The sequence below is a fragment of the Tyto alba genome, unplaced genomic scaffold (assembly GCF_018691265.1).
Source record: "Tyto alba isolate M040663 unplaced genomic scaffold, T.alba_DEE_v4.0 Super-Scaffold_23, whole genome shotgun sequence".
Taxonomy (NCBI): Eukaryota; Metazoa; Chordata; class Aves; order Strigiformes; family Tytonidae; genus Tyto; species Tyto alba.
In genome coordinates, this window is record NW_024881297.1 from 15362788 (window position 1) to 15434876 (window position 72089).

Here is a 72089-nt window from a genome sequence, read left to right on the forward strand (position 1 = left end):
CAGTTGGTAGATCAAGGAAAGATTTTTAGCAAGCACTCTGTGGAACTAAAAGTCACTGAAAGGTAAAATAATAAACTTGTTTGACACACTGAGGAGCTGGTGTAACTTTGGTAGTCATAGGGTGAAGACACCATGCTTGATAACTCTGGAGCTAGCAGGGCCCTGAAGTAACAGTATTTGACATGGCTGGGACATCTCATCCAAGGGAAAGAAAGAACCCTGACAAGAGAAATACTCAAGAGGACTCCTGGTGGGAAAGCTGCTGCCATGCAGAAAACTGTATTAGATAAAGATATCAGAGAAACTCGTACCCCCTGGGATGCAGCAGCAGTTCTAATAACTGATGGAATATTATTAAGATATGATGCTGAAGATGCTTTTGGAGCAGTGTGACTAGAACAAAGGTACATTAGCAAAGTAATATTTCATTAGTTTACCTTTGTTGTTTCTTAAGAAATTAGTCTTGAGCCGTTTGTGGTCTATAGGCAGTCATTGGTGTATGGGTAATTAGTGTACATCACAGATAGGGTCACACTACTGAAGTTCTAGCCCCCTTTAACAGTGTTTCAGTAAATTTCTTTCACTGGGTTTTTGCTTCAGCAGTGAACTTATGAGGCTTGGAACCTAGGAAAACAGCATGTTATCCACATTAATTGGAAACTCTAGCTACTTTGTAGTAGTCATTTCAGTGGTTGATTCCTAAGGTGTTTGCTACTTACCTTTTGACAATTTTTAAGAAATAGTATATTTATCAGAAGAATACCGCTTTTTAAGAAGCTGAACACAGAACCAGATGATTACACATTAATTCAGGTCTTTTAAATATAATACCATCATAACACACTTATTTGCATCGACCTAATATTCCAAACCAGCTAAATATTACACTGCTTCCCTAAAGTTCATTGCTAAAAGGGAACAGATTTGCTTGTCTGATGCATAAAGCTAACTTTAAACACAGCTTTGACTTTCCTGTTAGCAAGGAAAACCAAACTTTTCTGGCTGGTGAAAAGGCCGAGTGTAGTGCACAGTGTGCCTATGTTTAGAAGAGGTTGGCAGGTCATCCAGCAGCAAATACAGGATGAGCTACACCACAAAGGGGTCTCTGTCTCTGGTACAGAATTACTTCTGCAAGGCCACCTGGTCCAGAACTGCGTTATAAAACCCCAGAAGGTATCACCTATCAGCTAAAGGGCAGGCTGCAAAGTAGTAGCTGATATGTAGGGGAACAGGTGTAGAATAAGTAGAGAAATAAAATGTAATAAAAAGAACCCATACGTGCAAGAAAAATTGTCCTGCTGAAAGTTAGTGACCCAAAACCTGTTTTTTCCATCTGGCTGGTCTTAGTTTGAACTTTAGGTGTGATCAGATAATCTGAATACCTCGTCATCTTTTGTTCCAGGTCTTTAAAGACCACTGACCATAGGAAAACCCAAAAAGTTACTTTTCTGCTTACTAAGACAGCTATGTTATGATGCTTAAAACCTTTGCTGTTTTTTCCCGTACGAAGCTAGAACTCTGCATGCAAAGTTCATTTGAAAGAGAATTATACTGATGATAACTTGTGGTATCTCAAGTGCCTACAATCCAAAGGCAAAATATTGAAAAAGAAAGTATATTATTAAGTATATTTTGTTCTACCAACTGTGTGTTTTGCAAACATGAATCTTGAGGAGGAATTAGTCAGCTCTTCAAGACACAGGACATTCTAAACTTCCAGTTGGAGGTTGTAAACCCAGAAAGGGATCATAACAGTCATCTACACTTACCACCTATATAGCAATGGCCTTAACCTTCTTGAATTAATTCTCATTTAAACAAGTTTATATATAATTTGAGATCTAAAATTAAGCTTTGAAGAATTCACCTTTTGTTGGTTAATTGATTTGTAGCTCTGTGGTGCAGTAAATTTGCTAGCAAGAAGCTATGGATGTTGCATTTAGTCCTGTAAAGCCCCAGAGCTGAGCCCTGCCAGGCTTGTTTTGGATGCCTATCTTTGGGCTTGCCTGGAGATGTGTTTTAGCTTATTTGTCTAACAAGCAGTTGAATATTACCTAACTTGTTTAGCTTTAGGTTAGCTCTGTGCAATTGTGTGTTGCAGTGTTATAATAATTCCGTTGCATCTCTGTAAGTAATAGATAGAAATAATAATCTGTTATTCTGGGTGGAGTGAACTATCTCTGACCCCAAAATAATAATATGGAGTGGAGGAGAACAGGCAAAGGATGGTAGCAAAGGCCTTGGACACACAGCCTGGGGACGATAGCAGAGGCTATAAACAGTGCTATAAACAAATTGCCAATGTTGCCAAGGAACGTAGCCTTGGAAATCAGATAAAACCAGTTTCAGGGCAAAACAAAAGGAACAGAAGATATCTCGAATGTGCAATACATGTTGTGTATACCATAGCATAGGAGAATGTAATGTGGAGTTAGTTGTAGATTAGTGAAGATCAAGGTATAGCATGGTCAGAAACAATGTCATGAAGACCTTAGAGTAGGGAGAAGGATGAAACCCACCACCAGCGTCATACTCCTCGTGGTGAAGAAGGAAGGATGTGGACCTCTGATCTTAGCTCCCCACCTTTTCCTCTTGCGAGCAGTTGTCACTGCTGACTTTAGGATTTGGAGGAGCAGGAGAAAGGGGAGCACAATGCCAGTGAAACAGGGTAGATACTTAAGGTGTGTAGATAACAATTTTAAACATGCTATTAATGAGTTTTTTTCTGTAATAATATAATTTGAACAATAAGAATTAATATTGTAGCTGGGATAAGTCTTCAAATAGACATGTAAGAGTTTAGACTATCGGTGAATACTTGGCTGCAAATATAAAATTTTTTTTCTCTAGCTTACATAAATTGCACAAGGTGCAGATTCTTTTATTAATTAACCTCACTTAGAAATCTGCATTTTACAACCTGACTATATTTTTTCTGGATTAACTTTTGCCGAACAAATTGCTGCCACCTCTGAATCTGTCATGACTAATTTCTGATGTGTGAATCTTTGTCTGAGAGACTGTACCCTCTGTTATAAAATTTATATTCCATAGGCAAGTTATTTAGAGATCAAGTCAGTTTTTAACTTCCTCTTTGAACAGGTAGAATAAATAGACTCTGATTTGCCAGAGGTTTTTGATAACAAAATGTGACTTCTAATCTTATTTTCATGTTTCTTTACTTTTTCAATTTCAAAGAATCTTTTGAAATCAAATGTAGCAGACCTAGACAGATTATGTCAGTATTGGTTATTCCAATGGCATGCAAAACATTTTTGTTATTCCTACCTGGTGTCCCTTGTATATGCAGCATTTTATTTGCTTTTTGTGACACAATCTGAAACTAGAAATTCATGTCTGGCTGATGATTTCATTAGCTGTCCTAAAGGCAACCCTACCTACCAGGGACCAAGTAAAATATGAAAATATTTTTTAACTATAACATACACTTTAAAATCTGTTTTGAATTTTCTTTTGCTCTGCTGACAATAAGATCTCTCCTTCTTTTTGTTTCCCTTAGTATTTTTCTAAATTCCATGTTTCTAATATATTTTTATTGTTCTCTGCTTTCCTCTTTCCATTTTAAGGCCTGCTTTTATTTAAAAATACTGGCATTTCATTCTACTTGTATTAGCCTGGTCTCTCTTGTTCAGCAGAATTTTAAGACCAGGACCAAAAGTTCACATGAATATTGCAGCTATGTTTTCTTTCTTACCTTATTTCTCTCAAGATTTATTTGATAATGTTTACTGCCTTGTGATAATGTCTTCAGCCATGATATTTTTTTACAGCTTAAACCTATAGTTTTTGCTATAGATACAATTGAGCTACACTGATGGCATTTGAGCAAGCAGGCTTTAAGGTTGTGATATTAATTCCTTTCTGTTGTCAGGATGAGATCTGACATAGAGTCCAGCATGCTGGATCACTTACTTTAGGAAGTTGTCACCTACAGTTGCTAACAATTGTTTTAGAAACTCTCAGGTATCTTTTTCATTATTATTTATTATTATTATTATTATTATTATTATTATTATTATTATTATTATTATTATTATTATTATTATTATTATTATTATTATTATTATTATTATTATTATTATTATTATTATTATTGGAAGAACGATGCCTCTGTCATGAGTAGGTCATACTGAAATAATTCCTGATAATAAAACTCTTCTTTTCTGTGAGACATAAAGCGTAACAAATAAATTGTTATGACATTCTCTCATGCAGATTGTGGCTTGGTACAGAGTATGTTCTACTTACTTAAATATCCAGATTTCTAATATTTTTTTACCTTTTCCATTTCCCTTGTTGCTTCAGTAATCTTATTCTTGGCATAAATGATGTATAGTACACAAGTCAGCACTTGCTCTTCCCTTCATTCTTCCTGTATTCATCAATTAATATCATTCAGTTGACTCATCCCTGTCAGATCTGAGGTTCATTGAAGATAGCAGAAAGACTCCTGATGACTTCACTGTGATTTGAATGAAACAATTACTTTGGTATCAGGAATTTTATGTGATGTCAACCAAGTTGCATGAAGAATTGGTTCAAATACATAGCATGACTGAGAAAGTGCCTTGTGTTTCATGCAGAGTTCATGAAAACATATTTTAGATGTTAATGTGAAAATGTAAAAAAATAATTGACAGCTTGTCTTTTTTGGCAGGCAGACACTGGGATTCATACAGCAAAATGCCTTAGTAAATTTTGGAAAAAAAAAACACTTTTATAATTAGAAATCATTGAACTCTCAAAAAATATGTATTTGTAGACATACCATTTTTTAAAACTCCAAAATATCTTGGTTTCTAAATGTGCTGATTTTAAGTGTAGTAGAGGCCTCTTCCTATTGGAAACCCTCATGATTCATAGATCATATTCTTTTGATTAAATAACTGAGCAAATATTGAACAGTCATTTTGCCTGTGAAATGACAGGAGAGCATCTCAAAGAGATATTCCCTTGTCATATATCCCAACAAATTGTCTGGATTTTTCACTTTATCCACAAATATTATCACCCTTTTCTTGTCCATTGGTAATGGATTGACCTAAAGGGTCAAGCAGTTAACATAATTGACCTTCACAGTTTTTTATTTGGTGGCCTTGGCATGTTTTTGTTAGTGTGGATCAAATAGTTATGTGGTGGCAATATTGCTAATAGAAGCATGTTAATACTTTTACAGCACTGAAATGCTGCTCGGTAAAGTGAATTCTTTCTTATTTGGCAGAGACCTCTCATCTTTCCCTTCTTTCAGTAGTTGAGACCCCCTTAGCATGTTATTCAGTGGATGACTCTTGGGTTTGCCCAGTCAGAAGCATCAGTCACCAGGAGCTATGAGCAGGAAAGGAGAGGGGCTGTCCTCTAGGCACTTCAGAGAAAAAAGGCGATTCAGAGAGATCCATGAAGTAAAGGAGGCTTAAGAGGACTGTGCATAATGCCTGATGCACAAAGGGCATACGCTTGTCAGATGCCTTTATTACATGTTTGAATGCTACGCAGGAGGAGTCAGGAAAGTTGAGCCTGATAAATAACCTGTGCTTTTGTTAACACAAGATCAGAAGCAGATCACAGCAGAGGGTTCATGATCACCTGCTCACTTGCAAGCCGTTAGATTGTATTGAAAAATATTCTACCTCTCTGTATTCTGGTTTGTTAAAGCTATCTTTTAAAAATTTTCACTAATGGGAGATCTATTATGTTAAATAAAATTCAACTAACTAAATGGAGCTCACATGCATTATAAACAAGAACTGTGCATTTCCAGCTCATACTGTGCCATTGCTGTGACTCATCTTTGTAGGAGCTATTCCTTAATTTATTTGTGTGTTTTTATATGGGGTTTTTCTTTAGCACTTACTATAAGAGTGGGGAAAAAATTATGAAAAGCTACTTTGATGTCTCAGCAGTAATATAAGCATGAAGCACTACACTGTTATTCAATATCTGGAAAAAGCTCATATGAATGTTAGAGGCATATTTACTTAAGAGAAATTCTGCTAACCACCACATTTGTCTTTGTCACAAAACAAAACAAAAAAAAAGTTTTACATAGGAAACAAAATGTAAACTATTTATAGACCAAAAAAAAAAAAAAAAAATTGCAGCTATGCATTAAGCCATAAAATTAATAATTCCTTCAGGAAAATGATTCCTGTAAAATGTAGGATTTTTACAAACAGCTAATTCTCTCATGCTTAGGCAGAAGAAAGTTTAAGAACCTTAAAATATTAGTGTTGCAATTTGCATATTATTAAAAAAAAAAAAAAGTATGGGAAAATCACATCTGTACATCTCCATGATGTTTGCTATAGGACCTCCCCCCCACCAGCCACCTGTGATTCTTACTGTAAATTTGGAACACACAATATTCTTTAATACCTTGTATCTTTTACTTTACCATAGCTATGAAATTATACGTACACAGTATTTATAAATAAAATAACTAATTCCACTTCAGCTTCAAGCATGTAACCCAGTGACCCACACCACAGAAGCAAACAGGAAAAGATTACACACTTGTTTTTTCAGAGATTATCAACATAATTTCTTGGTAATGGGTAATATTCTTGTCTGCACGCTCAAAGTCTGTTAATAAGGATTAATGTGAGGCTTAGTCATAGAATTTTAAATATTTACAATACACCTATTTACAAAGTATCACTTTGAGGTTAAATACCCAGCTAAATACTTATGCCTACTCTTAGTGTCTTTTTACCAGACTATTTTAACAATTAGCAAATAAATGAAAGGAATAATGAATGTAATTTTGCATAAATATCTGCTCATAATAAAGACATTTTTTGTGTCCTTTATTTTCTGTGTTATAAGAAATGTTTATAATAAGAATCAGTCCTGTTTGACTGTAAAGTATGGGCTGGTGTCATGTAATCCTTTGAAAAGAAATTTTTCAGAAATTAATTATGTACATTTTGATACAGACAAACCTTAGTCAATATGTGCCTATATACTGTTATAAACACATCTAGCTGAGACAGATCTCCTGAAGACAACCACATTTCTTTCTCAAAGTGAAATCAACTATATTAGTGCCATTTTTTGACAGAAGTTTGACCAATCTGCTTGATCACTCTCCCAACCTTTTAAAAAGTGACTGCAGATGAGCAAACAAGGTGACCCATTAATTCTTTCCATATCTGGCAGAGGCATGGAGAAGAGACTACTCCCTTTCTTTTCACTAAAGCACCTCACACACCTGACGTGTAAGATCGCATCATTTCCCCCAGTACTCCTTTCTTCCCACCTTTCTCTAGAGGAAGAAACCCTGGTTGTTTCCAGGAGTGCGCTGCAGGTCTCCCTCTTGACACCCCTGACACTCCCGTGTGCTCTCCCTTGGCGTCTGTCCCGGTGGTCTGTCCTGTTACAGAAGCAGATTGCTGAAGGCCAGGCACAACATCCTCCCGAGGTTTTGCCAGCACTTAGTGGAGCAGGAGGATTGCTTCATAAATTTTTCAGGGTGGACTTCTATTTATAAATCCCACGGTGACATCTGCCTGTCTCATGAAAGCATGACATTGCCGATTCTGCTTGAGCACGTAATACGGCACCACCTCCAGGCCCTTTCCTGGAGGAGTGCTGTCTGCTCGGTTGTTCCCTGCTCAGTACATCTGCAGCTGATTGCTCCTAAGTATAGCAACCTGTACGTCTCCCTCCTGAATCGCTCCTGGACCATTGCTCTACTTCATTGAGATCTCCTTGATTGCTAGTCCCAACTTTCAACATAGTCTTTCCTCTCTTTGTGTTTTCCCTAATTTTACACAGAAGCCTACTCTCTCTTCTTTCATTAATTAAACATTGAATGGAGCTGTATGAAGACAAGGCCCTGTGGGGAGTCATTTGATATTTGCTTCCATTTTGACAGATAACCATTGGCGAAGTCTTCTGGGAGGTACTATGCAACTACTATTGCACCCAGTTTATAGCAATTTAATCTAGACCATGTTTCTCTAGCTTAAAAGATTGTAATGTGAAATAATGTCATGTTTTAAAGACAAGATACATGATGCCTATTGCTTCTCCCTAACCACATAGCTGGATATCCTGTTGCTGAAGGAAATGAGCCAATTTTAATGTGATTTGTTCTTTACAAATCTCTGTTGGCTCGTCTTTCTTTTGCCTCCCAACTTTCAAATAATTTATAACCTCTTCATTTCACTAAACAGGCCTCCTCGTTCCTTTTAAGATTGAAATTAATTATATATTTGTAAGGGACTTGGTAGTCCGGCTTTTTTTATTATATCTGACAATGATTTTCCTTAATACAAATATAGCACATAGTTTAAGCCTCACGGCTCCTACAGGAGGTAGACACATCTTTTACATTTAAGTTCAGATGATTGTTTAAGTTCAGTTTATAGTTTCATTAATATCCAGGCCTAAAATTATTTTTTTATAGTATAACTAATCTGAAACATGTCAAGCCTGAGGAGTTAGTCATTTGCCATAGGTGAAGAAAACAGTGCAGGAAAAATGTCAGTGTTGTGTCTGTGAAATGCTGTATTGTGAATAAGCATTGTATGAATAGGTATGCTAGGAATGATTCTGGGTCAAGAATAATTACAAGTTGAGATAAACTGCTGTTGTGTTATATAAGGGACTCATAATTTCCTTCTCTCTTTTGGACTGAGGTTTCAGATGTGAGTCCAGTTTCTCATTTGCACATGATATTACATTTCTCTCTTGGCCTAATAGAGGAATACATTTAATTTATATATCATCTCCAAAACTAGTAAATGTTTTAGGAAAACAGGGCAGAAAATGAAATCTTGTATGTCAGTGGAGAGCTGCTGAAGTAGGAGAGAAGAAAGATTAATTTCTCCTATGCAAAGCTGTTTTCCATTGCTGCAGCAGAGACCTAAAAATACTTATTTAAGTACTCATGTTTTCATAGAATAAGTTCCTAGCTTCTTATACTTTGCCTTGGCATTTCTCTGCCATGCAAAATGGAAAACTGGGGTCAGTCAGTGCTATAAAGTTCAGATCTGGCTTAACATGACACATCAGCTGTGCAGATTGGGAGAGTACAGGAAGCTGAATGATCTCATCCGTGACTTCGTTTTGAAATGCCCAGCGGCAATAAGCCAGATCCACGCAGCATATGGAAAGAAGATCCATTCACAAATACCACTTACTGCTGTATCTGGAAAACAGGCACCTGATGTGAAGACTGAACAGTCAGCAAGGCACAGGTTACATGTCAGACCAGCAACACCTTGTGAACACCATTTCTGGAAAAGCTATATTACTTCCTGCTATGATGTGTTAGTAATTGAAACATCTGAGCCTTGAAATTCAAAGACAAAATTCTGAAAACTGTGGAAGAGATCAACATTCAGATATAGGTATGGAGGAAGGGCAGGTAGTTGTAGGAAGGGTTTCCATGGCAAAAATGTTGAAAGAGAAAACAGCACTTCTCCCTGTTGTGACACGACATCACTCTGTAAAGTGACTATCCACTCAAAGGAAGATACTTTAAGTCCTACAAATCATCTTGTGGGTATAAACCCTAAAGTGACAAGTTTAGTAACCAGCAGAAGTATTCATTAAGGACAAGGAAGACACTGTAATATTTACTATCAGGAACTAAAAGTTGACTGCTCCAGTTTTGTTTTATGAGATTTTAAATTCCAGCTTGAATCTATATGTTTATGTAATACTTAAATGATGTAATTTCAATCTGCAGTGATGATTCATATCTGGGATGATTTTAAGATATTCAAAAGAAATGAATCAAACTTCAATTGCACTAAGCTAATTCAAGCTAAATTCTTCCTCTGTGTATTTCTTATTGACTTCAAACATTCAAATAACTGACCATTAAGAAAGACTAGATTCAGGGACTGGTATTAATGGATATCTTAATATCTTGAAGTGGTAAATGGAATCAAACTAGATGAATTGTGTAAGGAGAACTAGAACAACCAAGCTTCTTAGATCAACAAAAAATGCTGTCTGTTCAAGTCCAGTTGTTGAATACCATATTTTTGAATGAGCAGTCTGTTTTCTGAGGAGGATAGGTAGTTTCCCAGACATGATTAGCTGACACTTTGGAGAAGCCAGAGAAACACTGGTATTTAGAGAGGGGCATCCTAGCTAAAGATTCCCTTGCCCTTAAACTATGCCCTTAAAATAAGCTAGTGTGTAAAATATGCAGCTGTGTCATTTGTCTGAATGACAGCCTTACAGATGAAGTCTTTTGCTGTGATCTTTATAACTGGTATCATCTAAGAAGCTTAAGGCTTCTTTTGCCTATGTAAGTCACCATATTGTAGAGAGGATTAAAACTCTTCATGTCGCTATTGCTGTACAGCAAGGCTTTTGTACGGAATCAGTGGAAAATAAAACCTATTATAAAACTATATTAAGTTATTAACTCAATAAACAGATATGTATTGGAAACTACATAAAAAGCCATTTGTTATGACAAAAGTAGTTACATCAATTACAACAGAACCCAGCTTATTTAATTAGCAGTAAGTTTCAGGTTATACATTTTGTCCTGAGATCTTCTATTTAAAACATAAACTACTTATTGCTGAAAGCCCCATTTTCAAACAGTCTGAGACAACTGCTTGCACTTTAAAATGTAGTTGCATCATCATGTTCTCCTACCAAAACAATTGCAAAGAAGCAAGGGCATGTTTCTCCTGTGCAGGCACAAGTAAGTGCCCACCCCTGATCATTGATCTGTTCTCCGATAAGGTGTCCTGTGTAAGAAACAGATGTCTAGAGGGCTGTTTTTTTTTATTTGCATTGTATGGGAAGAGCTAAGATTCCCTAGATGGAAGATCTCCTTTGTGGTAAGGCAGGCAAGAACTAGATTTCCTCTGAAATGTGGGATAGGAGAAGGGAGCCTGCTTTTGACTGAAGGAGAGGACTTAGGTGGAATAGGTGTCGGGATCCCTGCTTTCTCTGGGGAAGTCTGTCTTGCTTGAAAGCCATCACTTGCACTGTGGGTTACTGTCACCCACCACTCCTGAATTTCTGTTGTGGAAAACTGAACCTGTTGTGCCTTCCCCCCTGCTAGAAGGGTCTCTCTTTCCCTCAGAAACCCAACAAAGAGAGAGCAGATGGGTCATTCCCCGTGGAGGTCTGCTTCTGTGGAATTGTGCTATGCCGCTGAAATGCCTCAGTTACCTTGTGACAGTGTCCTTAATCTGCTGTGAGCCTTTCATTCAGTTTATTTGCCAGGCTCTTCACAGCTTCAGTCCTCTGTTTTCTTCTAGTCTTCATGTTCCCTTGAATTCTTTCAATAAGCCCCAGTCAGCCATCCATCCAGAGTGCCCGTGTTCAGGCCTACCTCTCTGCTCTCCTTCATGCCTGCTACTCCTTCCCGAGCTCCATTCATTCTTGGTATTTATAGCCTGACTTCCAAGAGATTATAAATCTTACTTCTGGAAACTTATAAATCATACAGTCCTATTGCAAGGAAAAATGAAATAGCGTTTTTTACAGCTTTCTAGACTTATGATTTCCTCACTCAGCCACAGGATCTCTATGGGCTAGTTATTCCTCATATTTGTAATCTGACTTGAAAAATAGGTTTTGCCCCAAATAGTTTATCAGTCAACTGAACCGTCCACATGAAAAGACCTGTTGCTCCACTGTAAGCTATTTTTAGAGCTCCAAACATGAAAAAAAAGCTGTTCTTCCCATCATTTCCGCTTCAAAAATGACTTTTTTCTTTCTTTGTGATTTGCTTGCTATTAATATGCTTGATGTCAGCAGCAGTGCAAAGAAAAAAATGCCATTAATACTGTCTCTAACTCAAAGCCTTCATCTTTTATGAATTATAGTACAGGAAGTAAGATGATAGTGCAGTGTAAAACAGTACTCTGGAAATGCTGCTTGTATGGCTTATGGAAAAAGTGGAAAGAACCTCTCTTTTACCATGGAATCTGAATAGATCGGTTGTCAAGTGTACAATAAGATGCACAGCAAGTATAGTTTGTGGGTTGTTTTTCTTTTTTGTTTGTTTGTTTGTTTTTTAATATACAGACCTGAAGTGAAACACACAATGAAACAGTTCCAGTAGGTCTTTGTTTGCTTCTAGGAATTAATATATTTTGTGAAGTGATATATAAGTAACAAGCTTACACTGAATTTGGTGTGAAGATTTAGTAAACATTCAAAGATCTTTCTTCATGTAAGAAAAACCCCCAAAATATATTGAGCTAATTAGTTTTACATACAAAAGGAACTCAGAATAATTTATTGTGAACCAGCAAGTGGAAATATTACAACTGAAGTTCAACTTTAGAGGGAAAACAGTCTGTCCGGGTTTGGATGAGTGATGTTGCTTATCACTAAACCAAAAATCAGACTTAGGCATGTATGTGTGTGATGATAAAAGATTGTGCATATGTGTGTGAGAGAGAGAGAGAAATGGGGAGAGAGGAACTGAGACTGAGAAATCCTACTTTCCTTGGTTTTACTTGTTAACAAGGTTTGTACCATGTTTCATGAATGGAGGCCCTGCTTTTTGGGGAAACATTTTATATTTTTCTGTTCTTCCAGTAAGAAACTATTAATTTTACTAGCTTTTCCAGCATTTAGCAATTTGAGGAGTCACAAAACAGTAGCTTTTCTCCCACAGCAGAGAACACTGTGAGCAAGTAATGCTTCAAGTGATCTTCAGTGGCAAGTGATGTTGGACTGCTGTTTGAGTCACTTGCTCCGTGCAAAAGGTACAAACAAAACACCTCTATTTTGTTTGTCTGGCACCCCGAACTCAAGCTAGGTTGAAGTCCAGCATGCTTATCTGCTTAAGAATTATTATCTCTGAGGACTGCTGCATATTATTGGAAAAAAACCTGAGCATTTGTGAAAGTTTGCAGTCAGCCTAAATAATGCTGATTCATCTGGGATCAAGCCCCAGAATGCCCTCTGTGGTCAGAGAAGGGTTATTTGGCAAAGGCTTAAAGGAGCAGTGGGGTGATACTCAGTGGATGTGGCGTGATGCCTTTCCTCTAGCCCAGTGGGTGCTTACAATATATATGACATCAAGAAATACTGACAGCTTTTTTTTTTTTCTTTTTGTTACTTTTAAGAGTACCAACAGCTACATTTTCTTTTATATTTTTGTTAATTCATCATTATTATTTTTCTGCTTTTAAAAAGTAAAGGGGAATCCTAATTCATATGAAAAAATATTTCTGAAAGGAGGAGAGATGGTAATATTATTCCCTATCAAACTGATGGTGAAACAAATCATGCTGTTCTGGGAGGCAGTGCTGTCAAGAGAGCCATTTTACTTTCTGATACTTTAAAAACGCTTTTTAAAGCTATTCCTACTGATGTACAAAGCAAAATAAATACGAGAAAAACACTTTCAAACAACCAGCAGAGACAGACCTGCAAATAAACTAGGTCCAAACCCAGTCTTCAGTACTTCAGTTTACAGTTAAGTCAATGTCCCTCCAATATGTAGGTTTGTGTGTGTGTGTATGTTTTTATGTAAGCATGTACATGTGTGTAGGCAGGGCTTTTATATCATGTAGTGAGACAGATGTAACACAGGTTCTGTGGTCAAAATATTTAGAATATTTCAATTAATAATTAATTGCAATTAATAACCAGAGTGTCCAAAAATTCTGTTTGATGTTGACTTTCACCTTGTGTTACTATTTGCACATCTGCAAAACTGGGAGAAAAAAAGTGCTTGTATAGTAACAAAATTATTTGTCAGACAAGGTTATGCTTGTGTAAAATGTAATTGTCACTTTTCCAACTTATGCTAATTATAGTTATTTTCTATTTATTAATTCTAAAATTATTTTCATTATTATAAAAAATTCTCCAGTACATATGGGCATAAGTTTTTGTGAGGATACATTTTCATTTTTATTTGAGTTTGCATATGTCAGCAAGTATAAAGATCTGATATTCTTAAAACTGATACTATATGTTTTTCATATTATAATAGCAGTTCCATATCATAGACAGTAGTTTATTCCATTTTCTACATTTCTTCAGGTTGTCACTGCTTTAGCAATCCTTCCTAAGTTTGTGGAAATTAAAGGCAAACAACCATTTAAAAACACTGTCAGAAGAAATTAGTAGAAGAAAAAGCAGGAGCTGAATGAGACAGCCCTTCCGAGTCACTGTTCTGATTTTCCATTTCCACATGCAGCAGACCTGAGTAGTTGTTTTGTGCTCTAAACCCACACTATGCCTCCTTTTATTTTCTGTTGTATTTTAAACTCCTCAGTAAACATCTTGACAAATACCAGCACTGCCATTCTAATTTGGCTCCCTCTATGCTCAGATAAGTGTCTTTAGACCAGTTGAATTCTTTAAGCTACTGTTTTTAAACATTTTATGGTGAATAGCCTCCTCTCTCCATCCAACAGCAGAGTAAATCATATGATGTGTTGTTAGGGCTGCATTACAAAAGTGGATATTTTCTTTTATGAAACAATGTTTTTCTTTTTTTACACTTTCTAAAAATGTAGCCTATGGTATTTAAGTGAGCAGATGGACTAAAAGTGTTGCACGGGAAGGCTGTACTCGATTTGGGAGAATGGCTTATATAGTAGTGACAACTATTACACCACTGCTTGCTCTCTTTAAAAAAAAAATAATTCAAAAACACCACCCAAACAAACACCCCTGCCCCTCAAACCCCACATATAGCAAGGCTGTTAGACCCGATAGAGCCTTCTTGTACACTGCTGTTTACAGTGGTAGTAGCCGGCTACAGTGGTCTCATGCTCTGCTTCGCCAGCTAACAGGCATCTCTGGTTTTCAGAGTTTGAGCTTTAACATTACTTTGTGATTATTATCTGTTTCTTGTTTTATTTATTATTTTTTCCATGGGAATTTATCACCTCATGTAAGATTATGTCTTTTGGGGGTGGTGTTATGAATCCTGCCTTTGCCAAGTTGTGGTGGAGAAACCGCAGCATGCTGTGTATAGCAGCCGACTCCTGGAGCACAGCACCTGCATTTCCTGCTACAGTCTCCTTCAACAGTAACACAAACTCTATCAGTGATCTGTCTTTTGGGACAGGTGTGTTTCATTTCAAGAGTATTTACACTTCTTTTCTGGCTGACTAGTGTTTTCTCTTTTTTTTGGTCATTGTGTGGAGAACTGAACTTCACAAAGAAAGGAACATGCAATATTTTCAGGGAGTGTTTTGTTTCATGTGTTTTAAATGATAGGAGACTGACTTTGGGGAGATGAATTTCCTGTAGTGGTGCACATAAAAGAAGACTAGCAGTACTAACTTTCTTAGGTGCCTTAAAGGAAAGAGGTGGACTTCAGTTCATGGTCATCTTATTAGACTGGAGAAAAATCTATGTGTGTGTTCTCCTCCGCCTTTTTTTCTCTCCCTTTTTTTTTTTTTTTTTTCCCCTTCCCTAATTGATAATTCTGTAGGGTTTTTTCCCTAAGATGGGTTGGTTTACTTTCAAATTTTTATGATTCATCAAGGCCTAATTCAGACCTTCGAGCATCATTTGAAGTTAAACCAGAAAGAAATGTTCAGCAGCACTAAAACTTAGAAAACATCCTGTTTCCTATAAGTACTAGTCATCATTTGCAAACTCGTCTGGAAGATGAAAGTCTTTTTTAGAGTGCAAATGGAATCAAAGGTGAAATAGCACTTGTTCACATTAGTCATCTCAGTAGCAAGTAACTATTTGCAGTGCAGTGCAATAGAAATTTAGCTTTTGAAAAATAGAAAATCTAAAATTATGATGACTGAAAGGATGTGTTAAAATTATCTATGTTTCATATTGCGTAGCATTCTTGGATAAAATATATGATATATAACATTATTATGAATGAAAATCATCAGTTTTACTTTTAGAATATATGCATTGGAAAGCACAGAAGAAGTACATTATAGCAGAAGTATGGTTATTAGGCTTAATTCTTTTTTAAAATAAAACAAAACGACTTCTGATTCTGACAATGATCTGGATACTGTGCTAATAGATTACGATTTTTGCTAAATCTGCTGGAACTATAAAGGCTTAATGGCTACCTAAATGTTCACTAAGATTTTGAGGTATGAATCATGGTATAGTAATCATGTGTCAGCCACCTATCATTGCTAGAGTCTAATTATTTCAAAAATATATATATTAAAGAATTAATCATTTTTCATCTTGACTAACTTAATTCCTTTTTCTGTGATCTATCCAGACATTTTCTCTCTGAGCTTTAGTGGTTTGTAATGCTTCTACGAGACGTACCAGGTAGCCAGTCGTCTACCTCGTGTCTGGTCATTTTGATAATCTAAAACTTGTTACCCACTTTTTAAATCCAATTTACTGCTGCCCTCCTTGTTTTCAAAGACATCTGTGACATTACTTCATAACTGTTTCTGATGAGAGCTCGATCTTGTGCTTCTTTCTCCTTGACTTTTTGTGAATCCTTTCCCTGTGGAGTTCTCGTACGTCTGTGAAAACTTTCACATTAAAGCATTATCTCACTTTCATGATCATGCACTTTCAAAACATCTTTCCTTCTTTTGCTTGTTATGGTTTCTCTTTTTAGAGTATATTGTGAACCTGTATTGAAGGAATAGTATAAAAATATGCACAATTTTCATAGCTGCTGCTAGATATTCTTCAGGAAGTCTTCATTGTCTTTAAAGTAGTCTGAGAAATATTTTAGGCTGTTGTCACCTTTCCACTATTATAAAGAAATAAAATGCACAGAAAAAGTAATAAGATTTAACTTTTCTGCTGGTGTATGTAACTGCCCACAAATGCTTTAGGTTCAGAAGGAAAAGGAAATAAGAGGGAAATTCAGGGAAGCTCTATTTAATTATTGTCCAAAGGTCATGTTTTGCAGTGGTGACAATATGAGTGGAAAAATGAGAATACAATGCAAACATATGTCTTTATGAGATTTTCCTACAGGTAGGTCTGATGTGAAAGGGCTGATGGTGTTACCAGCCCTAAGAGACCTGCTATATTATGACTTACTCTTCTAATTCCTACTGAGCTCTTAACTGGGCATTAAGTTCCTTTAGCCATATCAGAATTTGCCTAGCTCGTTGGCTTGATAAGACATAAGAGGCCAAGTCTGTCCCTTATGTAGCTTCATTGACTTTCATGAGATTGCAGCAGGGAACAATTACTTTTATTAAAATTATCTTACTGCCACATACTGAGGGATGTATGTGTGTTGACATAGCATTAAAGTTTAAAAAGATCAGTTTTATATATAGAAAATGAAGATGTATTTTAAGATTATTCCTTCATGAAAATGAAAATTTTTTACTCAAGGTTTAAGTTTTGTTGAGACCAGAAGCCTTTTTTAGCAGAGTGCATTTGTACTGCAAACAGAAGCAGTTAGGCTGAACAGACTCTCGGTAAACAGCCTCACCAATGGAAGATCACTCCTTAATCTAAGCAAGCCAAAATAACTGATAATGTAAATAGTTTAAATAGTTAATGAAATTTATTTTAAAAAATGCAAGCTAGTGGATTTTCATGTGGACTTCATATGGACAGAGGACTGTTTTTCCACCCCCTGGCTTTTAAATCAGCCAGTTAAGGTGCTGAATTTTGCCATGCATCACAAACCTACTTGGTATCTAAATATCAGGACAGACTGCAACACCTTGGCTTTACTGGTATTGGTATCTGTGTTAAAGCAAGACTTTACCCACAGTGCCACAAGTGTGCTCTGGCTTCCAGTGTAGGCTCACCTTAAACCTATCCATCTAAACAGCAACAAGAACCAGTCAAATAGACTTAGCTAAAATAAGGAGTTGCAGAACAAGGGAAAAGGAGGTAATTACATTACTTTGTAGCAGAGACATTAATAGAGTCTGAATAGCTTGATCAGGCATGTAGGTAATCATTCTTAAGCTACTCAACTATTTTTATTCCTTGACAACAAGAATAATTTAAGTAAGATTTTCTTTACATGTTCTATTACAGAGGCAAATAGGAAAGAAAAAAAAACAGAACAATTCAGATAATGGAGAAAATAAACTAAAAGGTCAAAGTGTGTTTAAATTTGTCTTCTATAAATTTCTTTCTGCTCTATATAAAGTTTTCTTTGTTTGACTGAATAGTTGATCTTTCATTTGGTCACTTCCTGTGTCCTGAAAGTCTCTTCAGTCTTGGTTCAGGATGAAGGGCCCATGGATTTTGGAATAGTTCCAATAATAGTATTAAATGTTCTTGGTGATACCTAACAGCCCTTAAGATCCCCTTTCATCAGTGAAGTCCTGCTGCGTTTTTTCTTTAGACTATAAACCCATAAACTCCCTGCAAGCGGGAAGATTAAAACCAACTGATGTTGGGTTGGTTGGATACAGCTACTCTTCAGTTTCTGGAAGTCTACGTATATAAAGTGTGATCCAAAGAGCTTAATAGCTTCATTTGCAACAATGATGGAACTTAGCAGAAAGCAAAGGTCAGAATGTAAATGCTTATGTCCAAAACAGTGACCGTGAAGATCTTGATTCAGCCCCTAGTAACTCTGTAGGTGTCATAGCTCTGTAAACATCTTAAGGGATTGTCCCCCAAGTTCCCTTTGTTTCTGTTTATGTGTATGACAAAGTACCTGCTTCTTAACATGGATAAGTATCTTGGTACACAGCTAGTGGCTAAGCCTGGTAAGATTTGTTAAAATAGACCAGCCTTGCCAAAAGTCTTGATTCAGTCTTTAGCCATTTCCAGAGCTGGTTATTGCACAAAATTTGAAAAGAAGAGAAATACAGCTTCTATTTTGGGAAAGGGAGGAGAGGATCCCTTTTCCTCTACTTGTTCAGTCGTTAAAATACAGCCTCAGGATTGTCTGGCTCACAGAAAGATAGAATCTCTGTATTACATGATCACAATATTCAACTATGAAAGGGCAACCTAGATTCTAGCCTTCTTCCAGTGAAGAATGACAAAGGAAAAATTTTGGAAATGTGGGCACAAGGTTTGCACTTCATTAGTCATGCTCAGTTGTGAATTATTTTTCTTGTGGGTGCCTAACATCCAGTGTGATGTGCAAGATACCATCCCAGAAAATGGTCCACAGGCTGGAGCCCCCTTGGGCATGCGGGGAGGTGGGCCCTGTTCTGACATGGGAGCTACCTCCTGTTTTGGAAGGCTGCAGAAGCCATCCCTGCCCAGGTATGACCTGGGGTTGCTTATGGAGCGGCATGTTTTTTTGGGAAGGATGGGAAGCAGATTGCAGCCACTATAGGAGAAGCACTGAGCTGCTGGCTTAGGCCTGCTAAGGATGACATGTCTCTGCCTACGTCCAATGGCAGGAGTCAGGGATCCAGGAGACCCCAGCCATGGCTACAGAGGGAGGCAGATGTCAGCAGAGGGTTTCTGCTTGCAACTTGGAAAACTTAGATACCCACCTCTGGAGCTAGACTTGGTTCTTTTTCCATTATACCTGATTTTGGGGAGAAGTTTCAGTAAAATATCATGTTGTGTTTCAGGTCTAAGGATCACTCTAATAGCTGCTCTTCTCTTCGATCTGACAGAAAAGTGCATTATTAAAAGTGAAAGAAATGAGTCTCTCTAAAAACAGAAAATAGGGAAAAGTAGATTTAAGTGCCTGCTTTGATATCATTGACATTTTCCCAATTTCAGCAAACCTTCTTCTCCCTGTCCCAATGTATGTTCCTTTTAACAAGAAAGGAGAGAGAACTCTTTCAGAAAGAGAGGTGAAAGTAAAAACAACTTTCAGAGCAAAAGTTTTGATAAGCATTTGCTTACATAGGAATATATACTTTTTTTTTCCAAAAAATTTGCAAAAATAATTGGAAAAAAGTTGCTTGGAATTTTTTCAGGATGATTCACATTTTTACTTTTTTTTTTTTTTTTAACCAAAAAGGTAGATTAGTAGTTTGTATAAAGCTAAACAAAATTATTTCTAGTTAAAGAATTTAATCAATAAAGGGTTTGATAACACCTGCTTATGTACAAAATCTTGATAAATTGGTTATGTGCATAATTTGTTTTCCCCACAGCTGCCTGCTAGTGCAGTTTTAGTGACAACCTATTTACATTCTTTCTAATTATATGAGGGAGATCTCAGATAAACATCACTTATATAGCAACTGAATAATTATTTGACCATATTTTGCATCTTTGATGAAACATGAAGAAAAAATCAACTAATGATGCCACTGCTGCCAGGACAAATTATCACTCTTAAAACCAAAACCACAATGCTCTGAAGCTTTGTCTATAAGAACTATCATTTTTCATATAGGTACCTATTCTTACTATTACACTTGATAATTCAGTTCATAGATTATACAGAAATCAGTACGTGATTTTAACAAGCAGTCTTAAATGGGCAGATTAACAGGTAGAAAGAAAGATATTGGGCTTCTATATAACATTAACATTGCATGAGAGAGTATCCACTCTTCTGAGAATAACTAGTTTGTTTAAACCTATTTAGATTTAAAAGTGTAATTTATATTAATTGTTTAGAATTCTGTTCTTAACTTTTCACTACTTTACAAAACAATAGATATTAAAGATTGATTAAAATAATGTTCCTCTTTTTTTATTTTAATTTTTCTTACTTCTGATGTAGTAAGGAAAGTATTTGTCTTAAGAAACCAAGTCAATCAGTTCTATAATAAATATATTTGTACATACAGTTCAAATGTGCTTCATCCAGCAAGCATTTTCAATCTAAAGTGGTATTTGTCCCTTTTAATCACCTCTGGGCCCTAACTTATGACAATACCTGCACACGACCCCATGTCTACCATGGGGAATTTCTATTCTACTGTTAGTTATATAAGTATATTATAAATTTATTCCTCCAATTTATATTTCAGTTATTATTTCCCTCATGAGTTTCACTAATGCATATTTAATTTTTTTTGGGGTTCAAAAAGTGGCTTTTTGCTCAGTCCCCCTCTCCATAGATTTGATCGCTAGCCACATGTTCTTCAAGTTACCAAAGGGGTAAAGCTACCCCTTCAGAGGGGTATTAGAATCACAGCTAACTAGGTGGTGTTGGATTTAACATCACATAGTCATACATAATCATAGCAATTCCTTCTGTTTTCTGTTTTCTATTTTTTTTTTTTTTTTTTTTTTTTTTTTGTGTTCTGTATCCTCTAGGTTAAGATTAGCCTTTAAGTGAGTAGCTTCAAAGAGCAGCGATGTAGCAAAAAAATAATCTTATTTTATTCAGGTCCTTCCCATGTTTTCAGATTGATTATTGAAACCAGAACAGCTGTTCATTTGTGTTCCCCTTGTTTGAGCACTGTTTTTGGAATGAATGCACAGAAGAAAAAACTCCGCCTCTTTCCACCTGCATTTTCAGAAAGAAGTTAAAACATTAAAATATGCAGATTACTTTGAGAGAATTCACTGGTTTAGGAATAACTTTAGAAGCCTGTTAAGTGAATGAAGACTTCAGTGTTCCATTAGTCATCTGTCTGAGGATCTGAAGTTTATTTGTGAATTATTAAAGGTTCGATCTATCTTAAAAAAGAAAAACATAAACTTTCAAGCCTGAAATAAAAATCAGATTGGCATTGTTTAAAAATGTGGAGCTAATGGTTTCCTGTAGAGGAAACACCTGTTACTAGTAGAGAATTAAAGCAATGTTCCAGATCCCATGAAAGTGAATAAAGAGCTCAAGGCACCACTCAGACAAAAAGCCTTCAACAAAATTCAGCAAAGACTATCAATCACACCAGAAAGACTTGATTAAATGTTTTCATTATTTCTAAACAACAAAAGGTGTCTTTCTGGGAAAAAAATAAAATCCTTGGGGATATTTCAGCTGATTAATTATACAAATAAATTGTCTCTTTAGTAACAAAGTAGTTACAAACAACATTGCAAATATAAACTTTAATGTGCCTCTCAAACTTCAGGATGTAGGCATTTTGATACTGGTAGAAAATTTAAATTTCAAAGCATGTTCTTTTTCATTTTTTAGTAAATTCCTGCATGCTTAAGAAGAATAAAGCCATTGAAGGGAAATCTGGGAAAACTATCATAGAGGGTTTTATTTTTCCACTCTAGCTCCTGCTGATTGACATCTTACCTTGAAATTCATCCCATTGATCAGCTGTGAGGATTTACATAGTTAGCACTCAGGATGAACAATGTAGCATATTTCAGCCCATAATTCCCTCAAAATTAACAGAAATCTGTATGTGCAGTCAATGACTTTTGTAAAGAATGACTCCTAAAGCAAACATAAGGAAATGTAAAACTTTTACACTGAAAGCCGGCATAACGGAAATGGCCAGGGACTAATGAAAATGAGTTCCTCATTTTTTGTAAAAGTTTCAGCAGTATTGTATCTATGATTTTTTCCTTAAAATTTTAAGACCAAAAGAAACCAAAATGATAATTTTCATGGCTCATGGCATAACTGATAGCATAATTTTATTATCTGATTTCAAATTAAGTCCACAACTTCTGGTTGAGCTAGAGAATATTGTTTCATAAGATATCTAATATTTTTTAAAGGCTTCATGTAACAGAAAATTGACTGCTTCAATAGATAAGTTGCTCCAATATCATTATTATTAAATATTTGCACCTGATTTCTTGTCTGAATATATCTTCTGTCAGTTGCAAGACACTGCAGTGTCATGTTGCACCAGTGTCTGCATCAAAGCTCATTATTAAAAATCTGTTTTATAGTATATATTTAGAATTACTTTTTAAATACATGTAGTAGATTAGTTTTTCTTAAATTTCTCACTGTAATGCAAATTTCCTAGACAAAACTGTTAGTTTTTCAATCCTTTGAAGTGTATACCTTAATTTGAAACATGAATACTGGATATTATACTGATGACATCATTAACAAGAGCTTTATCAATGTATGTCCTTACCCAATATCGTCCAACTGTTAATCAAAGCATTGTTTTCTAAAGGTGCATAGCTAATATATTTTGATATTCTAGCGCAATTGTTTAAGGTACAGGATTACTTCATATGACTGATATCTAATATGATGCCTTGCAAATAATATAGGAAAACAGAGAGGGAAATTTACATAGGCCGGCAAAATAAATTTCAGTTACATATTTATTCTGATGGTTTTTGATATTATTTATCAAAAGCTGAAGTTCAGAAACATTAGTTGTATATTTCTTACTGTGATTTTTAATGTACCACTATCTCTGGATTTTGTGGGCTTGGGGACGTTTGATTTGGAGATGTTCACAAGATTCCCGGACGCTTATTATCATTAAGCTCCAGATGGATGCTTTCAACCTTGATTCCTCTTAAAATACCTTTTGTGTGTGCTCATGTCTAGTTATAGAGTAGTTTCTCTATATCCATGAAGTGCAGTCTTACCTATTTTTCCAGGGGTTATTTCTCTGTTAAAGCAGAAGATCTCTAGTTCAATCAACTCTTCTAACCGCACAGTTTTTATTTTACCACCACTGTGGAGTGAGATGTGATCTCCCCAATGGACCTGCCCCAGCTCACACACATTTGAGGAATCAGCCACATCTGTGCACCACACATGTTGTTATAGCAGTGACAGGAATATAGCAGTAGCAAAGAATTCTTACATGTTCTGGTTTGTGCATGTGAAATGAAGAAACAAAAATATTACATGCTTTGAACTATATTTTACTACAGATCACATATATACAATATCTTAGTAAGTGTGAAGATAGCCTTTTCTGTTAATCTTTCAGCTATCATAAATTCCTGAAAAGGATAGTAAAGAACATTAAAATCTGTGAGGTTCTAAAGCTGCAGTGGAACAGAGCTTAGCCAGCCTTTAAAAATTATGATATTATAAAATGGAGAACAGCACAGGTGCTTTTCTTCTTCCCAATTAACAATCTAATATACCTGCCTATCTTATCTGATTCTGGTTTTCTTTTTTTCTGAATGATAGAGTCATTCAGATAGAATGTGTAGGTTGCCATTCAGCTAGATAGATCATGATAAAGATAACCAAAAAGGATTAAGTCTACACTTCACAGGAGATATCCTCTTGAAAAATTATGGAAAGTTATTCTGACATCAATAATACCAGACTGAACAGTACAGTTTAAGAATATTGAAAATTAATGTAGGTAGTTAATAGATCTCTAATGAATATCAGTGAATGATACAAATAATATGCATTAATAATAGAAAGGATAAATGTGTGTCGATAAATGTGTGTCTAAGTCTCCCCTGGGAAATAGTTTTTTTACACGTCACTGAGTTATCATAGATGCTGTCAGGGCCACAGTCTACTGTGTAAGTAATTTTATAAGTGAGTATTGCACTGCTTAACTTTAGACAGAAAATTGACTAAAATTATTTCAGAAATGTGTAAGAAGACCTACATAAGATGCAAATGTCACTAGGGTTCTAAATTAATTGTTGTGGTTTGAGCCTACTCAGCAGCTAAACACCAAGCAGCCGCTCACCCACCCTCCCCCCACTTGGGAATGGGGAGGGAATCGGAGGGGCAAAGGGAGACTAGTGGGTTGAGATAAAAACAATTTAATAATAGTAACAGAATAATACACTGACAGCAGTATCAATGGGTAATGTACAATACAGCTGCTCACCACCCACCGACCAACACCCACCTGCTCCCAGCCAGCAATCCAAGACACAAAGGCCCCACAGCCACACTCCCAGAAGTGGCAGCCTCTCCCTGGCCTCTCCTGCCTTTATATAGTGAGCACAATGTCACATGACATGGACTATCGGCCAATCCGGGCCCAGCCCTCCAGCTGTGCTCCCCCCGCCCCCGCACACAGGTGAGGGCACTGGGACCTGGGGAGCCCCTGGGGTCTCAGGGTGCTGCAGCTCCTCCTGCTGCCAGACCAACGGGAGCTCTAGTCCAGCCCCAACCAGGACATTAATTAATTACTATTTTAAAAATACACCCTTCTACTATATTCATGAAGGTTATTTATCTGTTATTTGCTTGATCAAAACTGCTTTTCTCCAGACAAGAGGATGACTATTTTCCTAAGGCAGCAAATACAATACAGACTCATGAAAATATAGCCATGATAGGCTTTCACATCTCTTTATACCTGTATCGATGCATATATGTATACTTTTTTTTTAATTATTTATTTTAAAACTTTATAAATGTTCTTTTATATTTTATAATAATTTTATACTATTCTATTATAATTACAGCTTGTGAATTATAGATGTAATTATGTTGCAATTACTGTAATGTAGAGAGCAACGGCAGCTCAGAACTGGTTTAGGACAACTCGGTAAATGCAACTGAAAACAAACAAATCAGGAAAAGAGGATCTTTTTATGCCACTGGTGAAGCTGTAGTAATATACTGTCTTTTCGAGTTAACAAAATAATTTTTCAGTATCATACAGTCTATAGAAATAAAAAAAAAGCTCCAAAAAGGTGACAGGAGATGGTCCTGAAAGCTAATAGATAGTTAAACAGATGCTCTTTAAAATAACAGACTGCTGTGCAAGGCACAAGACTAGGATTCAGACAATCAATGAGTGTTCATTTCTTCCAGCAATTCTTATGTGGGTTTCTACTATTTTTTATTTTTTTGATCCCCTATTCTCTCTAAGAGTTTATCACATGTTCTGATATGTTAATAAAAATGTTTGCTGTTGCCATGTCCAAATTAACTGTGAACTCTTCAGTGTTGTTATACAATCGATGACAAAAGGCTAATTTTTAATATTGTAGAGCTGTATTCTGGACAGCTATGTCCTGGTTGCCAAGGCAGGGTTTATTGAGACCTATTCATCAAAATTCCATGCACAAAGGCTGCAGAGTCATGCTCAAGATAAAAATAATGTACAGGGAACCATAAAGCTTACCACTGAACTTCCTACTTGGGGAACACTGAGGGAGTGCTGTGGATGGGACTAACTTGCTCAGCTGTCAGGCAGACTGTGTCCACTATGTAATTTGTTGAATTTGTCCATTGTGCATTTGAACCCTTCTGCATGAGTTCATATTTTATGAGTTCAAACTATTGGCCACATTGGTGGTTAACATGCTGGAGATAACTTTGGTTTTGAAGTGGCTTATGTACAGCAGTTTAGAAGTCACTGTCCTAATTTGCAGTACAGTAACTCTTTTACAGTAAACGAACACATAACTGCCAGTCCTGAACTCTTCAGTATAGTTGTTTCAGCTGAGGAAACTGATTTAATCCCTCCAGTTTTAAGGAAGATTTCTCATACCATATGCCTTTATTTGTCCACCAGGGATTTAAATCCCTCAGATAATATGAGGCTGCCGTATGGTTGAAACCAGGCTGGGAGGGGCTCTCTCCTGGTATAAAACATGATTACATGAGATATATTAACTTTCATGGTTTCCTGATCCACTTTGTAGCTGTGTTGTGTCGAGCTGTGAAATTCAGTTTATCTGTGGGATGATGTGCCTGGGAATCATGATTCCCACACCTTGTCATACTGCAACACCTGGACTTTTCTGGGAGCGGAAAATCTGTCCCTGGGTTTCTCCCCCGCAGATTCAGTTCAAGATCACTAATTGCACTTAATGAGAAATACTAGAGAAACTTCAATTAGCAGGGTCTTCTCTGTTTACTTATTTCAGAGTCTCGAACAGAGTTTTGTCATGACATCGTCCACACGGTGAGATGTTTTCAACTTTAATTTGTGAGAAATAACCCACAGATTTTGATGTATTAGTCTTCATGTTTCCGGCAGTAACCAGTCTGTTGATTTACAATATCAAGGCAGACTATTGGCCTGCTTTATTTTTTTTTCTTTCCCCTGCTATGTTAGACAGCCTGGAATGCCATCTGCTACTGGGATTCTTATCCCTTAAACTAAATGTGTAATTCAAATATACAATACAGTATTGTACTTCTGTCTTTTTAAACTGAACAGCTGTTGGGTACAAAAGATATACTCCAACAGTGTTGTTTTAAGTATGTTATCTATTAAATATCAATGAAGCTATGCATTGTTTAGCACCATTATCAAAGATGAGATTTTTTTCTCCAAGTAATCACGCACTGGGAAATAAACAATCTGAAGCACATTTGATAGCATCCAAACCAAGGTGTGGAATTTCGTTAGGCTGTTGGGTGTATCTAATGTTCTCGTTTATCAAAGCTTACAGAACAAAGAGGTTTGTTCACTTCAAATGGGACGTCTCTGTACTTAAAATAGAAATACTAAGGAAAATATTAAATGATTTAGGCTAAAGAGGGAAGTGGGAACTACTGCAATATAACTTCTTGAATGAATTAAATAAGTAATGAATAAAGAACATATTCCATCTTTATTTATTGTAATTAATTCTTGAGAGAAATTCTTAGTTGGCTGGAAGATTTAAGCAAATCACATACCTATTTTTTGTACTTAAAGGAAACGTTTTAAATGAGAATGACTTTTGATACCATAGATGTTTGGTATAGGTTAAAAAAAATTAGAAGTTCAAATCAAACAAAATAAATGATCTTTAGTTTTGCTTAACATGTGCTAGTTACTTTTAACTTGGGCAAGATTTTAGGAGTATCAGTACAATAAAAACCCAGTGGAAACATATGACTATACACTGTGTCGTATATAACATGCGGTCGTATGCCATGTCTTGTTAACTTATCAAGAGTTAGGTTCCAGAAAGAATGTCTGGATAATTTTGTAAGAGAGTGTTAATCATAGAGAGCTGCATATTAATCTTCTGGACAAACAAATCTGATTCATTAGAAGCTGTACCCCCAGTAAGGAGAAGAAAAGGAGGAATCTGGGAGAGGAAGATCCATTAATCAATATCTATGGTTAGTTTACAAATTTGCTTGTCAGAAGATAAAGCTTGGAGCTGCTCCTTTGCAAGAAGCAAAAATTTGAAGGGCTACTTAAATATTTTATTAAATATATATTGGATGTAAAATATATAAATTGTCTTTGGAACCAAGATTAGAAGCAAAAATGTCTCTTGTGCCACATGCTCTAATCGATGTAATACAGAATCATGATCTGTCTTTGTGGCAAAATATGTGATTTTTCTAAAAATTAGAAGTTATAAACTAGAGAAATACTTCACCCTACATTTCACATACAGCAGGGGAGCTGTAGAATTCTCCTGAGATATAGATCTGAACTCTTTCTGGCTGAAGAAGCCATTGAATGTTTCTTTGGTATGCTAGCATAGGGATTTGGCACCTGAGCTACCATTTAAAAACTAGGGTGTTTCTACAGCTTCCTCCTTCAGATATATTTTTGAATGTAAGTAGCCCATGACTGCTGTTTCTGACGTAATTCACTTCTGTTTGTTAAGCAACTTTGAGATGGCAGGAATATTTCTCATTTTAGAAAATAAGCACAAGTGTTTTCCTTCATTAACTACATGGATACAATTCTCAACACAGATGGAAGCAAACATTTGCTGCTCAAGAAAAAATTCTTAACTGAAAGCATATAGGCAACCATAGATACCAAATTAAATGTTTTTTGCAGGTTTTGAGAATTGGGCTCCTGGAGCTAGTTTTCCCAATTCTATCTAAACTCCTCATTAGGGACCTTAATTAGTATATCTGAGAGATTATAGTCCAATTATTCAAAGGTATTTAGGCATCTGAATCCTACTGTTTCATTGAGAGTTAGTAGAAGTACCTTTAAAGATCTGAGCCTAAATGGCTCTCTTCAACATGATACAGAAAGTCATATGTACAGCAGGAAATTAAACTGAGTTCTCTAGGGGCTGCTGCTGTAACCCCAGGATTTTCCCTCTCGTTGTCCCTGAGTAGCTCTGAGATGAACTCCCTCTGATTTCTGTGAGATTAGTCAGATCTAAATACCTAAGAAGTTATTACTGTTTGTCTTACCAAAAAAAAAAAAAACATCAAAATGTGGCACTTTTGGGTACCAAACGTTGCTCCTCAAATTGATAAATCACAGGGTAAAAACTAGTCTGTGCCTGTGAGAGTTTAGGTCATGATTTTTAAGTGCTCTAATGGAGATGGGCACTTATCTTTGAATTTCAAAGAGATTTGAACAGCTAGCAGAAGCTCTTAAGTTTCTTCAAAATCCCCATTTCAAAATCTTAAAAGCAAAATACAGCAGCTGGGAGGAAACCCTGACAGTCCTGGGAAGTGGTACTGGGCAAGGCTAATGTGAAGATGTTTTTCATAGTGTAGCTTATACAAATCTATTAGAAATAGTTAGAAACTCACAGTTATGGATTTCATTTTGCAGTGCTTATGAACACTGGAATGTGCTGTTGTGATTAACCTCTCATTTGCAGTGCTGTATTGTCCCAGTCACATGACACAAGAGGTAGTGGTAACCTTGCAGCTGATTTAAATGACAGAAGACTCTGAACCTTAGTCCAGGAATAATTCCCTTTAGGAACAGGAAAGCATCTGTCTTAGGAGAGGATCAAGAACAGCGACAGTGACTGTTTGATGCTGCCTCAATTTCAATTTTAGCATATCCAAATGAAAATAACATTACTCCAGAGGTAGGAACAGATAACAGAAATGATTTTGCATATGCTTGGGGTTTCAGAATAAAGACTACTCTGGAAAAGCTCCTTTCTTGTTTTTTTGTTTGCTAAAACAACCTGTCCCTGCTCGTCACAGGCAACTACACGGTAGAGCCAGCCACCAGAGCCATCTATAAGGTATGCTTGGCAGTGGCGGGGGCTCTTTCCTGAACCCGAGCCCTGCTCGTTGTTAGCTTTCAAGTGTGAATTTTGTGTTGATGAAAAGTGAACATTTTTAATGGAAGTTACATTTGTCCTCAGTTTTCACCTCAGGCTCTTTGACTGCATCTGCAGTTTCTTAACATGCCGCACTGTGCTTTAAGGTCCGTATTTCTCTGGTTCTGGGTTCTGGGATCTTGAGCAGGCTGCAGCTCCCACCTCCGGTTCTGCTGGGCTTGAGCCGATGTGGAAGCCAGGTATGGAAAACTGGTGCTGCCGAGCTGTGCCTGGGTCTTGTGCTGGTACAGCAATGGGGTGTGCAGCTGCCTCTGAGATCCCAGATGAGCTGTTTGGTTTTGTATTTTCATGGGTGCTCCCGTTTTGTAGCAGTGTTGGTGAAATGCAGTGTGCGAGTGTGTTTTGCGGGTGAAATGAATCAGGCTGTGCTGCTGAACTGAAGCTGCCCCAGGCAGGGAGGTGGACAGAGATAATCCAGGGGTTTCTGACTTTAACAGCAGGCCAGGAATTAGGTGACTTGCTGGAGAAATGTCATTAGAGAAAACCTAGGCAGTCTGGGTATAGTAAACAACAAAGCCTTAAATCCAGAGGACTCCATTAATACTCAATGTGTCTTTAAAAGTATTAAAGTCTAACAGCACCACAGACTACTTTGTATTTTAGCTGTAAGATGCTCTGGAGTATTAGGCATAAAGCCAACATAAGAATCTGCCATGTGTTAAAGATTATCCGACTGTTTGTAACATTCTCAACCACTCCTTTCTAGCCTGTTTCCCCTTAGATATCTCCCATATTACGGTAGCTAATTTTAAAGCAAATACCATAATCATGACTGTGAAGGCATGACAGACACCTGGAGTTTGGTTTCTTTCTGAAAGGAAGCAAAAAACTAACAATATATATTCTCTGTAAGACAAAAGAATAGACTATTATTGACTGAAACATCTTAATTCTTAAAGTTTAACATCTTTTACTGGAAAACATACATAATACTTTAAAACTTGAAAGTATAAATTTAAAATGAAAATTAAAATGGAAAACCTTTGGTTCCCAGAATGATGAGATGAGTTGTTTTGACATTTATAGAAATTGCTTATACTTATAAAACAGTATTCCTGTAAAACTTACTTGATTTGTGTAGTGTTTAATTTTCCAGAGACATGAATAGTCTGTCAGCATGTTCTACTGAAATGTCAGAGATTCATATTAAAAATAGTAAATAACTTACTTGCTAACATAAGCATCTGAAACAAAGCACTAATAATATAATAATAAATGACACCTAATGGTAGCTTTTTTGACATTATATAAGGTAATAGTCAAGTGTTGTTTACTGCTCTGTGATTTTACCATTAGGTGAAAAACCAATTTTACAATCATCACAATAAACTTTTGGAAAGAAGCTAAACTTTTTAATAACTGGTTGCAAATGACACAAGGAGCTCATTCACCATGAGCTAAAATATAGTATTCATCTTCACAATCGTTAAAGTTTGGCAAGTTACAGGATAGTCATTTAAATATAATGAGTCCTATCTAGGAAAGAAGCTGAGAAGAAAATTATTTTGTATTATGGACTGGAAGAGTATAATAAAAGCAGTAATAATCACCTTTTCTTGATAAATGAGGTTTCCAGATTTCTAATGAGTACTCCGGATTTTACAACTCGACAATACAAGACCCTAGGGGTAGTCTGGCATGTCAGGCACAAAGAGGACCGCTGAACTTCCCACCTCAGAGTTTCTCAGCGCTGACGTGGGCAGTGCTGGTGGGTGACACCAGCAGGGGCCCAGGGTGGGTATCGCTGTGACATGAGCTGGGGGACCCGCGAGCAGCACCGTGCAAACCTGCCTGTGTGCTGCTCAGCCCCCGGCCACGGGGGTTGCCGAGCACCAAAAGCTCCTCCGGGCCTCCAGGGCCAAGCGGCGAGCGTCCTCCGGCCTCTCCAGCTGCTGCGTCCTCACAAGCACCCGAGAAAACAGAGCGCACTCTTCCATGCCATGGAAAATATAAATCAAAATTAAGAACTTGACAGCATTTGCAAAACTCTTGATTTCTCACTGGAGGTAACTCGTGCTTTCTGTGTATGTTGGTTACAGCAACGTCTGTGCAGTTCCTTCATGATCCTTCACTTGATAATAATTTGAAGTAATAGTCAAAATAATTTGACATGATGGTGAAAGGCAGCTTTCCAGAGCAGAAAGAGTAAGAAGCTATCTAAAATGCGTTTAGTGAGAAGATACCACGTCACTGAGCCTGACGTATTTCATTCAGAACACCTCAATGTGTTTTCCCTTATCCATGACACAGTTCCTGTGGAGCATTCCTGGAGCTCCTGAAGGACTGCTCTGGATGTTGCTGTGCCCGTGACTTACAGAGGGTTTCTGAAGAAAACTAAAAGAATCAATTCTTTGTGAGATAGAAAAGTGACTAGCTGTTGACATTGGTTTTGAATGGTTATGGTCAATAAATGACATCTGTAAACCAGCAATGGGGAAAAGAAGGTAGGAGTATTTGTACTTGGCTCTCATCTTAAATTCCAGATACATACCCAGAAGAGATGAAGGGCTGTAGTGTGTTGGCCTTTCTGCATCCGCCAGTATGCAGTCATATCACAGCTTCGGGAAGATTGTGTCAGGGAGGGAGGGAGGTGGTTTGGCTGGATGCATTTCATCTCAGCTCTCGTGTGCTGTGTGCCTTCAGCACTCAGAATAGCATCAGGGCCAATCTGTGGATGACTAAATTTCTGAGGAGTACTGAAAACGCCAAGGTAACTAACGTCACCTTTGTCCACCCCCTCCTTCCTATTCTTTGTGATGGGAAGAGGCAGGAAACACTTAGAAATAGGACTGCTTAGTACGCATCATTTCATAGCTGCTTTTATGATGAAAGCCCTGCTAGTGACAAAAATCATAAGAATTTATATTTTTAGGTGGTTTTTGTTGTGGTTTGGTTTTTTTTTTTTTTGGTGGTGGTGGTTTTTTGTTTTGTTTATTTGTTTGTTTTCTGATAGTAGCTGCTAATGTATTGGTAAGCATCTGGAAGGGATTAAGGAAGCTGTATTGTAGGTGCCAACCCCTAAAATGTACCAGTTCAGATTTTTTATTTTTATTTTTTAAACAAAAAAAGCTTTTCCCATCTATTATTGGTTACAACAATACCAATTCAAAGACTTCTAGGATTATGCATTTTTCAATTTAACTGCGTCAGAATTCAAGGACTGCATTTGGTATAACCATGATGTTATATTTAATTAAAGGCGTTGCTGTCATGATCCTTAGCATTATGGATTAGTAATAGTCTCTCAGATAAAATGGAGCACACTAATTGTAAGCTGATTTACTGGTTGTCTTCATGCAACTAGATGGCACTGCTATTTACACCAAATGCGGTCAAGTATCCTTTTAATACAGACATGGATTACACACATTAAGCACAAGACAACATAATCCGAAAGCACACTAAAATGTAACAGAAATCCTGACAAAATCTAACCCAGCTGTTACGCAGCTACAAATTACTTCTGCAACCTCTCTTAAGAGTTTTAGTGAAATAAATGGAGTGATAAAGAAGGCAAAAAAACCCCCAAACCACAAGACTTTAGAATAATGACAAAGAGTGAGTGACAAATTAACATATTTCAAACAATGATAGAGGTATTTCTGTATGCATATTTCTCACTAAAAACCCATAGTTTTTAAAAGTCACACATGATTTGCTGCAAACCAAAATCTAAAAGGTTTTGTCTGCTTGGCTCCAAAAGTATCTCTGATGAAGCCAAATCATGCAAATACATATACAGAGTGCAAACGCTGATATTCAAGGAGAAAAATATCTTTTTTTTTTTATTATTATTATTTTCTCTATCACCTTTGTCACACTGATGAATATTCCTGTAATCACTCATATCCATTCTGATTTCCATTTCTTCTGCTGCTCATAAAAAACACCTGACATCAATAGCTAGCCAAATTTAAGACTGACGGGTAAAGCTATTTTGTAGGATTCAGGAAAGCTGGTATCAATAATAGCATGTTTCCACTTGGGATTTATTCATATTATGAAAAAAAAAATGGCAGGCATCTTATACTGGAGAGTTTAGGTATTCAAAAAGTACCAAAAATTTAAAAAAACAAAGCAAAACAAAAGATGGTACAACAGCTGTGCTCAAAATGATCAATATTTATGATCTGATTTTGGTTTCGTTCTAGTTGAAACTTTGTTAATGGAAGAATTTTTTTTTTTTTGCCTAAAACATGCTATTTTTGTTGTTGTATTAACAGAAGTAACTCAAAAGTTAATAGGAAACTTGTCTTACAGTTCTTTACTGTTGCTGCTTTTTTGTCACCCACTATTTAGATATGTCTCAAGTCATTCAAATGTCTTAGAGTAGTAGCTAGCCATCTCCATTCTCTGTGCAAGTTAGTGCAATCTTGTATGACATTTGACAATTTTTTTTCCTAAACTGTACATTCAGGTTTTCTAATAGCTTTTGTTTATTCCTTTTGCAGTTTATTTGCTTTTTGTTTCTTTTTCCTTTTCTTCTTGCCTCTGCTATATATCTGATGGTGAAAAATGTCTCTTAAGTGATGACCTGTGGGAGGGCTATTCCATAAAAAATCTTTAGCAATCAGCTCCTCAGCCAAGAAGAGTAGGAACAGGAAAGATTGTGTTCTACACTTGGCAGTGTTTTAATAAACTGTGTAATAATGCTGTCTAGGTAAAAAGACTTACACTTTCAAAGGTCAAGCTATTGGGTTCAATATGCATAATGAAATTATTATCAGCAAAGAGGAATCCAGAAGCTGGATCACCAGGGTCAGCATTTCTCAGCCCATATACGATATCAAGCTTAACATTAAAAAAACGTAAAATTAAACAACCTATAAGGTAAAAAGATATACTTACATTTCCACTAACAAAGAGGCAAGAAAAGAAAGAAAAATAAACTAACAGATAGTTTAGCTTCTTTTCCTTGAATCGAAAGCCTTTCAGTCACACTATAGATAATGATTGTTAGTTTTTGGTTGGGTTTTGTCTAGGTGACCACTGGATTTGCAGGCATGTAAAGCATAACTCTGGATTATTTATTTCTTTCTTGAGCAATGATGGCACTGAGACCACTGATATATGCTACTATGTGTACCTCAAGTGCCTCATTTTTTTGAAACAAATACATTAGTATGCCTCATAGGAAGTTGTAAGCTTCAATTAAAAAACTCATTAATAACTTGAAAATGCTTTGACATCTTCAGATTGAGTGATCATAAGTAATATCATTATTTATTGTGAATATAACACTTTTCCCCTGTTGAAAGGGTACAACCTTACCATCAAAATTAATTTTTACAATACTGTTTTTACTGGAATAAAACAAAAAATATGGGAAGTGAAGGTAGCCTTCTAGTACTAATTTTGAATATTTCTACCAGTATTACTGATTATTTTTATCTATTTTCCTTGTTTCTCTCTGGTTTTATATATTTTTTCTTACAAAAATAGTATAGAAGTATTTTGCCCTTGAAGAAAGTGAAAAATGGGCATTCAGATAACAGGACCTTATTACTGAGAACAAATTTATTTGGAGGTATAGGTGTACTTCCTCAGATAAAGGAGAAAACATGAACATAGATTTTCTTGTTACATATTAGGCTGAAAATTAGAATGTTTCAAAGACAGCATGGCTAGTCTACTGCCCCGTATCTCAGTCAGCATTTTAATTTAGTCCTGGGTTGACAGAGATATAGAACTGTGACTTTTTTTACTGATTTGACCTGAAAAGACCACCTTAAATCATATATATGTTAGACAACTTGTTTTGTCTCCTGTAGGAGTTGTTGTAGTATGTAGACCTGATTGTAACTCCATTTTTAATTATATTTTTTCTTTTAATTCTATATTGAAAAGTGCTGAGTAGAGGAGACCTGCATTATACTTGGTTTAGTGAGAGCTAGCATGTTGCTACAATTCATTTAGTTCTAGTAAAAGAATGGAGGCTGGCCAGCAGAAAAAAAAAGAAATGTGTTTGTTTTGTTTTGTTTTCTGGAAATGCTGTTTGTTCTTTTACTCTACCAACTTCTGAAATCCTACATAATTTCTCAGAAGAGTTGTTCAGGTGTTGACTACAACCTTTATTGAAAAGTAACTTTTTAGGGCCTTGAGATACAGCTCTTATGCAACACACATTAAAAAAAAAAAAAAAAAAAAATCAATCACTTATATGAAGAGGACTTGTAAATGGGTTGACTTCAAAAACATCACCTGGATTTCAGAGTTCTTTGGCACTGTACCCTCAGCAGCGTCAATGCTTTTGTCCTTTGTTCTTTTTTTCTTAAAACAGACCTTTCTCCTCTCCTCCCTCTGGCTTCAGATGAGCAGCTGCAAACCTGTTCCATTTTTATACCATTGATCTATTTGTCCCTGCTTTAGATGCTTTAAGCAGTTAAAAAAATTAACAAATCAATCCAAAGAAACCAAAGGTCATAGCATGCATTGTAGACATATCACAGTTCTAACTGTGTCATGTAAAGTATTTTTTTTTCTTTCCTATTTTTGTCTAGGAATTCTGGCAAATGTTTTATTTAGCTACTATTAAAAATAAAAAAAAAAGTCTCTTCATTCAGTATAGAGTAACTATGGATAGTGCTTCTTCGTGGTTTTTGGAGGTCTGTGAAGCATGTGTAATTTTCTTTTCAACAAGTCAACTATTAGGTCTCCCACTGATTAAATGCTTTAACCCCGCTACACAAAACTGAACTTTATTATGGAAGACTGTATGTTACGTTATGATACAGCACAGTATTTATGCAAAATTTATCTGACATCTGATGTTCTAGACAGAAAAAGTCCATTTCATTTCTTTTATATTGTTTTCAAAAGTATTTGCAGATAAAATGTCAGGATATTGTGAAATCTGTCAAATAAAGTGAAGGTAATAAAATGTTTACCATTTTTGATGTGTTAATATGCTTTTACCTATACATAGCTCTGATATAGTTTCAAGATAGGAAGATAATCAGATGTCAGTAACATAAAGAGAAATTAGTGGTGCCTTTAAACATGGTAGTGGGTTCTCAAAAATGGGTACACAATTTGGCAGTTAGTCAAGGATAAATCAGTATAGTTTTAATTTTCAGAAAAAGAGAACAAAAAATCCTGACCCAAGTGTTCTACACAGTAAATGATAACTGTATAGAAATATACAATATAGCTGAGCTTCAGTAGAGATTTTTGACTATATACTTGTCTTTTTAGTACGGGCCACCTGTAGCATTAAATACCTCAAAAGAATGTGCAGTGTACGGAATTATTGCTGTTCCTCATCAAACACTTTGGAGGTGTAGGTATTCTTCTGTCCCTTACTTTCTGTGATGCAGAAGCTGAAGTCTTATTATCCTGCACTAAAAGCCTCAGGGAGAGATTCCATTTTGAATGAACCACCTCCTTCTAGTAACTCAATCTCCAGCAAGATCTGTACAAAAGATAAATTGTCAGATAATCAGAGATGCTTCTTTTGTGAAATTCCAGAAGAACAGTGGGCAAATAATCCACTGGAAGATAAAACACCTATTACTAGCACAAAGTGTAAGTCCCTCTAAGGAAGGTTTTGCCTGTGTGAATGACCGATACCATCTGGAAGCAGAAGATTGACAAGCTAGAAGGCAGTTAAAGATAACAACAGGGCACCTGAGAATCACTGAGGGAATTTATCACTGTCACAGTGTGTGATATGTAACACACTGCAAGTGTTTGGGGTTTTTTATTCTCATACATTTTAAGCCTCCGAACTGGTTTCATGTGCAGCTGAAGCAATGGAGAGCAATGGATATTTTCCTCATAGTGCCGTCCTACTGATTTCAAATATAGCTGATTATTGTGGTTTCATTTTACATAGCTAAACAAATACCATTCACACAAATTGTTATCATTACTATTGTCTAAACCATAGAAAAGAGAGATTATCATTTAAAACCTGCAGGCTCTTTGCAGTCAGACTTAATTTTGACACCTTCTTGCTAACTTCCAATGCTGGCAACATATTTTATTTCCAGTTGATCTTCATTTTCTCTAAAGTAGCTGTATTATTTGTATTCCTTTTATGTTAAGATTTACATTAAACTTTTAACATAGAGAAAGGAGGCAAAAGAATGAAGAAACATGGTCACTGTTTATGTGAAAATATACAAGATATGAGGCACTGCAGGTGAAATCCACCCATATGCAGAAAACTGATTCATGATCTGTGTGTTCATTTAATCCCACCTCAGTTCTCAAAATAGAGCGTGGTGGGAGTTGTGATACATGAAGTGGCAGATTGAAGATATGGCTGTGAACAAATTGTGAACTCCATGCTGCATGGTGAATCCTGTTTTGTTTCAGGTTGTCTATTCTGTATCCCCATCTCAAGTTTAAGTGGTGCCTTGATATCATATTATAATATCCTTTGTAGATTAAATTGTATTCTATTTAGTAACAGGGGCTTAATGTTTAGTAAAAAAGATGTCTGAGAATGCAAGATAAAGTACTGAAGAATCATAAATGTTAGGGCAATCTCCCCTATGGGGCTACTTCTTTTGTGTTAACAGGTTCATTGATGTGAATGGTTTCTTGAGTTGCTGCTGAGGAATCACAGCTAGAAAAAGAATTCCCTAAATTTGCACTTCAGCTGAAACATGACAGCAACTAGCTGTCTTAAAGAAAACCTAATTTTTAAAGAAGGGAATGCTTCAAATTTTTTATTTTTTAATTTTTTATTTTTTTAAAGACAGTGACTGTGAACCCTGATCACCATCAGTCTTAGAGCTGGGGCAAGAAAAGACTGTTGAGAAAAGATTATGCTATTCAAAACCTTCCCTGATTTCTCTCCTGAAGATCTTTAGCCTCTAGTGCACCTTAACTGGGAAGTTTTTTTGGGGTCAGTGACTCTTTGCTTGAAGAATTTGGGTCACCAGTTCACAACTGTAATGAACAATCCATGGGGCTTGCATGGGTGCTTGAGCCCTGAAAGGGAACATGCATTTCCTGCCCTTCTCCACCATCTTTAATATATTTCCTTTCTTCTCTCTGCCCCAACCTACCATACCAGACCTCTTCCCCCTACTTGTTCATAGCCCTTTTTCCAGGAGCCGTTTTCCTTCTCCTCCTCTGAGGTCTAGTGGAGAATTCAGAGAACTGAAACTCTCTTTGTCAGTGGGCAACGGTTTGTGGCAACCCTCAGAGAAGAACTTGGGAGGAAAATCTGCTCCCTGTGAATTGGGACTGAAGTGCTTTTAGTAGTGGCAGATGTCCTTCCCTTTTTGCATGGAGGGGTTTGTGTATGTGCTCATTGTAGACAGATACTTCAGGGAACTTAGCTGTTTTATTTCAGCTTGTTGTAGCTGAACAGAGATTTTTAAAAAGCAAATTTTCTGCTTTGTCCATATTTGAAACAGCAGAAGGTACTCCTCTGTCTGAAATACCCTCACTCTAAATGTATCATCCAAATTTTCTTTAAAATCTTAAATCTGTGACATTTCTAAATCAAATCAACCTGTTTAGTATTATCCATACTATGCTGATTTCAGTATGACCACCCTAGTCTCATTTTCAGACCGAGCTACCTGCATTGCTTTAATTTAACCCATTTCTCCCCACCCCTCACCTTGAAAAGCCCTCAAATACTAGAAAGTTTCAGTCTGAAAGTTTCTCTGACTACTTAAAATAAATGTAATGGGATCTAAAAGACAGCCAGAAGTAGTGCCTATGTGCTAGATTTTCACGGTATGGAAGCTTATATAAGAAAGCATTGGATATATTTTGTGATTCTTTCCCTTGCCCTAAATAAATTAATACCAACCATAGTCTCTTGAAGTCATAGAGCATACAAGATCCCATACTGTTAAAGTCTTTTGGTCGGTTCTACATTATATATACAGAGCCTGATAGTACTTGGTATTTGAAGAATTATGGGATAATTATATCAGTTTTTTTCTTGACCTTATCTGCCTTGTGGAGCTGCTTTTCAAGTTTGGAAGCAAAGGCCTTAACTAGACAAGAGAATACTGGATATTATTACTTTCCTGTGAGCTCTGTATGATTGTCAATTAAGGGGAATATATGTGTAATGGCTGTCAGTTGTATCAATTTGTGCAGAATTCCTGAGAAATGAGAGTAGAACACAGGGCATCCCCTACAATGAAATGTAAGAGCCAGAACGGGAGAGATGAAAATGGAGAGAGAAAGTCCGGAAAAAACCTAAAGCACCACTCTGGTCACAAAGGAATAGAGCTCAAAAATCCAAACTGCTTTCAACAGACAGCACAGGCACTGGGACAGAATTGTATTAGAAACAATGGCATTCCTAAAATCTTTCTTTGACTAAAAGTCAAGTTATTTTGATACAAAGCTTTGATTATTTTAATTTTAATTTAATACAGTTTGCTCCAAGGAAGAAAAATAATCCTTCCTAACCTGTATTTTACATCATCTTTCACCTCTGCCTCCTGGTCTCTCAGCCATCCAATTTATTTTCTTACAGGAATTTATTTTTAAAATATTTATTTTTCACATTTAATAATATGAAACAAAGAAAAATCTAACTTGATATTCCATGGCCTAGCAAGCAGAATCATTACAGTTGATCAGAAGTATTTAGTAGTCTTCTATTAAAATGTTGGGATGATATTAATTTTCTTCATCGTTTACATCAATACAATGCAGAGAAAAGTGGCACAACATTTATAATAAGTAAGTGTTTGCAATTCATAAGCAGTTTCCAAAGCATCCCTGACACATTGGGCAGCAGATTCATCTCCGTAGGAGGTCTGGATCTCCGGCTGTCTCATTTTAGAGTTAACCTGGGTCCCTACAATTCTGCAAAAGATTGTTTGTCATTTGTGGAAAAGGCTGGTGTCACCATCCGGGTGAGCTGTCAGCATTTGTGACGACAGCACAAAGCCGTCAGCCTGTCTCTCTTAGATGTTCAGCTGTTGATGCTCTCAGGGGAATTAGTGATATTTGGAGAACACAGGGCTTAATTTGCAGGATCCCTTGCTGCTGGGTGCTGTGGAGGCCAGAAAGGTAAGTGGTTTCCTTGAGATAGGTTTATGGAGGAGAAGCCCACAAATGGCCATTTGAAAAAGTGTCTTGGACATGATCATCATCTCAGGAGCCCTCAGAGGGGCCCCTGGAGGTGGGAAGGGGGCACAGGCCCACTGTGCCTTGGGCTAGCAGCCACAGCAGAGCCCGGGGGGCAGCTCTGCCCGTCCTGGAGCCAATGTTCCTCCCTGCATGGATTCTTCTAGTCACGGGCATCTGCACAGAAAGTGGGAATGAGTTGTCTGTTTCTTATTCTCAGCCTGTAGGAATCCTCTGCTTGCTGTGTCCAAGGTGGAAAGTTCATTAGTCTAACAGTTTAAAAAATTCTTATTACTTAGTTGCTAAAATTACATTTTTTGTCCATTTCTGTACTTTGGTTCCATGTCCTGCTTGGCTTGAAGAATGCAAATGAACAAAAAGTGGCTCCCCTGCCTATTAAGGTTATCATTGTCTTCCTCAGACAGAGCAAGCTTCCTAGTGTTTTAAAATGCTCTCTTTGCTCCAAATATTATTTGTCCTAAGGAGAAATGTGCTAGATTTATCTGTTACAAGTTATCTCCTATTTTATTTCTCTCTCAGTTACAAGTGATAATTTTCACATGGAAAAAAAATTATATATATATATATATATTATATATTAGTCATCCTTTTGTTCTTTGTGTACACAGTAAATGTTTTCTTAAGGATAGTTTGTGTTTACTTGGAAACAGTTTTGGAAATGGGTACTACTACTGTTTAATGGGAAAATAGATATGTGAATAACGCTATGCAGAGTGAAGTGAATTACATAGCCCTGAAGCTGATAACATAATGAAAATGTGAATAAAAGTCACTGCAACCATTATTGGAAAAAAATTATCCAGCCAGTTCTTTAAGGTACCAAGTGAAACAATGAAATGATAAAAGAAGGATGATTACAGTAATTTCTCTCTATATCTATCAGTTAAATATGAAACCTGTATAGCTCCTAAGACTTATAGGTCAGGGGCTTCCTCCTTTGAATTTCAGGATGGGCCACCTCCAACTTTTTTGGTGAAAGATTTTTGTTGTTTTCAATAATCATTAATCACTCAATTATGTGAGTGTAGAGGATGTAATCTATTGGTACCTAGGTGCTTTCACATTTTGGAGTATTTCATCCACTACAATACATACTCTAATAAGTCATGCACTTCTTGAGTACAAGAAATGTACATAATCCACTCTATCAGTACATGGTTTGAAGTGCATACTGAGGGTATACCCTACATAGAGTTTCCCTTAAAAATGCAATGTAATAACTTTTTATGTTAGGTTTACTTATTTTGAATGACTTAGTAATGGTTTTCAAAATTTGCAGCTACCTGAAACTCACAAAAGAATAATCTGTAGGAGAGATCATGTCACGATAAAATTTCTCTCTACTGATAAATCATTTGTCCCTTGCTATAATTCTTTTGGATCCACAATCTGCTTTTGTTTATTAGTCAAAAGTTAAACAAACTTGTAGAACCATAAATATATAGCTCCCTAGAAGTGATATAAATCTTAGGGTTTTTTCTTAATTGCAAAGGGGCAAGTTAAGAGTAATTCCAGTGACGACAGTTGTGTGTCATGGTTTAGGCCTGATTGGCAGCCAACCACAATGCAGCAGCTCTCCCCCCCTTCCCCTCCGGCAATGAGAAGGGACAGAGAGCCAGGCTTGGGGTTCAAGATAGGACTGGGATGGGGAAAAAATCCCCCTTTTATGATCATGAGCAAAAGGCAGACTCATTAGGGGAAGGAAAAAAAAGAACAAACATTTATTACAGACACTAACAACACATAACAGAGTAGGACAGTGAGAAGCATTGCCACATCTTGAGAACACCTTCCCCCCACCCCTCCCTTCTTCCCGGGCTCAGTTCTGCTCCCGATATCTCTACCTCCTCCCCCAGTGGGGCAGGGGCAGGGAATGGGGGGTGCAGTCAGCGTTGCCACTTCCTTCATCTTCGTTGAGGGGAGTGTCCGAAACTTGTTCCTCCTGCTCCATCGTGGTCTCCCTCTCACAGGAGACAGTCCTCCACAAACTTTCTCCGACTTGAATTCCTCCCATGGGCCGCAGCGTTCCCCACACTGCTCCGTCATGGGTCACTAACTTCCTCCAACTGTATTCTCTCCCACGGCTGCAGCCCTTCCCGAGCTGCTCCGGCGTGGGACTCCCCATCATGCTGCAATCCTCCCAGCACTGAATTACAGCAGCGGGGCTACCTTTTCCCATGAGACCCCAGCCTTCTTTGGGCACAGAACCTTGATAAACCAAACAGAAACCACAGGCCATAAATCAATGTCTGCTCCACCACAGATCTTCATGGGTGGCAGGGGGGACTGCCCTGCCATCTCACCACAGGATACAGGGGGGTCTCTGCTCCGGAACACCTCCCCCCACCTTCCTTCCTCCGTTCCTCCACTGACCTTGGTGTTCACGCAGCTGCAGCAACTCCTCCTCACAAGTCCGACTGCACGTCACCACGTCCCTTCTTAAATACGTTATTGCAGAGGCACAGCCGATTGGCTCAATTTCCCAAACAGAAGTGGAGCTGACTTGGAGCTGGGGGAGCTTCAAGAAGCTTCTCACAGGGGGCCGCCCCGATAGCCCCCTCCCCTGCCACCAAAAAACTCCACCACTCACTCAACCCAGGACATTGTGACATTTAAATCTGATGTAATTGCTGGAGGAATTAAGGCTGTAATGTATTTCATAGACACCAAGTGCTCAGGACCTATGGTTGCAGGCATAATAATCACACGTACATGAAATAATGCAGTTAGTGATTCAAAAAAATGATGAGTCAAGACTGTTTGTTCTTGGCTCTTGCACCCAGCCATTTTTGTGAACTTGAGCAAGAAATTTATCTCTTTCTATTCTGTTTATGCAGCCATAACACCTTCTATCCATGACAGGGTAGCTCCTGGGAGGTTTGGATGTGCTGGTGAGAGGAGTCTGTCAGGTGAGGCCATCCTCTTCTGTCCCATGACATGGTGGCAGCCACTCAACTGCAGCCCTCTGCCACAGGACATAGGGGTTATGTCAGAAATACCTAAATCCTAAGAATATTTGCGACATACTGGTTCCATGTTGCATGGAGATAGCTATGGTGAAATACTATCAAACACATATATAACATGACAGGACAACACAATACTCTGGCTCAGTCCAGGATGATACATAGCATGTGACATGTCTTCAGGGGCCCCTAGAAAATGATGCAGCATTGTCAGTCTGTTTGGCTGGTTTTCATTTTATCTAACAAAAGTAGCACATTTGTAGCTCTGACTAGGAAAGAGGTGTCAGCTTCACCAAGATTCATTAGCTGTAGTAGGACTGTTTTGCTAGGCAAGTATTTATAAGCCTGCAGCTGCAGTTGTGGCAAGCTCTGTTTGCATTACTGAAACAGTTTAATGAAGCCAAGGAAGTCTATGTAAATTACTTTGGCCAATGCATTCTTGTAGATTAAAAAATAAATCGAATTGTCCCTTCCACTGAATAAAAAGTCTTTCATATAGAAAATGCTATGAAGAAATGTGTGCTGCTAGAAAAACCTTAAACCTTAGACATAAGAAGGTGGTAAATGTAACCTCAGTCATTGTGCTTAGTCCAGTTAAGATTAGACAAGAGACTTCACAGAGGAGACCAACTAGATATTGCTCTTGCTGGAGTTGTTTCCAGTAAAATCATCACAGGCAAAGACCGGAGATAGGCATGTTGATGTCAGACGCAACAATTTTGCATTGAAATGAAGCCATGGAAGCGTGAATCCTGCAATGCAGGAGACTACAAACATGGAGAATAAGTATCCCCTTTCTAGCCAGAGGTCTTCAACCAGATCTCTAATGGGTAATGCAGGGTTTGGCATGATTTTATGTACCAAACATGAACTGTTGGTGATGGGTTGCAGATACAAGGACTGTTAGCACACTTTAAAAGCACCAAGTTCCTTTGAAACAAAATGAAAATAAAACACACTCCTGAGCACAGGGAAGCTTTGTTTTTAGGGAAAAAACAGCAGTTTTTTAAGAAATTTGAGCACTATAGGAGAAAACAGTGAAATGACCAGGAGTGTGGAACTGAAGGTCAGTGCTCAGGCTCAGCATGCAGAGCAAATTTTTTACTGTGGGAATCTGACCCACCATGATTAGCATAATTTTCTTTCTCAGAAGTGATGGAGAAACGAACAGGAGCAGCAGGGAAAGAGAAAGGGAAGGGTTAAGAAAATAGTGGTGTCAATTGTAATGCATTGATGAAACCAATTTTCTTGATAAATACTATTGATGTTTAAAAAGAAAAATAATATCACTTTGCAAAAAGAAATATAATAGAGATTTCATGAGAATCAAATCTACAAAAATAATATTAAAAAATAAATATTCAGAAATAAGTTGTGCTATAAAGTTAAAATTAAGTTAGGATTCTTCTGATCAACCCAACCTGAGTAATCAAAGCAAAACAGAGACACAGTGAAAGAATTTACAGATTAACTTTAACAGTTTGTTTAAATGCCATCTGGATAAAAATTGAAGTTGTACACAAAACTCCTAGCCTCTCATGTTCAGATAAACTAAATATTTTTTTATTTCTTATTCATTCCCTTGCCTGTAGCAATTTGTCTTTATTTGTATTAAACAGAATCATGGTAGTTACAAGCCAAGGGCAGTTCATAGGTCATATTTTATATATATAGTTGTTGATATGCACAAATATTTGAAAATCTTGTCTTTTCACTCCAATGCTAGAACACTTCCCCTCCAAACTAATTTTTTGCCCCCATTTATTGTCCAATTAAATCAAAAGGACTTGTCAAGATACTGTCAGCAGAATTTGAGACCTAAAATTCCTGGATCAGGGCATTTGTTGATATACAAAATCCACAACTTAGAAAGGTTCAGACCCTTTAGATATATTCAAAACATACTTGATCCTGACATTAAGAATTCCAGGGTTACATCTGGGTTACTTTCCCAGTTTAAAACCAGGTCCTTTCCTCTTCTATTTTAGATGAACTTTAAAATAAATAAAAAGGCAGTATTAACAAATGTGTTCATTTTGAACACAAACAATTTTGAAAACAAACTGAAAATAATAGCTTGCAATCTTAACATCCAGTAGCAGGATGAATCCTAGTTCGAAATTTGATGCATCAGTTTATGCATTTTGCCAATAGGTGGTGCTACTATTTTTACATTGAGTACTAATCCACTGCAACACATACCGTCTGCTCTGATAATCATGAACATGGAACAGTTTGCTTTTTTAAATAGTGTTTCCCAGAGTAAAATGACACATGGATATGTAATAACTTTAATGGTAGCAAATAAAAGCAGATATAACAGATTGAGAAAACATGATCTTTTTCATAGTTAGATATAAAGTTTCAAGAAGCAGCTATGCAGAAAGATCAAGAAAAAAAAAAAAAAAAAAAGAAAAGTATACTTGTGCATAATTTTGTTGGTATATATCCCACCTGTGCTTTTGCTGATGATTTCTCAGTTGTATAAATTACATCTTTGTTTCAGTGAAAACCTGATACAACACAGATAAAAGACAATGAGAGAAAAGACAGTAAAATAAATATGCATTTAAAGTGAAAATCCATTGGTTTAATTTTAACTATGTTATCCAGCTGTGTGCAATTCAAAACCACTAGTTCTACATTATGGAATTTGACCTTTCTCTTTTCAATATTTGAAGAGGAGATAAGTGGCGGAACACTTTGTAGCACAAAAACAGACATACATTTGTTTCAGTGTTTTCATAAATACAGTTTTCCTACTGAGCGGTACTTTTTCCTTTTACTCAGCAGATTCACAAGGTATTTCTGCAATATGCAACATATAATATGTATCAGAGGTGGCACATGTAGTTTGGGGCTGTGTTGCAATTTGTCTGCCAGATTGAAAGGCCACTTAGGGTCAATATGAGGTTTCAAATTGCAGTGTTTGCACTTGAACCTGTTGTTCTTCTATGCTGGTGTTCTGTCACAGGTTCCTCTAAACTTTTGGAAGCACTGAGCACTGAGCGACTCTCCTGGTGAGGGCTGCCCCAGTGGGTCTGGGCTCCGTAATTGCATGTTAAATGTCTTCAGCAAACTCAGCTCTGCTCTGTGCAGATAGACACTGTCATCTGCAACAAAAATGTACCATTAAGTAGACAGCGTGCGATTCATGTCTGATGAAACATGGCCTCTAATGAAGTTTGGTGACAAGAGATGCAACTGAGACACACACATGTATTCTGTGAAGTCTGCTTTTCAAGCATCTGGCTCAGCATAGTGTGGCTCTGAGATTGCAGTTGTAACGTTACAGGAGATGGATTGACAGCTCTTGACACCAAAGACCTTTATTTATCTTCAGAAGGGGTACAGTACAAGGAACAGGTAGAATTATTTATTATCACTTTTCAGAAATCTATTGTGTATTTATTTACTACCCATTCACAAATCATACTTCAACAGTCATTCGGAGAACTGCTGCTGGGGTAGGAAGGGAATTTATTTTGACTGTTCAATGAAACCATCACAAAAACTTTAGCTGTGGTGCAGACACGTCTCGGTCTGAACCGTGCTTTTGGATTGAGATCTCAAACTCATTTACTGTAATTGTGAGAGAAATCAAACAGATCTCAAATGATAACAGTTGTCTACCCAGACTATGTTTTAAGAAATCTCATGCTAGTGAAAGGTGCCGTACTAATTCTGAGATAAAACAAAAAAAAAAAACAAAAAAAAAAAAAAAACAAAAAAAAAAAAACAAAAAAAGGAAAGAAAAAGAAATGTTACTTGGGGTTTAGTATATTCCTTCTCTTGCATGTTTTATTTATTAAAGGAAAGCTATTAAATCAATAGCTTATCTGTTTCACATCTAACATGTCAGAGCTATCAGATGTATTAGTCTGTGCAAAAATGCAGAAAAAACAAAAAGAAAGCAAACAAAGGGTACCAATGGGCCCAGGCTTGCTTTCTCTCACACAGACATTTATGTGTGTAAATACGCATAATAAAAATAAACAATGTCAGGTAGACAGTTCTGGCAAATATTACTCATGATTGTCTCCACGAAATGTAATGTTTTTTTTTTTTTTTTTCTATAAGTGGTCCCTTACATTTGTTTCATTATCATTAATTTAAGAGAAAAGCATGTCATAGATCAAGTCATATAACTAACAAAGGGACTTCTTATTCTCATCTGAATTTAGGATGATGGTTGTATCCAGCCACTGAGGAGGAGAGGCAAAATGGGAAAGGAGGACTGTTTCTCTTTTCTCTTTCTTAGAACAGGACATGAATGAGATTCAAAAACGTCAGGTATTTGGTGAGGTAAAGAAGTGATAGTAAAATGTGTCCAGATGTCAAAAGAAAGCCATGAATGTAAAATTAATATTCAGTCTTAGCCTATTTTTCCTCTCTGTCACTACATTTAAATTATTTTAAATGTCTTTTATCTTTAAATAATAGCTCCATGCAGAATTGAAAAAGCCTTGTCCTACACACTGATACTCTTGATACAAGCACTATTAAACAAATTAATTTGAAATTTTATGTCTGTGACATTATCATTCTTGAATGAAAAGTGGATCAATGAGAAAATATTTCTCTAAGTCCAACTGATATTTCCTGAAGACTAAATAGCATGCACTGAGCTGATTTCAAATGCTGTAAGCATGAAGTGTGAACATCTTTGCTACAAAATGTTGAACACTGTTCAAAATTCATGCAAAATTTTCCATCCTACTGATTAATTAAAGAATGCAGGGAATACAGGCTTCCAAGAAAGAGTTATTAAAATATTATTTCAAGAAAGACAAAGTCATTAGTCTTACAAACTCTTTGTGTCTATAGCTGGTCAAATAAAGTTCATGGAAGTACATAAGCAATGGAGGGGCTGGATAGAAAGACTGGTAAAAATTATGTATGGAAAACAGATGGCAGAGATGCCAGCTAGAATTAAACTAGGCTTTTTTGTTATTTCATGTGCTACCTTTACATAAGGATTTTATTATGGTATATGCTTTCAGAAAATACACTTGATTTGGAACATAATGGTATAACTTGCTGCTTTGTATGGGTTGCAAAATTTTATTTTCCATGATACTAGAAGCTGAGTGCAGAAATGACATGTAGTTTGCTGGATAACTGGTAATTTAATGTGCCAGTTAGTTTCTGGTGAAATTGATATGAAAAATATCCCAACAATTTAGAGATAACATTTTTTTAATCTATTTGATGTGATCTGTATTGAACAGATATATTTTTGCTTTCAGTAAACATTTGGATCAGGCATCAACTCACAAAGCTTGAAGTCCAGTTGATTCCCAAATTCCGAAGTGCACAGAACTGGTAAATAAAAGTTATTTCTCCCTGGAAAAAAGTTTCCTATCTAACACACCAGTAGGGAATGAGTCTGGAGTGTTGTGTTTGCTAATATGTGCTCCTACAGAAAGTGTGAGTGGGACCAAGGGACCTTGTTCCCCAGCTTAGACAGTGCTCCAAAATGGGAGGAGAGGTTTCTTCTTTCTCTTCTTTGGGGTCCTGTAATAATTTGGCTCCAAAATTTGACATTAAGGAAAGCAGGGAACATAAGTGTGCTGAAGAGAGGGAAGTGCAGAGAACAGGCTTGATGTAATTTTGCTTATGCTTATGATAATAGCTGGACAAAAAGAAGAACTGGTAATTTGTGGTGTGTTTCCTGTCATCTGCTGTGTTGAACAAATGTCTGAAAATTATTACTGACTGTCATTCCCCACAGCACCCCTTGAAGGACATAATGTAAATGTCACTGACTCCTTTTAAATCAACACAGTTTCTTGACTTCAGTGAAGTCAAGTTGATTTACACCGGCTGATAATTTGGCTGTTTCTTAAAAGCAGGAGTTGTGAAATCTAATGTTTGGTGGACTTAGCCCAGCACTATCGGAAATCAGCATGACTCTTGCCATTGACTTTATTGGGCAATGGCCCTGGTGAGTTATTACCAACTGTTTTGTCTTGCAATGTACTGGACAGCAATCAATAATGCTCCATGACATAGACAGAAAGCTTGCTGTTACGAGAAAGATTTATCATTTTCTACCATCTTAAAAAACTTGCAAATTTCCAGCTGTGTGGTGACTTGTTACATCTTTTAAATCACCTGCCTACTTGAAAGCAATACAAGCTCACTCATCTTTATTTGATGATCACTTCAGAAATGCTGTAATCCCACACTTCAAATATTAAATTTATTTGCATATAAGGGATATTATTATATATGCATAAATATATGTATACTAGGTAAACACTCTTTTTATTTACTCAAGGGAATTTCATAATTACCAGCTGAGAATAATACAGTACATTTTTTCATTATTTTAGTTCAAATAGTATAGCAGTGCCCTAATATCATAAGATGTCTTTATTTTTGTTCTTTGTATTTTATTAGGCTGACAATATAAAGTAAAATCACTTCTTAAAATCTTAGAGCCTTCTTATCTTAACTTTAGCTGTCTTCTACAGTTTTGAGAGGGAATGGAGATTTCAGTTTACATAGGGGTGGTTGTCTCTTAAAACAGAAGATAGAGCCTTGCTGCAGCTTTACCCAGAGATACTTAGCTTTGACTTGTAACTTCAAAATGAGGAAGATATATAGTAAAATATAAATAAGTTAAGGCTCATGTTTTCTTTTGTTTTGTTTTATTTATCTTATCTTTTATTTCATGCTTTTATTAGTTTGTTCAGTAAATGTTTTCAGACATGAATTCCTGACTCTAGGCGTGCAAGGATAATTCTGGGAGAGATTCCTTAGAAATATCTGATAGGTAGCATAGTCCTTTGGTTTGTTTTGTTTCCGAATTTTTTGAGAGAACACAGTAGGCATCAGCTGTATGAAATTATTTGTTCCTCTAAAGACTACTGAGAAAGCTGGAGAGCCAGAATCATTATTTTATTCATGAGGAATAATCAATGTGTCATAGAGATAAGTTGGATTTTTATAAAAATCTCCGTGACCATAATGAAACTTCTTAAACTGAGGGAAAAAAAAAAAAAAATTCTAGTAGTTTCTTCAGCTGTGTTTTCAGTTCACATGCTTAGTAACTCAAAGTAATAGTTATTGAGGAAGGTAAAATATATGCATACATGGAAAAAAGCATAAACAATTTCTAAAGACTCTACTGCGTTCTGTGTTCTCTATGGTACCTGTTGTGGTTTGAGCATGGTTGGCAGCCAACCACCATGCAGCCACTCTCTCCTCCTTCTCTTCCAGCAATGAGAAGGGACAGATGAGACAGGCTTGGGGTTCGAGATACGACTGGGAGGGGAAAATAACCCTTTATGGTCACAGGTAAAAGGCAGACTTCTTAGGGAAAGAAAAAAGAACATACATTTATTATAGATACTAACAACAACACTTAACAGAGTAGGACAGTGAGAAGCATTGGCACATTTGAGAACACCTTCCCCACACCCCTCCCTTCTTCCCGGGCTCAGCTCTGCTCCCGATATCTGACTCCTCCTCACCCCGTCCCTTCTTAAATATGTTATCACAGAGGCGCAGCCCATTGGCTCAGTTTTCATGAAGAGGTGGAATTGACTTGGAGCTGGGGGAGCTTTGAGAATCTTCTTACAGGGGCCCACTCCTATTTCCCCCTCCCCTGCTACCAAAAAAACCCACCACTCACTCAAATCCAGGATAATTCCTCCCTTCAACTTCCCTTTCTGCTCTCTGTAAAAGTCTTCCTTTTCTCTCACCTGTCTTGGTGGTACATTTCACTACAGACTCAAGGTCTGGATACCCTTTAAGCCTGGTATTTGGAAAAAAGATACTTCCCTCCTGCCCCCACCAACCCCCCCCCAAGGAGTTTCTTCAAATGTTGTTTAGTGTCCTGTAGCAGTATAACACTTGTCCTCTCAAATGAGATAGTTTATTTGCAGCTAAACTTTAAGCAAAATAGTTCTGGAGTGAAACTCTACACAAACATGAATACTAATTAACTAGTTCATTTTTGCCTATTTAGCTTAAAAATGTAGCCACAGGGAAAAGACAATAGAGAACCACACCATCTATTTCCTTATTCTTTCTTTGGTAATGCCAGAGAGAGGTAAGCACATAATTTATCTAATAATTTTTACTGTATCACAGTACTCATACAAGCACCCTTATTTTTAGATATACAGATTTCATCAACAAAGTGTTGTACCGAAGGGAAAAAATGCTAATTTCACTAACTTTAAACCCACCTAATTGATTAATTAATGATTCTATAATAGATCTAATCTGAATCTCCCTGTGGCTTCAGGTCAGTGGAGTCCCAGTCATGCACATTTCCAAAAAGTGGATTCTGTGATTTCAGCTCAGTTCCCTTTGGGTGATTTGCCTTCTCAGAGCCTGGTGCAGGATCAGCATCTCCCTGTTGTTAGAAATTGGGAGTTGGAGGTGAAAAATAGGGCTGTAAGGAAAGTGCGTGTAGTATTACTTCTTGTCATGTTAATTCTCTGTTTCTGAGTCCCCTTGAATGTGTGCAAAATCAGCCATGCTAATTACATGTCAACTTATTGGGTTTTCATAGGACCCAGTTCTGCTCAATGCATGAGATACAACAGGTGGAATTACTACTGGTGGTGGCTGACCATTGAACTTCATGTAAATTGAAGAAGATTTTTCCTAAGTACATGTGCATATGCATATGCATACACACACATATATATGTATACACATATGATTTATAAATAAAAATTGATAGGATCTAAGAAAGCTCAGAGCAGATATGCTTGGTCTTGTTACTGCTGACTGTTAGAGTTCCCTGAGGAATTTATAGAAGAAAAGCCTGATATATTAATTATTCAATACATTCTTTTGATCCCCACTGTGCTGATGTTTCAGATGTTTCTTCTGAATTTCATGACTGTAGGAGGTGCTAAAATTGGAATGGTTGATGGGAGTGTTCACGCAAGGAGTTGAGGGAGGCACTGAAAGCGTGAGAAAATATCAGCTCTCCCTCTTTTCTGGGTACTGTAGAAAGATTTCAGTAGCCCACAGGGGAATTTTTGAGGCTTGACTGACAGTGTTTTGATTTTTGATCTTTACCAATTTAGTTCTTGCTGTCATTTATATTGCTGAATTATTCCAGTGTTACTAACATCTGTCAAATTGATGCACTGAGACCACAGACTTCTGGGTGGGTTTCTGATCAGTCAGCAGGGACTGAAAGCGTGTGATCAGATTGACCCTGGTCAGACCCAAACTGCTGATGCCAAAGTGAGATTATCTGAATTCTGTTGCTGAAACACCGAATACTCTAGTTTATTTCTCTTGTATTTAACACATTTAAAAATAAATACATACAATATCTGGTAAGTGTTTTCAATCTTGGGAAACATCTGAGCTATTTACCAACTGCCTTTCTTGATTGGCTTTGATATCCTGCTCTTCAGTCTGGACCTACTGAGATTAGCTTTGTGTGTGCTGGTGTTTGTTTGCTTGTTTTGTGTAGGTTTGTTTGTTTGTTTGTTTGTTTTTAATTTGTTTGGTTGGGTTTTTTTAATTCCACTTTTGAGAACTGTTACCTCGATCTGCATTCTAAAGTGATGACTTTTCAGTCATGGCAGATGCATAGCAGTGCATCTTAGTTACATGGACTCTGGACCTTTTCAGGAAAAAAAACTAAAGCGTTATATTTCCCAATGTATGGTATACAAGTGCTGAGTTGATAAAAATAGTCTTAGAGATTATTCCTCTTAAAGAGAAATTCTGTGTTCTCAGTAGTTAGGTAATAGTGTTTGCAAGTCATAACTGCTTGTCAGTCATCACACCCTCCCACTCTCAACTTCGTCTGACTTCTTGTTTCTACTCTGTTTTGTATTTTTAAAGTTTAGGAATTGGTTTTATTTTCCCATATCTGTATCATATTAATCCGTACTGTAGGAGGAAAACCCCTCAAGGATGTTTTATTCAGAAAGTTCTCTAATGTACAGCACAATGATATTTCAGATACTCTAATGTATGTGTGTATCTCTTTTTTTTTTTTTTTTTTTTTTCAGGGCTCTTGTGCAGGGATATTTATTGTTGCTTGAAATAGTAAGCATTTTCCTGCCCCAACTATTTAATCAAAGAAGCTGAATTTTTACAGAGAAACACAAATACTACAACAATGAATATTGATCGCTTCCCTCATTTCTTTTCATCTACAAGATAGCTTCAGAGCAGTTCAGAATCTTTCTGATTTGTAAAACATAGGTGGAAATACTGATCTGACAATACTAAACATTTTCTAATAACAGTAAGTAATGTCAATAAGGATTTCACTGGGAAAGACTTCCTTGTTGTTGAACAGGACATTGAGAAAGGTGTCTGTTTGGTTGTCTACAGCCTGTTTGGAGGGTCTGTTGTTTAGAGACCACGCTTCAGGTGTGCACACCGAATGAAAGAGAACAAGAGCTGAAGCCCCAGTTGTCAGCCCATTACCAGTGACTTTTGAAGGAGAAAGTTATGTCTTCCCCTAGGCCTTTTTTCCATTAAAACATTCAAAGAGAAAAGTTTCATCTACACACAGGAAAGGATTTTTTATATTATTATTGTTATATTGTTTGGCAACCTCAGTGTCTTTTTTTCAGCTCTAATTGGTAAGGCATTTATGTTGTGGAGGATTTTATATCTTTGGGCAGTCAGTAGCCTATCAAAAGCATGAAATTGATGTTTTAAAATGGCATTAAAAAACTCTTTTCATCTTGATAGTTCCTTTAAAACGTTAGGCTTTTCAAGTTCCTTTTTGAGGCATGGATAATCTGTCTGTGTTTTAGCACCAAGACTTCCCCATCCTGGTCTTTTAGAGGCAAAATGAAACATGTTTGAATAAGAAGCAGCAGTCCTCTGGCACTTGAAGTTATAACACTGGCAGCTGCTGGCAGGTATTAGGGTGTTACACGTCCTAGAATAAATCTGAGGAAGATGTTAGCAGGTAGAGGAAGAGGTCACAAGTAGATGATAAAGCAATGGTGGCACACTGGGCGACTGAAAACATACCTCACCCACTGCTTGGGCATTACCTCCTCCTACATACCATATCCAAGTACACGTGGTGTGTGTGTATGTGTCTAGAAAATAAACTACTTTATAAAAAGAATGATTGATCTGATGATACAGTAACAAATTCAAAGCTATTCTAATTATTATCAGATAACATTTGTATTTCTCTGTCATTAGCAGATGAATTTATCATCTAGTATATCTTTAGAAATCATGAAACATATTTCTTCAAAATCCTTCCTTGTCATTTATACTAAAGGTTATTTTCACAAAATTTGTCAGTTCACTTAACTCTGTGAACAATTTTCCCTTGTTTAATCCCTGCACAGATCTCCATTTCTGCAGTATCATCCCTTTAGCAATTATATTTACTCTTAATAGAAATTTTTTTGTTATTCATTTAAACTCAGAAGACTGTTCAGGTCAGCTCACACAAATGTGCCTGGCTCACTAAAAATTTCATTGTCCTTAATCATATCGACTATTTTTTTTTTTCCTTTTTTCTTCCTTCTGTGAAGAAATACTATTAGACACTAGTGTTACAGTCTATGTATCATGCTTCTACTTTTCTTCTTATAATTCTAGCAGCTGTCTTTTCATTATATCACATTTCAGCATTTGACTTGTTAACCCATACTGTTGGGGGGGAAAAAAAAAAGCACATCCCTGTGGAATAACTTCTAATACAATACCTTTGTGTGGATTTTTAAAGTAGTTAAGAATTTTTAATGCAATCTCTGTTTTTCTTATCTATTCAGTATCTACCTATAACATTTTTAGTAGATGCAATACAAAAGGTTAATAATTCATAACATTTAATTTTATAAAAGATTTAAAATGTTTCTCTATTTGAAAACCATTATTTTTTCAATGAATCTTGACCTAATTGTATTAAAATTAAACATCTTATAGGCAAGCTGTGGATTTAAACAAATATTTTCATGTGACTCACACAAAGACTTGTCTCACCTTTAATTTGCATTTTTAAAATACGTAAGTCATCCGATCAAAGAACAGAAGCACTATAGTGTGACATACATAAATAATGTAATATGAACTGCAGGTTTAATGATAAAAATCAGTTCAAAGTAGTAGTTTGTAAATAATAAGCACTGGATCCTTTTGCTAACAAAAGGTGCTCCTCAGTGTTTGTAATAATTGAAATGTTTGATCAACAAGGATTTTTTTATTTTATAATTGTGATACATCGTTTACTCAGTGAAATCAATGCTATTTTTTCATTTTGAAATAGTATCATAATCACATAAATCACATAAAAGTAGTAAATTTGAGCATTTTTAAAAAGCCTGTATCCAACATGTGTGGCAAAGGGGGAAAAAAAGGTGCCTTTTACCATAGACATTACCAGCTTTCAAGCAAAAATGATTTAGCTCTTTCCTGTCAGGACATTTATTTATTTTTAAAATCAAGTTCGGCCTTTTTCAAAAATACATACTTACTTTCTATTACTGATGAGCCTGCACCAGTGTAGACAGAAGTGTCAAGGTGTGTTTTGTGACGGCGGAGCCCCAGCCGCACACGCGCGACTGCAGCCGCCGGCAGTTTGTGTGTTGCTGCCGCCACACAAAACAAGAACCCTGAGAGCTGATTGCCTCTGCAAAGTTTGTGAGTGCTCTCTGTGCCACCAAAAAAAAAAAAAAAAAAAAAAAAAAGAGAGAAATCATCTCATCTCCATTTCCAAGAGCTGCTAATTACATACAGCATATTAAATCAAGTCCACTTGGGGAAAGACTTCCTTAATTAATTAATTTAATTAGCAATAAGGCAGAAGAGGGAGATATGATTATCAGGAGGTAATCATACCTTTGGGACACCGGATTGCAAAGACAAGCTTTGCTTCATCTTTTTTTATGATTGTGGTTTACCAATTTTTTGCGGTTTTAATAAATAACCTACAGATTCTATTGAAGAGTATTACATTTGGTGGTGGACTTACTCTAAAATCTCCTTTAGAACAAAGCAATTATAATCAGAAATTAAACAGGTGACTCGTAGTCTGTTTGAGCGTAATAATTGGGGGAAACCATGTAGTATAATGTGACCTCTTATAAGAAGTACTGCTGAAGAGTAGTCCCAGCAGAACCGTGGATAGCAGAAAAAAAAAAAAAAAAATTGAGAAAATACCCCTCTGTTTTGGCATTTTTCCTGTAACACATTGCTTTTACTGGCAATGTGTGAAGCAAATGACTTCAAATTAATTACTTAAGTAAATAGTTTTTGACAACTATTCAATTAGATGATCATATTTCTTCTGAGTTTGAAAAACAAAGGAAATCACTGCTTACTAAAGCTGGGTTCATGTGGTGGTTGGGTTTTTTGAGGCTAGATGCAGGCTGTAACCAGATTTGCACACCTTGGCTGGCTATAACTTTTCCAGAATCTGAGTGGGTGGAGGCAAAGCCAGGATGACGATATGCCTCTGCATTACCTGCACAAATCCCAGGTCTGCATCGGTTTACTTTGCAGAGTGGTACATCCATCTACTGAATTGGACACAGTCTTTAAAACTGGCATAATTTCCCCCACAGGAGGGTTAATCTTTTCGATTACGTGCTCAAGAATTACCAAAACTAGGGCAATCTTGATGTAGAAAAACATGACTCTTGAGAAAAATTTGAGGTAACTAAGCATTTGACATGCACAAAGGAAGTAATATATCTGGCTGTGTTCAAAATCAGTCAGTTCTGACTTTGTTTTTTGTTTAACTGAAAATTATTTCCTTCATAGGTTGAATAATCTATATGAGCTAAAGTCAAGTCTTCCATTCAACATTCATATATTTTATATTCACTGAAATTAAGCCAAAACTTAACAACAGAAAGTATACATGAATTTTCTTGCTCACCTCATTCAGAACTCACCCTAAATTGAAATTGTTCCTATACTTTCTTTCTATACTTTCTAATGTAATTGATTATCCAAAGTTTTTGCCCCATGGTGAAGCAACTGCACTGTATCTCACATCCACTGCAGCACAAGCAACAAAACTCTCCTCTTACTCTGCTACAACCAAACACCTATGATGTTATTTGCTTCCTCCCTGTCTGGTTCACCCACTTTCCTCTCTCTCTGCTTTTTGCACTAAGTGCCTTCTCTCTTCCATTAGGGTTGCCTTATTGTTGTAACAATAATAGAGATTATGTCAACGAATGAAGGGGTACGTGACCCCTGGCTCCCGTTGTACAGGCAAGGTGGTATTGCCTGAGCTAATATATTCTGCCTCCTGTCCTTTCTTTTCCTCTCTATACTCCAGCTTTCTTTCTGTTTGTAAATCTTTCAGGCTCTGTGATTTTTTAAGACCCAATGCTAACACCTGACCTCTTTGTTATGCTTCTGGAGCAATTCAACTTCTTCATGCCCCAGCTGCTTTCTGAGGGGTTAGAGAAAATGGATTTAATTTCAGACTCACCTCCATCCTTTTGTTCTCCCCAACTGAAGGTGTAAAGAAGTTCTGAGAGCCTTTAACGATCCATTTATTCAGGGATAAACATGTTGATGTCAGTCCCTTGCCTCTTTAGCACAAGGAGCATGAGGCAAACCATTGAAAGACATTCATAAAACAGAGTATAGGAAAAAAAAAAACCAAAACAACAGGATCTCATAAACTGTATAAACAGAGATCACCTATATCAAATAGATGCCAGCAGAGTAATCCTCCTTTTGTGTTTTAATTAAATTGAATGATCCTCAAGAGTGACATCACCTTAACAAAAAGTGAGATTTACTGCTGGCCATTTAATACTTCAGCTCTTGTATTGTCAGTTGAAGGATTTAGGAGTCCTTCACATCATGCCTTTGGATTTGATGAGTTGGGTTGACCCTGCTCCGTCCTATTTGCTCTGTTGGGCTAAACAGAAAGGAAGTAACGTGAAGCAGGTCAACTCATAACATTGAGATCTACTTTTTTCCTAAAGCATAATGTTCTCTCATTTGAGACTCAATACTGCATATCCCAGAGGAAGAGATCAGGCATCTCCTGAAGATTTCTGACTTCAGCAGAAACAATACTAAAAGATTACTGTAATTTTGAAAACTGACATGACTTCTTGCTCCAAGTAAAACATTTATGTATCTCTCCTTTTCTCTTACTTTTATTTCAAGTGCCCTAGATGATAGCAGAATGCGTGCCTACAAGACTGTAAAGAGGCAGAAGGTTCTGAAAATGACATCCAGGCACCATGAAATTACAGTCTTCAGAGCGTATCAGTAAGAAGCTAATTCCATATAATTTCTCACTCTAGTTACAATTTTGGTCATGACAAAGAGGTGTCAGAATTTTAATGCCCATTATATTTTGTGATTTATGCTATTTTGCTTTAGTACGTTGACCTTTTTAATATGCTGTATTTTTGTTGGATGGTCATTCCACCTTTCTTGCTCAGAGCAAATTTTCAAGGAATGCAGTTGGCAAGGAAGAAGTAGCATTGAAATGCTTCCAAATGGGTAACTTTATGTGGAAATATGGGGTGGAGAGGGGGAAGAAGGCAACGATTCAGCAGAACAGGAATGAAAGTTGGAAAAAAACCAGTTGCTTTAAAGCTCAAGATTTCAGCTGAAAGAGAAATTCAGATTTATTTTTCCTATTAGACATTACTTTTGAACTTTAAATAACTTTAGCAGTAGGTTCAATCTGAAAAAAACGCAGAAGCGGATTTTCAGTTATATCATATTAAGACCTGATCTGTAATCACCTTATTATTCCTACTATACTTGCTTCAGTCATATTAGACCCATCACAATCTTAAGTGATATGCTTAGCTACAGACTTCTGAGGTCCTGCAGCTGTATCCTTGTATGACAGCTTCTTCTGCCCTTGGCAAGATGCTCTGTTGAGCTCTTGGGTGGGACAATGAAACGACTGTCACAAAAGTGGTGCAGGCAATGAAGGGAGCATGATAAAACTCTTGGTTTATCTATCTTGGACTCTGAATAGAGATTGTTCATTTCACAGGCCTAATGACCCTGGTAGGACATTTCTTGGGGATGCCTGGAAAAGAGTGCTTCTTTGCATACTGTTTACACAAAACTGTGGGAGTTAACTTGTCTGTGCTCAACAGCCATCAAGCCTGTAGACTAACTTTAGCTGAAGCTAGATACAGAAACATTATATTTTACCAGATGCATAAGAAGGGTAGCAGTAGCTCTAAAAGTAGGACCTTTCAAGAGAGTACTCATGAGGGGCAAATGCATTTCATCCAGCCTGCTTGCCAGTTATCAAACACATCGTTCAGATCCTCAGATGGTATATTAAATCCTAGCTCAACTGACTTTAGCTGGACACGTGCCCACTGAGAATATGGTTCTTCAGTTGCATATCACAAGCCCACCAAGAATCCAGCTCATGTGTTGCTAATACACATCTTGTGGCACAGATGTCTACAGGGCTCCACAGAAACACTGTCTTGCAGTGCTGGAACTCTTTGCAGTGGCCGTCTGGAGGCATGCTGCATAGCTGTCGTGTCTGCTGATAAGACAAGAAGTCAGGATGTGGATAATAGTGCACACGTACTAATTGTACCACAGTTATTAGTGGGCAAATGTTGGCAAGATCCTCCAAACCGCTGTTTCAACATGCTATAGCTCTGTGCCTCCCTGCAACTGCATTTTCCTACATGTAAATCAGATACAGTCCATGCTGGTCCAGTAGGTTGTGGGAACTCTTGAAAGGACCCAGAATGGGGTTGGGAGTGATGCAGGGGACTGAGTCAGCACAATTTTAATCCATATTATTCTTACAAAAGTTTAAGTACTTGTTTAAGTGCCCTTGCCTCAGATGTAAGATGTCTCTTACCTAACTGCTGTTTAGTTAAGACTCGAATCACTGCGCATGTGCCTCATGTCTATAAACTGGAAATACCAATATTAGTCTGAGACTTGTATAATACAGTACAACCTGGTCAACTGAGCAGGTAAAGCATGTTTACTGGGTTTTACAATATTGTGAATACACAGGGTAAGTCTATATTAATTTATTTAAAGGGGAGGAAAATTTGTCATAGATGCTTCACAATTTTTAAACTAGTTATTGATTTTTTCTCAGACTGCTTTTTCCAGTTCTGGTTCTAGTTCTGGTTGCAGTTATCTTGTAATGAGATATTCAGAGACCAAAAGTACTAATAATTTCCATGGACTCTTTCTTGATGAGAGGGGGGGAAAAAAGAGGTAGTTCAGACCTTCACTGTTGCATATTTGGCACTGTTCATCTTTCTTAACAAGACTATCTATTTGAATATGAATTCATGTTGTAAAATTAACACATTAAAGGTCTGCATCAATCATATTGAAAAGCTAGCAAAAATGAAATATAACATTCATTTTATCCCAGTTTATAAAGAAAAATGTCTTGCAAGAAGCAGCAGATTACATTTTTACATAAACAAAAGTCCAGACTTAAGTGAATTTCCAAAGTATTTGAGAGATTGACTATCAGAAAATTTCAGATACTTCATGAATTTCTTGTAGCATAGTCCCCCAAATGCCTTCCGTTAGTTATCTGAAAATATTTCATAACTTTTCAACTTGTAGGAAATTTATTATCCACCTGTGATTTGATACTAATTTTAAAAAGAAGCAATGCAGAAAGAAAAAAAAAAATTTAGACAGTAATTTCCCTTATCAAAATTAATTTTCTCTAAAAATTATTTTAAGTACTTTTATCCAAAGTGAAATCTTAAACCAAACTTTATGAGCCGTCTGCAAAATGTAATTTAGGTCAGTTCCCTGATTTTGTTTATTAAATGATATTCCTATTATTTTGCAACCTACTTAATTTTGTTTTCTGGGCAGAGAATAAGTTACTGGATGAAGCCATCAAAGCTGTGTAGAATGAGGAATTTGAATCATTATACCAGTATGCAATGTTTGCACATGGTCATAGAACATAGGAAAATTCTTTGAAGGATGTTGATCTTTGATTTCTCCAAAGAAAATTCTGCAACAACAAACAGTTGCCAGACAGTCTGACTTGTGCTCGCTTCTTTGTCAATATTTTTCTGTGGCTTTCTAAAAGTCATGTGTGGGACTGCTCACCAACCCTTGTGCTAGAAGCAACTGGAGAGATTGGAAAAGAATTTCAAGTTACACACAAAATATTTAATATTTCCTAGCTTTAAGAATTGCATACCAAAATGATCCACAATTCAACAGCTTTCATTCACCTGACAACTGTGGAGAAACTGCAGTAAATGAGAAAGGCAGCCATGTTTACTCCACACTAAAAATTAAACTTCCTTTATTGTAAGAAAATCTGTGATGAATTTTGAGTGGATACTTTGATTGCAACCATTGTTCTTGAGTCTCACAGCCTTCTGAAAATTTAATTGCTATCCTGGAAGCCATTACATTTAAAACTTTAGGAAAATTGGTTCTGACAATTTTTTGAAAGTATGCTGACCAATACATTTTTCAAACATCTGAATTAAAAAGAGTGAGAGTTTTCTCATGGTTTCTTCAGGACTGTTTAATAACAGTTACTTTGGCTTATTGAGTTCTTACATAAGTCTCTATCCTTTTAGGAAAGGCTTTGCTGGTCACATTACTGAATATTTTGAACGAAGATGGGACACCTGCCATAGATGTCTAGATGTGTGATTTATGTGTCTCTGTTTTCAGGAAGCTGTAAGCAACTCAAAACTCGGAGTTAAAATGAAAACATGTAATTTTAAATATAAATTAAATTCCTGATTCAATGCAAAATAAGGCATTGATTCTGCCTCCAGATGCCAGTATCAGCAGAATTAGGACATAAACCTCACAAATATGTCTACGAAGAAGGCAAAATTACTTATTTTCTGCTTGAAATTAATTTAGATTTAAGCTTCAATGCTGTCTTAATGCTTTTCGTTTTCTCCTCTGGAAATAGCTATATGAACATATGTGAAGGATAAGGAAAGATTTGCTGCTGTTACAGGCATTTTGCACCACCTGTCGTTAACAAACAGACTAGCAGTCTGCAAGTGCTCTCTTCCTTCAAACTGTAGAAGGCAAGAAAGACTGCTTTTTTTTTTTTTTTTTTTTAATATAGGTTTATCTGTAATTTGTTTTATTTTATGCTAGTAAGAATGGCTGTCATTAATTACCATTTTAATCACTATAGATATTTCTGGTAATTGCATGTTTTCAATGCTGTCATATTCTCATAGAGGAAAGATACTAATTCATAAATATTCAGTCTTCTGAATTCATTTCCATCATAAAAGTATCAGTGCTTAAGTTATTTACAGTGAGAGTAATATAATTACAGATGCTACTCATAAAACATAAATGCCAGAAATATTTACTATTAGCAGTGTGCTTATGCCTTCATAGTCAAACTTCGGATCTGGGAAGAAACACTGAATATGGGAAAGCTGCAAGCTAAAAAAAAGGATGCAGAAAATGGAGAAGGTTAAAATAGTAGGCTTTGGGTTCCACTAGACATATACTCAAATTGGGTAAAACATCCTAAATGTCTAGAAATGACATCCTTTTGAGGATTTAATCTGACAAACTGTGGCCTTGTGATCCGAAGATGATTGTAAAAGTCATACCCACTCTACATAGTAAAATCTGCCTCAAGGGGCTCTCAGCAGAATCTAACCTCTCCTCTTTCATTTTAGAAAAAAGATCAAGTGCATCATAGATATACTAGATATTTCCTACTAATTTAACAAACTACCCAAGGCTGCTTGAGAACCTTAAAAAGGTCTTTCTGTCCAACAAATTACACCAGCATCCTTCGAAAAACAACAGTTGTGATTTAATACTCAAGCAGTCATACAGTTTTTATTTTAAGAAAAATCACATGCCTGCAAGCCTTGGATAAGGTTAAATATTAGAAGCATCAGGAATGGCTGAACTGAAACAGGGACCCAAACGAGCTCCCTGTGGCAAATATGTGATCTAGTGACACAAATAGGACTCCATTGCCTGGTTCAGTTCTGTACTAATAACCAGAGACAGTAGTAACAGAAAAAATAAGTGGACTCTCACCCATAAGAAATGGTCATCTGTGTAGAAGAAATGGTCACCTGTGTCTTCTCAAGAAGCAGAGGCGCATTGTTCCAGGCACGAATGCCTGGAGAAGAGGTCTCTGTCCCTTCCCCACAACGCCTGTTACTTACGAAGGCCCTCTCATGCTGCTGAGCCCTCCAAGCTGGTGCCGAGAAAAGTGTGTAGTCTTGCAATAACGTTACCCATCAGAAGGGTGAGACTTGTCATCTTCCTCTTTTTCTGAGCATGAATCCAAACACATATGAAAGCTCTGATTTTCAGTGCCATCCCCTTTTACTTCTCATTAGTGCATACAATTATATGTGCATGCACACACACACCTGTGTCTGCAGAGCCAGGCCAAGGTAAGAGGCATTAATGCTAAAGGAAATCAGTGCATGCTCAAAAGTTGTAGAAACATTTTTTCTGATCTTTTAATTATAATGCCAAGTGTGCTTGTAAGAGTGATAAAAAGGGACCTAATCTTAAAGAACAGAGTTCACAGCTCAAGCTTTTAAAGTCACAAGGGAATGACTCTGCTCTGAGCCAAAGGAGATAATTATTAAACATTCATACTGCCGCCTTCTCACAAACAGAATATCTGATGGCACAGATTGCTGGTTAATGCATAGTGGTGAGGGGAACCATTTCCACACATCTGTTTGTTTCTTCAAAACCTGAGTCTTGAAACAAAGCTCCTTTGAATTGTCCAGGAAGTCGGGAGGCAGCGTGAGACCTGAGATAGGAAATAGATGACTTTGGTGAGAGGTCCAGCTTGGACAGGATCTATCAGGCAAGGGTGGAGACTCGGTTAGAAGAGATGTGGAAGGGAAGGACTCAGATACAGCCCATGTTTTACAAGTCAGTTCATTTGCTTCTGATCCTTATGTTACCACCAATCTAAATCTGATGTTTCACTCACTTCTGACCAAGTGAATTGGGTTCTGGCTTACCTATAGGAAGTTAATAATAGTGTTAAGACTTTAATGATGCTAGAATAATTGCAATGAACATGAATATTTAGAATCTTCATGGTTTTGGTTTGGTTTGGTTTGGTTTGTTTTTTTTTTTTTTTTTTTGTTTTGGTTTGGTTTGTTTTTTTACTATAAAACAACTTTTTATGGATATCTGAAACAAATATGTTTTTCATACTTAACATTCTCTAGTCATGAGGGGTTTTTTCCTCTTTAAATTATTGGATTAATATATACATTCATTGAGTAAATATTTTATGTTTATATCTGTTTTAAACAGGGCAGCATAGAAAAATGCTGAAGATAGAAAAACCATAATGGATAAATATTTGCTAACAGTTTGGGGGTTGTTGTTATTTTGTGAAGTAAAAGTACAGAATCTTGAAAAATCAAAAGGGGTAAGCAATTTCATAATTGTTAAACCTTTTTTTTTTTTTTGTGTGTGATATTACTCTTCACTATGTGAGCATGGGATTTTGGATGTGGCTGCTCAGAGCTTGCAAAATGATATGTAGGATTGATATAGTACCTGTGCTTGACTCTATACACTGATTATCAATGAAGGAAATCGAAAGATGTCTCTGAATTAGTAAATAGGTGGTGGGTTCAAATTCAGAAGGGAAGTTATGCAGAGAAGAGGTGGAGTTAGGAGCTGAAAATGAAAAAGGAAGTAAGATTTGCAAAGCTAGTCATAAGACTTCTCCTCTTTCCTGTCTGCTTTATACATTTCTGAAATGTATTACAAATTTATTAGACAAATTCACATGGTGAGCTAGTTGGTCATCCTCCTATGGAGCCAGAATATGTTGCTTATTACACCTTACCTCAGGCTCCTGGCTACAGCTATATGAGCATTACTTATTCCTTTAGAAAAAAAAAGCAAATATCTATTTTGACAGAATCAATAAATATATAAATAAATAGTTTGCTGCAGTTCAGTATAAGTATAGTTTAAATTAATCTTTAAAAAGTAAAATGCTCTCTATTATTGTAGGTAACAGCTTGTCTGAACTGTCCAGAATGACTAATGAATGAGATAACAGAAATGCCTATCACTCCTTCATTGTGCTCAGCATAAAAGGTTTTTTTTTTCTCCTGAAGCCCCACAATAGCACCACATTTGATTTGAATATTAATGTTTCATTCTGAAATTATTAATTTAAATATACATTTTCTTCATTTGATATTGTAAGAGACTTCACAGAGAAAAATGATGGAATATGAAACATAATGAGCAGCATCAACCTAATAAATTATGTAGTGAGATACTAGAAAAAGTAAGTAAGTTTACTTTTCATTTCATTTTTATGCCCCATTTACCCATGTGAGACTGAAAATTGCTATGTTACATGCTGGTCTTATTTATCTGTAGATTATGAAATTATAGATAATCTACCTCATAATTAAGCCTCTTGTCTGGATGGAACAGAACAATTCTGCCCACATATTTGTTATAATTTATTTATATTTGTGCACCAAATATCCACAACAAGTAATAAGAAGACCTAGTAGTTTAGTGAAGGTTGTAGGACACCATGAAACATGAATGGAAGATAAATTGGTAAAAAAGAAGCTGAGAAGCTGATATCCATGAGTTTTAAGAGTGTTTTTGACAATCTAGAAGTGAGTTCCTTAAGAGGTAGTGTACAGTAGTTACTTCCACATAGCTATTGCTACTTTGTTTTTGTGGCCTCATAGGGGATGTATTAATCATGTTTCAAATGTGCTCATTAATTACAGTATTTTCTGCTTTCAATTCTATATCACAATTTTTTTTTTCTCCTTTTTTGAATGTAGCAGTTCAGATTTTCTTAAGAGAGCCACAAAAAATCCAACTAGATAAGTTTTGTGATTTGGTTTACAAAGAAATAATCTGTTGTAGTTTCAGAATATTATTATAAAGGAACAATTTAGATCAACTGAAAACCTAACCTTCTTAAGAGTGCCTTGAATAATTATCAAGTAGCCATCAGGAATTTGGAAATTTTAGGAGGAAAAAAGTAGACAAATGTTTTTTTTTCTTGCTGCATTCCTGGAGATAACTGATACGTGATGATTTATTCAAAATTCAAAATTTTCCTAAGGATACACATTGGCAAGATACGTTGAGATCTGTCAGATGTTACATTTGTGAGTGCAAAACATACTGTTTATAAGATGGCTGATAACTAGATTAGTGTAAGAAAACCTGAGCATAAAGTGCTTCCTTTAAAGTGGTGATTCACATAGTAATTCTTTTTTCTTCTAAAATTTGATTCTGCACCTGGGACAGATGACAGCAGCCATTTCTCAATCCTACTAGCCCTCCTTAACCTTATTGTTGAATTTGAAGGATAACAGTAAATGCCTATCAGACCAGAACTGATTAGTCAACACAAGTCTAGATATAACATGGGCTGCACATGAAAAAGCAGTCTTTGGTCATTATTATACATGGAAGTTCGTATCATATTTGTGTAAAGACATACCCATGTTTCCATTCCATTATACAGGTTTAAGTACTTAATCCTAAATCTGTATGTACCCAGGACTAACATTCTGCTCTCAAGAATTCCTCTTGAGAAGGGAGAGCCTGTGATTATTTTACATGAGATGATGCTTCAGAAATATTTCTAGGTTCAAAAAATTCCAAATATTTGTATTTCCACACCATTGACTGTGTTAATTGATTACATGTAAAAATAAGGTCCAAATATAAGGTGCATTAATTATGTATAGAAATGAGACCTAGTAATGTTTTATTATGTGTAGAAATGCAAGATCTACTCATAGAATCATAGAATACCAGCTTGGAAGGAACCTCAAGGATCATCTGGTCCAACCTTTCTTGGCAAAAAAACAGTCTAGGCAAGATGACCCAGCACCTTGTCCAGCTGCAGCTTAAAAGTGTCCAGTGTCGGGGACATACTCATGTTTTTATTAAAGTTGTCAGTAAATTATATTTCATATTATCTAGAGCAGACCAAACCAAAGAGAATTCAAACTTGCTCTTGTCCTCTCATGGGCATTGGCAAAGGGTCTGGAGTTCTCCTGCTCACTGTCATGTCAATTTCTTCCCCCTGCTCCTTAGGGAAAAAAGAGTGAGGGATAGTCAGCAGTCATCTTTTTTTTTATATATATATATTTTGTTTGTTTGTTTTGTTTGTTTGTTTTTTTTTTTTTTTTTTTTTTTTTTTTTTGTTTTTCACTAGGAAATACCGTAACTGAACAATTCAGGTAGCTTTAAGTACCTTTCCAGTCCAACATCTTAAAAAAGTCTGTGTGTTGAGACACAAACTCTGGTAGATACAGTCACGTTGAAATGCCATGCCTAAAAATCCCCAGAGGGGAGGGGTGCACAAACAAGGCCTCTTTCTCTCTAGAGTAATTGAATTCTTCCTTTTCTTTTGACACTGAACATAATTTTTTTATTGTTGACAATTCCTGGCTTTATGAGTTAGTGTACAATTATAATTCATGCATATGTATTTACAAAAATGAATGACTGACTGGTTTCCTGGGATTTTTACCAACTTTGGGGTCTGAGCATCAATGAATATAAAAAGCAAACAAAAACACAGTTAATAATAATTTCCATAAGACTGCTCAAAAATAATAAGCCATGTATTAACGTTCTGAAAAATGAGTTAGGATAGATCATAAATGCCTCTATTTTAACTCTTTTGCAAAAAAGAACTATGCAAAATGAACAAATTTATCTAAGTTGATGGATAATATTTCATAAAATCAGCAATTTTCCTTGCCAGAGGATATAAGCCAAATCTTTTTAACTGAAATATTGTGCAATAATACAACTGTAGAAAGAAATTAGTGCTATGTTAGTGTACATGGGCCAAAGTTAAAATACAGGAAATATTTAGGTGTGTACTAGGAATAAAAATCCAGAATGAAGAAACAACCAGAGACCTTTTGTATGACGTAGTTACAGCAACACCAGACAAACGGAAATGTTCTAAGGATGAAGGCCCCTAATCCTTCTGAAGACAACAGCAACACTTTCTCTGACTCCAAGCAAGGTAATTCCATTTATGCCAGGCTACCCAGGTCTGGCCCAACCTGGGTGCAGTGGCAAGAGAGAGCAGAGGACACATGCAGGCAGGGCAACATGCGAGGAGGGGAACAACCACAGCTTTTGAAGTCACTCCTTTTGGAAAAGGAGATACAAGATCGATCCTTGGTGAAAAAATAAATTGCATTAACAATCCAGACCATCAGTGTCTGACGAAGGGGTGAACAACTGTTTAGTTATTATGAGCAAAGAGGTTAGTGTTTTTCAGCTTAAAACAAATGAAGGGGTTTTTGGAAGGCTTCTAAAATGGTTAACATTTTGTTTGCTGTTACAGAAAAACAGATTTTCAGATATTTTAATGTATGTAGTATTAATTCTATATGATTTAAAAAATATTTTTCAACTCTAGGTCACAGCTGAAATGGGTAATTCAGCTGGAGTATATACTGCACATACAAATTGTAATAACTACCAAGATTAGATCTTTGTTTCGTAATACTAACCTATTTAAAAATGTAGTCCAACTCAAATTAACACAACTAAGGAGGATATAGGGGTAAAATCTGGCTCCTTCTACTCCCGATACTAGCCAAACTGTTCTGCACTACTGTTGGTATTTTAGGTAACTTAGGTTTGGTACAAAGTCATATTTTAGACTTAATTTAGAATTTTCTTTCATTTTGTTGACTTTCTGAATTTATTAAGGCCTATCGTATTCTATGAAACAAGGTGTTTCATTCTAAGTGATCAGCGTAAGAGAGGTATGAGACAGTTTCTTTTAATATTTTGGAGTTTTCGGTAACATGTAAAAGGCAAATGTTGTAGAATTGAAACTTGTTCAAATCCAAGGGGGGAGGATAAATTACTGAGGCATCTGTGAGGTTGGATGTTTTGATAGAAGAATTTTAATGAGATATTTATATGTTCATTGAGACCCTACAGGACTTCAACAAAATTTTTGTCAGGCATCCTCATTTTGGAAGTGGGAAAATAAATGTGAAATAATTGGTACTGGTACATATTAATGTATCTTAAGTTTTACCATGTATATGTCCATTAAAATGTAAATTAGATAATTTCATTTATGAATTGCATGTTTTATGACTCATCCTTTGGTGCTTTCCATCTGTTGGCTGTCTTGCTCTGAAGAAACCAGGAACGGAAGAGATACCAAATCCTTAATGAGTTTCTGTTTTTAAAAATTACATTGATTTGAATGATAAATAATATTGACTTTCCTTCTGAGTGAAAGCTTTAACTTTTCATAAAAGCTTATGTGATTGGCCAAGAAAAAGTGAGAAGTCTTAATTAAGACTTATCTAATTTCATTCTAATATAAAAGGCAATGGTTTAAAATAACACTACTCACCTTCCAAAAATCACCACTTATCACAAGTCTTTTTAGAATTCAGAATTTTCTTTATTTCTTCTTTGTTTATAAAGTTTTCCGAGAATTAAACTTGAAAAATAATATGGCCTTATAATTTGTTTTATTTTTTTTTGTTTGGTTTGGGGTTTTTGTTTGTTTGTTTGTTTGGTGTTTTGTTTTTTTATTTTCCTCCTTTTCCTTTTATGGACACTCAGTCATTTCTGTTGCATTCCACTTTTTATCCATTTAATAACAAAAGTACTTTAATTAATACAACAATTTCTTGCTCCAATAATTTTCACAGTTTTTCTGAATACATTGAATCCTAAACTATATCTTAAAGCATATCTCTAATTTTCATTGTGATATTTTGTATTACATATTGATAGCAACTTGACTAGACTGTTTTATCTGTTCTTATATTTATTTATCTTAGTAAACTTTCCAGCCAGTCAGTTTATTACTGTAGTAAGCAAATATTTTCCCTTTTCCCTTCTTTCTTTCTGAAAATTCTTATTTTTTGTCTCTTCCTTTGTCATAATTACAATACTATGGTTTTAGCAGGCAGTTTCATTCCAAGATGGAACTTCATCGCATCAGTATTTGTATTCTTCTGGAAAAAGTGTCTTTTGGTGTGTCTCATGTTGCATGCTGGAGATACAAGAATATGCATGGTGACTTGTCTTGTTTATGGAGAATCTCCCTGAAACATTTTTTGTGTAAACCTATCTAAATGAAATCTTGATCCAGATTTAATAATTTCTGCCTTCCTGCATTACAACATTTTAGAAGCAATCTCCAGTAATTCTATGCCTTGTTTACATTAGGGTGGAGTTATTTTTCCCCCTCAATGTTTAACCATGAAACTAAGTTTAAAAAGAGCCTCATTAGTAGAATGGGAGGCTATGCAATGAAAATAATGGCTCTCTGAAACAATTTACACTTACATAAAGAAGATGTAAGTAGATGAACAGAATTAAACTCCCAACTGGAATGATCTAGAAGAATTTACTTTAGCATAAATTTTGTAATATTATTCCTTTCACCCTCTATGCCATTTGGATTTTTGAAAGTACTTACTGTTGGTATAACACTACTTTTCAAATATCAAAATTATTTGTGTGCCAAAGCTACATCTTGCCAATGATTTCTGAACCAAGACCAAGAGTTAATCTTAACTTTAATATTTCTAATTAATTAATCTTGGCTATAACAATTGTAACCTGCAAAGGATAAGATTGCCATGGAGTTCATTTGCATGTAAATAAATCCAGTTTTACATCAGAAATATCCTTAAAATTGGTGTCTAAAATTTACTAATGTTTTAAATTGTGTCTAAATAGAAGTCATTCTAAAAGAACCATTTAATTCTCTGAGTAAACAATCCCAAACTACGCCTGAGAGGAAGAAATACCTCAGAACACTTACCGTTTTACAAAAGCCCATTTTAAGCCATTTCTGGGCAGTAAGTTTAAGAGAACTTTGAATGAAAACATAGTATGGCCTGGATACAAAATGCTATGGAGCTCTACTAATTTTAAAAACTTCCGTACTATAGCAGTAAAGTCAAGCTGGTGATGAACTGGCAAGGTTAAGCCACAGAAAGACAGGTTGATTTTCTGTAGGCAGCGAATGCAAAACAGATCACCCGTAGGTGCCTCCTCCCACAGCTTCAAAAGCCTGCATACTCCTGCACCGGTGCAATTCTCACGCCCTGGGCTGCTTGGTTCTAAGTGTGATTCTGCCCACCACCCCCGGGCTATATGTCAACCCGGAGTGAATCTGAACACTAAGGTGCCCCGCTAACGAGCCTGGCTCTTGCCCCTCGGAAGTGGTTATAACAGTCCCTCATCTCCGAGCAGCCTGGCACACCTGTGGCTGGGATGTGATCAAATGAGAACACTAACAGAGCTGCACCTTCATCAAATTCCTGTGCAACTGCTGGCAGGTCCCGGAATGTTTCATTGTTTGAGCTGGGCCTGAGCGAAAGTACATGATGAAAGTCAGTTATCTTGGACCCTATAAATTGCAACGCCAAGGGAGATCCTTTGAGCTCTCCT